This window comes from Chionomys nivalis, chromosome 8 (genome assembly GCF_950005125.1).
Source record: "Chionomys nivalis chromosome 8, mChiNiv1.1, whole genome shotgun sequence".
Taxonomy (NCBI): domain Eukaryota; kingdom Metazoa; phylum Chordata; class Mammalia; order Rodentia; family Cricetidae; genus Chionomys; species Chionomys nivalis.
Genome location: NC_080093.1, coordinates 92,306,719 through 92,378,807, shown reverse-complemented (window position 1 = coordinate 92,378,807; position 72,089 = coordinate 92,306,719). Strand labels below are relative to the sequence as shown.

At 39.0% G+C, this 72,089-nt stretch overlaps 5 protein-coding genes across 5 annotated transcripts; 4 read left to right on the top strand and 1 right to left on the bottom strand.

Annotated features, from left to right (window-relative positions):
* Window positions 1-7,852: 7,852 nt before the first annotated feature.
* Window positions 7,853-8,806, top strand: LOC130880367 (olfactory receptor 52D1-like). The gene has a single exon (XM_057779360.1). The coding sequence runs from the start codon at window positions 7,853-7,855 to the stop codon at window positions 8,804-8,806; it is 954 nt and encodes a 317-aa protein (XP_057635343.1).
* A 6,618-nt stretch (window positions 8,807-15,424) lies between these two features.
* On the top strand, window positions 15,425-16,402 carry LOC130879072 (olfactory receptor 52D1-like). Its single transcript, XM_057777080.1, has one exon. It carries the CDS (start codon window positions 15,428-15,430, stop codon window positions 16,400-16,402), a length of 975 nt encoding a protein of 324 aa, XP_057633063.1. The 5' UTR covers window positions 15,425-15,427.
* Window positions 16,403-25,396: 8,994 nt separating this feature from the next.
* LOC130879056 (olfactory receptor 52P1-like) lies at window positions 25,397-26,323 on the bottom strand. The gene has a single exon (XM_057777048.1). The coding sequence runs from the start codon at window positions 26,321-26,323 to the stop codon at window positions 25,397-25,399; it is 927 nt and encodes a 308-aa protein (XP_057633031.1).
* A 15,142-nt stretch (window positions 26,324-41,465) lies between these two features.
* On the top strand, window positions 41,466-42,449 carry LOC130880654 (olfactory receptor 52P1). The gene has a single exon (XM_057779795.1). It carries the CDS (start codon window positions 41,484-41,486, stop codon window positions 42,447-42,449), a length of 966 nt encoding a protein of 321 aa, XP_057635778.1. The 5' UTR covers window positions 41,466-41,483.
* Window positions 42,450-59,441: 16,992 nt separating this feature from the next.
* LOC130880379 (olfactory receptor 52N4) lies at window positions 59,442-60,407 on the top strand. Its single transcript, XM_057779376.1, has one exon. The coding sequence runs from the start codon at window positions 59,442-59,444 to the stop codon at window positions 60,405-60,407; it is 966 nt and encodes a 321-aa protein (XP_057635359.1).
* The last annotated feature ends 11,682 nt before the right edge of the window (window positions 60,408-72,089 follow it).

Here is a 72,089-nt window from a genome sequence, read left to right as displayed (position 1 = left end):
TGGCCCTGACTGCACCATGAGGAACAACCACCTGAAGCTTGGACCCACTGACACCTAGAAGATTGACAACCAGAGACATAGTAAACTACACCAATCAGAGCAAAAGATGGGCAGAAGGTAAGAACATACTCAACACCACAAAGAGCAACAAGACACCAACAAAAACTAGTGTCATTACAACAGCAAGACTTGAACACCCAAATACAGATGAAGCAGAAGAAAGTGACCTAAAAAAAAGCTTTAGGAGAATGCTTGAGAACCTTAAAGAGGAAATGAAAAATTCCCTTAAAGAAATGGAAGAAAAGACAAACAAAAAATTGGAAGAAATTGATAAATCCCATTAAGAAAACCTATAGAAAGACACAGACTAACAGACTGGGTACAAAATCTGAATCCGTACTTCTGTTATACACAAGAAACACATCTCAACCTCAAAGACATACATTGCCTCAGAGTAGAGGGTTGAGAAAATTTTTTTCAATCAAATGAACCTAAGAAACAAGCTAGTGGAACTATCTTAATATCTAACAAAATAAACTTCAAACTAAAATCAATAAAAAGAAAAAAAGAAAGAAATTTCATTTTAGTCACAGGAAAAATCCATCAACAGAAAAACTAAATACTGAATATCTATGCCCCAAATACAAGGGCACCCTCATATGTAAAAGAAACACTTCTAAAGCTTATATTACACATTAAACCTCACACACTAATAGTGGGAGACTTCAACACTCCCCTCTCACCACTGGAATGGTCAGTCAGATAAAAAAAATGAACAAAGAAATAAGGGAACAGATGCCATGACTCAAATGAATTTAACAGACATCTATAGAACAATCCATCCAAACATAAAAGAATATACCTTCTTCTCAGTACCTCATAGAACCTTCTCAAAAATTGACCAGATAACTAGCAAACGTCAACAGACTAAAAAAAATTGGAATAACTCATGTATCTTATCAGACCACCATGGCTTAAAATTAGAATTCAACTGTAATGCTAATTTCAGAAAGCGCACAAACACATGGAAATTAAACAATGCTCACCTGGATCATCAACGGGCCAAGGAAGAAATAAAGGAAGAAATAAGACTTCTTAAAATTCAATGAAAATGACCACACAGCTACCCAAATTATAGGACACAATGAAAGCAATGTTAAGAGGAAAGTTCATAGCACTAAATGCTTACATAAAGAAGCTGGGAAAAAAATCACACACTATAGAGTTAACAGAATACCTGAAAACTCTAGAACAAAAAGAAGCAAACTCACCCAGGAGAACTAGATGGCATTAACTAGTCAAATTGAGAGCTGAAGTCAACAAAATAGAAACAAAGAAAAAAATACAAAGAATCAATGAGACAAAGGGTTGATTCTTCGAGAAAATCATCAAAATAGATAAACCTTTATCCAAACTAACCAAAAAGCACAGAGAGAATATCCAAATTAACAAAATTAGGAAGAAAAGGGGGAACAGCAACAACAACAAAAAACAGACATGGAGGAAATCCAGAGAACCATTACTATATTTCAAAAACCTGTTCTCCACAAAATTGGAAAGCTTAAAGGAAATGTACAATTTTCTGGATAAATATCACTTACCAAAATAAATTAAAGCCAAATAAGCAAATTAAATAGACTTATAACTGCTGAAGAAATAAAAGCTGTCATCACAAGTCTCCCAACCGAAAAAAAGCCCAGGGTCAGATGGTTTCAGTGTAGAATTCTACAAGATTTTCAAAGAAGAACTAATACCAAACTCCTCAAATTGTTCCACACAAGAGAAACAGAAGGAACATTGCCAAACTCTTCTTATGGGGCTACAATTACCCTGATACCTAAATCATATAAAGACATTACTCAGAAAGAGAATTACAGACCAATTTCACTAATGAACATTGATGCAAAAATACTCAATAAAATATTGGCAAACTGAATCTATGAACATATCAGAAAACGTAATCTACCATGATCAAGTTGGCTTCATCCCAGAGATGCAGGGATGGTTCAACATACAAAAATCTGTCAATGTAATCTAACATATAAAAAAAAAATAAAAAAAAGGACATGATCATCTCATTTAGATGTTGAAAGTCACAAAATACAAATGATGAAGGTCCTGAGAGAGCAGGGATATAAGGAACTTATCTAAACACAATAAAGGCAATATACAGCAAGCAAACAGACAACATCAAACTAAATGGAGAGAAACTCCCAGCAATTCTACTGAAATTAGGAACAAGACCAGGTTGTCCACTCTCTCCCTATCTATTCAATATAGGACTTGAGGTTCTAGCTAGAGCAATAAGACAACAAAAGGAGATCAAGGGGATACAAATTGATAAAGAAGATGTCAAACTCTCATTATTTGCTGATGATATGATAGTTTACATAAGCGATCCCAAAAATTATACCAAGGAACTTCTACAACTCATAAACAACTTCAGTAATGTATAAGGATACAAGATTAACTTGAAAAATGTAAGTAGCCCACCTTTACACAGAGGATAAATGGACTGAGAAAAATAATCAGAGAAACATCATCCTTCACAATAGCCACAAATAAAAAAAAGTGGCACTATTAGAAGGCCTTGTTGGAATAGGTGTGGCCTTTTTGGAGGAAGTGTGTCACTGTGGAGGCAGGTTTTGAGGTCTCATATGATGGAGGAAGGTCATTGGTTAAAAAATAAAGAAACTGCTTGGCCCTCATTGGTTAGAACATAGGTGGGTGGAGTAAACAGAACAGAATGCTGGGAGGAAGAGGAAGTGAGCTCAGACTTGATAGCTCTGCTCTCTGGGGCAGACGCGATGAAGCTCCGACCCAGGATGGATGTAGGCTAGAATCTTCCCGGTAAGCGCCCCTTGGGGTGCTACACAGATTATTAGAAATTGGCTAAATTAATACGTGAGAATTAGCTAAGAAGAGGCTAGATATAATGGGCCAGGCAGTGTTTAAAAGAATACAGTTTGTGTGTTGTTATTTCGGGGCATAAGCTAGCCAAGTGATCAGGAGCTGGGGCAGCAGGAACACAGCCCACAGCTCCTACGACACTCATATATGCTCAAGCCATGCCCAGTGAGACAGATTACCTCTTGTTGACTGTGAGTCAAGATGTAAGACTCTTAGCTTCTTCTCTAGCACCATGTCTGCCTGAATGCTGCCCTGATTCCTGCCATGACAATAATGGAGTAAATGAGTCATCACAATTAAATGTTTTCTTTTATAAGAGTTGCCACGACCATGTTATCCTTTCACAGCAACAGAAACCCTAACTAAGAGAGGAAGTAATGAAGCTTCCCCGTAGACAAGATTTACTAATGACAGCCCCACATGCTGTCAAAGTCCTTTTGAGTGCACTGCCAAGTAAAAGGCTCATGAATTGACAAATGCCAGAATCACCTAGTATCAGGCTCTGATACTTGATCCCCTGAGAATCACTTTTATTAAGAATGAGGCTTTAAACCCTACCAACTTGTTCCCTGACCCTAATCCAGGTTCTCAGACAATACCTGATTGCCTGGAAACAGTTGAAACAACAGCAGGGTTGTGGGATGATTTAAAAGATGTGCCCATTCCATGTCTGGACAACACTGTCTTCACAGATGGGAGCAGTTTCATGAAGAGGGGGCTCTGCTATGCTGGAGCTTCTGTCACACTGGTAGACAGAACTGTAATTTGGTCACAGCCATTATCTAAAGAACACCTGACTAGAGGGCCAAACTGATAGCCTTGAACAGGTACCAGTAGAGCCTATTCAAATCATAAATCATGACACCAATGTAAGGGCTTTTCAGCACAAGGGCATCTTGGCAGTTGGGAGCCAAGGAATGCCACAAAATCACACTATACAGCAAATCTCATGCAAAAGATTTATTGGAGAGAAACACAGAATGGCAGCTGCCTCTGACTGGAAAGAGAGACACCAGAGGTTTAGACTGATGGGTGGGAAATTATAGGGTCCTTGGAGCATGCACAGTGAGCTAGTGGAAAAGTACAGCACAGCCAGAAGTAAGTATTGCTTGGCAATTAACTCTGAAACAAGGCCATTAACACTGAGTCATGGGGGCAGGAGTTTCTAAATATAGGAGCTGACGGTCATCTCTTCTTGAAAACAGCTAATATGAGGGCCGCGGCCAGGCAACACAACACAACTGCAAATTCAACTCATTATCTATCATTTTGAATTATTCCTGTACTCATCAATTCCTTCCTTTTTACTAAGTCACTTTCTCCAGTAGCCTGGATCATTCTGGTTACATTATTTATCCAAAGTCTGTTATCCTTTTAGTGTACAACTATGCTAACTTCTTGCTTTGAATTAGAAAAAAAAAATCATACTTTGAAAGAAAATCTTGCCGTGGCTAGTGTGTATCCCCTGAGAGCATATCTGAAAATGTACATCTATTTTTAGCATCTGGGACCATCAGTGCTTTGAGTCAAGCTCAGTCTCTCTGGACCAAGAACACCATCACAAGTTAGGGGTAAATAGGACCAGAACTCACATTCCAGGAACTGTTATTTGTGCTGTAACGACTTTTCTGTTGAGCGTTGAGACTGGGGTGAGTGTTTAATGAATAGAATGGGCTGTAAATAAAGTCAAGAATAATTCTGTGAAAGCAGAAAGAGAGGTAGGGAAGGGCAGAAGAGATGACAGACATGCAGAAATACTGATGCTATTCCTTTCTTTTCACTCCTCATAGGTCATCTCAGGCTAATCCCCATTCTACAGAAACTAGTTCCTTAAGCTCCTCAGTATTTGGGTAATTATAACGCGTAACATATATCAACATTTCATAAGCAAGTGATGTATGTGCATACACACATGCGCACATGCATGAATCCCTCATGTGGCAGTCTGAGGATTTAATCTCTGGTTGTCTTTCTTGTGATCTCAAGATAGGGTGAATGGATCTCTAAGAGAAATCATTTTTAAAACTGAGGTGAGTATTTCTGGAGTTTTAAAAATCTTCAATGTACATATTTAAGGTATAAAATATGATGTTATGAGGAATTACAGGTAGGAAAATTGTCTCTAAAGTGAAAAACCTTATTATAGCTTGCTCTCACTCACATCAGACCAATTGGATAGAAAGAGCAACTTTCATATTTACTAATGGGTAGCATTGTTCTCGAGTTCTTAAGGCTCCACACAGTATCTCCAGAAACTCCAATTTATATGTACAGTATTTAAATACAGATGATACCTTTTAAATTTAATTTACCATATGTAGATAGTCCTGGAATTTCATGTGTATAAATTTTGAAGTTCTAACAAGAAAATATATCCTTGCTGCAACATTTTCTTGTGAAAACTGCTGATTAAACCTACCAATAGAAATTTTCCTTTACTAAATAGTGTACTCATTCTTGCAAGCTTACTCTGCTCTTAATAGTGCACAAAACATGTTTGCTCCTTATGTACGAAGGACCTCAAATGCTGTAATCATTCTTTGATCCTCAAGAAAACTGAGAGGAACTCAGCAACACTGGAAGCTTGTTGGGGAGCTTTCTCATTTCATATACTGTGGGCATTTACGTAGCCCAGTTAAATGAGGACCAGCCTTGACTATGTTCGAAGTGAGACCTTGATTTGAGCAAGGGTGAAGCCATGGTCCTGACACCCAGGGGCACCACTCAAGAGAGGATACACACCTTTCAACGTGAGCTTTGCAAACGAAGTTATCTCATTTTAGAACTAGGTACATAAGCCAAGGAATCAGACTTCCAAATCATAAGGAGTAATAGTGAACATTTTAATTAATGTGCATCAAGTTATTTAGGCTAAATTATGGATTTCACATACCTTCTGAATTATTAATATATGCATGAAGCACTATTATCTGTATTTTACTAAGGATAGTTGGCAATTTTTAAAAAGTTAGTACCATTAGCAAGTAACTGTAGCAGAGACATAATTTCACCCATGCCGTCTACATCTAGGTTCTAGTTTTCAGCCTAGACTACAGAACAAGAGCTGCGAAAGTCAAGCTGCCTGAAAGATGTTTAAAGAATTTGAAGATTTGGATTTGGAGAATAGGTATCATTTCTTCCAGGAAAACTTCTGTGCATAGAAACTGGCTGTGACATGTCTTCACAGTACACACCAAAGTAGCATTCTCTTCTTAGACGGGCTGCTTTAGTGTGTTTCTTACTGCAGCTACAAGTTGAATGTAGCATTAAGCTGTGAAATATCTGAGGCAGGCTTTCTCAAACCGACATGCCTTTCAGATGGCATGCTTCCCACACAAGTCTGTTTTGTTTCGATTTGAAGACTAGGTGTCTCTGTGTAATAGGTCAGTCACAATTCTGTTTCTGTTTGTTACCTGATAGCTCTCCCACAGCACCTATATGTCAGAACTGAGTGGCTCTGACATATTCTGCACTAAGTTAGGACAGCCTAGAGATAGTCTATAAGCAAAGTCATGCATATGCCATATCTAGAAACAGACATGTGTTAGACAGATTCAATTCAATTAAGTTATGTGTTATTAATCTTAAAAGTTAATTAATCTTATACATGATATAGTATATTCAAGAAGAGGTGATAGAGAACCTTTCCTGAAATATAGATATATACAATGAAGAGAACACAGCAGAAACCACACATCTGAGGAAGGAATGTCTTACGTTGTTCTTAGAAAGCGTTCCCAGGAAGCATTTACCATTTTTCAACAATAGTCATTTTTCCAAGTCTATTAGAAAATGTAACTGCTGAGCTCAAGGATTTTCTCATTGTTTATTAAGAATTTATTGATCTAGTGTCAGTAAGGCACTCATGCTGGACATGAAGAAAAATTAAGACTTTGAAACTTTATAGTGTAATGAAGTGGGGGGGAGAGACATATACATAAGCATTAAACAATTAAAAATTTTTACATGTGTGTGTGTATTACTATGTATGAGAAGATGCCATCTGATTGACAGCAGGATTAGGTGACAAGTGGAAATAATCTTTGTGTAGAAAGAATCCCACATGAAAGGCATGGGGTTTGATGTTTCACAGCTCTCATGTATTTCATATCACTCGATATGATAGAAATATAAAGTATGTGGTAAAATGTATTGTGAAATATGCTAGGGAGGAAGGCAGAAGTGAGCATAAGAAGAGCCTTGCATTCCTTGTGTTAGCATCTTTAAAGGCAAGATATCAGATATTTTATTTAGATAATACATTGAGATTCTATTTAGGAGAATGCAATCGAGAAACCATTTACAAAGTGGCATTCCATAGGTAGTAACAGCAGGAACTGTGACAATCTTTGGATTGAAGAAATAAAAGGAAGATGATATGGTCACCAGAGTAAACTAGAGCCAAATATGACAGTTCAGCTAAGGAAGTCAAAAGCATTAACAATACTTCTTCAAGACAGTAGGAGAAATAAATGCCTACCCTCCATCTCTTTCCTCTCCAGCAGAGGGCTGCTATTTCCTGTGGTCAAATCCTTCCTCTAGTAAGAAAGTGAGGAATGTAATCCATGCTAGTGACTCAGGGCCCAGAAAACAATACAAGATAGCAAAGGGCAAGCTAGAGAAATGGAATACAAAGTACCCTGCGCAACATGAACACACTAAGAAAGTTTAAGTTTGCATCAACATTGACTGTATTCATGCTATAATGTTTGGGACATGATATAGAAGTCTTATTAGAAGATGGAGATCATAGAAATGAGATAAACATTGTTTCTTAAAGCATTATAATAATATATAAGATGCAGGGAAGGCATGAATTTGAGCAGAATCGGTGAGAATGAAGGACAAGAAGTTGAAGGGCATTTAGTAGACACAGATGGCATTTAGGATAACATCCATTCATTTTCTAATGCTTTTAGGAAGAAGGTCTGTTTCCTGTATCATGATGCTCTCTGCCTCTGTCCCCAATGGCACTGCCTTCCACCCTTCTACATTTGTTTTGCTTGGAATCCCTGGGATGCAGGACCAGCATGTGTGGATTGCCATTCCCTTCTGCTCCATGTACATCCTTGCTCTGGTCGGAAATGGAACCATCCTCTACATCATTATAACTGACAGGGCTCTCCACGAGCCGATGTATCTCTTCTTATGCCTGCTTTCTATTACTGACCTAGTCCTATGTTCGACAACATTGCCTAAGATGCTAGCAATTTTCTGGTTCAGATCCCATGTCATTTCCTATCATGGCTGCCTCACACAGATGTTTTTTGTTCATGCAGTCTTTGCCACAGAGTCAGCTGTTCTGCTGGCCATGGCTTTTGACTGCTATGTAGCCATCTGCCGACCACTTCACTATACATCCATACTCAATGCCGTTGTGATTGGGAAGATTGGGCTAGCATGTGTGATGCGTGGCCTTCTCTTTGTCTTCCCCTTTATCATTCTCGTTGAACGCTTACCTTTCTGTGGACATCACATCATCCCTCACACCTACTGTGAGCACATGGGCATAGCCAAGCTGGCCTGTGCCAGTATTAAGCCTAACACCGTGTATGGCCTTACTGTAGCACTTTCAGTCACTGGCATGGATGTGGTCCTCATTGCCACTTCCTACATCCTGATCCTGCAGGCAGTGCTGCGTCTGCCCTCAAAGGATGCCCAGTTCCGAGCATTCAGCACTTGCGGAGCCCACATTTGCGTAATTCTTGTCTTCTATATCCCTGCATTCTTTTCATTTTTCACTCATCGCTTTGGCCACCATGTGCCTCCTCAGGTACACATCATACTTGCAAATCTTTATCTCCTTGTGCCTCCTGTTCTCAACCCCTTAGTCTATGGCATCAATACCAAACAAATCCGACAGAGAATATTTGACCTGTGTGTAAAGAGGAGGTAACAACAATCTCTACATGTACAAGGGACAAAGGAGTTCTGGACTTGAGGTTGCTGCGTCTGTTAATCTTACTTAGTAAGCCAGTATCATGTAATATGAGATTTTGAAGATCTCAGAGCAACCCCTTCATATAGATGGAGCTTCAGGTTTTGAAAAGAAAAGGAATAGATCAGGAGGAATGTAGAGCACTTGAAAAAAGAGCCATGGAGATTAACTGCGTCTCTACACAGAAGCTCGTCTGTTAGAAACAGAGGGAGTGTAGGGGATTGTAGCCTGTGAGATCAGCTCCCAGAACTGCACCAGCATTGCAGTCAGAATGCCTTTAAAGTCACGAGGAAGAATTTCCTATCTATCTACAGAGAAAAACGTACACGTGCCATCTGACGGTTATGCTTTCGTTATTTCCAGCTCTTGTTCTCTGCTTCCATTCTCTCTGTTCACACAACCTATATACACATTCAACCGCAAATGCTAGGCAGGAAAAAAAAAAGAATCCTCAAGCAGATGGCCTTCCTACGTATTTCTTTGGAGTGCTGGAACTGAAGTAAAAGTAGTTGTGAGCTGTGCCACATGGAAGCTGGGAATCGAACCCAGGTCCTCATGAAGAACAGCCTGTACCTTTAACCACTGAGCACTGTAGTACCATTACCAGACCTTCTTGATCATCAAGGACATCCATCCTACTTTGTAACTTCAGTATCTTTCTTTTCCATTGGTGTAACTTGCAGCTTATCCGTAGGTGGTTTAATTTATTCTGTGATGTTTAGTGAATAAGAGACATATCAACAGAGAACATAAACTCTTACTTCAGTATCATAAAACTACTCATACCATGACCTTTGCCATTTTACCCATTTTAAGCATTACAATCCAGTGACTTACACTTACTATGCTGGGAGACCTTCAATTCTGTTTAGCAAGCTTTTCTTCACTACAAGTAGAAACTATTATCAGTCAGCAATAGCTACCCGTTCTTCAGTCTGCTCTGCCAATGAAGTTCACAGAGGACAGTCTGTTGTAAGAGCTTTAAGAGAGCATGGCTTATTTAATGTAATTGAGTTTCCATTAAAAATACTTATTAAGGAGCAACTGTATACTGGGTATATAGTCAAGTTTACAGGTAAACAGGCTTAAGTGCCAGACTTGAGGAAACTCACATCCTGGCTGGGTGGGGAGACAGTGATGTGGTCTATGGAGAGCATGTCATTTGTGATGATTCCGTATAAGAGGCATGAGAGTCTTCTATACTGTCAGCCTTGTGGTGAACTCAGTAAGGAGCTCAATTGATTATGGATCAAGATCCAGCATTGAAACACTGAAGGTCAAGTTTAACAATAGAAGGAAAACATGATTAAGAGCATGTGAAAAAACTCAAACAATTAAAAAAGTTAGTAATATGCTAAGTGAGATTGTATGGGGTCTCTCTCTCTCTCTCTCTCTCTCTCTCTCTCTCTCTCTCACACACACACACACACACACACACCTGTGCTCAAGACTTGTAGTTTACACTAGATAGCAAAGAGATACTTAATGAAATTAGGCTGTGATTATAGTAAACATGTTTCAGTGAATTGAACAACCCTCAGGCACTCACTATGATACAAAGAAATAAGATAATAAAAAAATATTTGTCATGAAACAAAGAAAAACAGTGATACAAATCTTAATTGTTCTGTTGTCTTACCCAGAGGCTGTGCACTTTGTGTCAATGGTATGCAGCAAGGTGGCTATGTTGTGCTTCTCTCAGGTGTCCCTGCTTATGAGGAGCCTCGGCTGGAGATTTAGTATAACACACAATGGAAAATGAACAAAGGTGTTGTCAGCTAAAACACTGGTGCAGGGATGAACTTCTCAGAACGAGGTTGATTGTCACCTGCACTTAAGAATAATCTACAGTAAGGATCAAGAACAATCCTTTTGTTTCTTGGTTTCTATCATAGTCAATACTCCTTTTTAAGATTGTTTGGTAGAAGATATGCAGGCATTTGGTGAAAGGAGGTGGTGCTTACCTGTTGGAGATAATTTTAAATACCATCAATCAGTTTATCATATCTATCAGCATTATCAAAATAGTACAAAAAGAGACTATCCAATTTATGTCTAAGATGCAATTAAGTTTTAAGAACTATCAGTGAGTGATTATTTTGATAACAAAAATTTTTAGAGACACTGAAACCTTTATTAAATCATTGAGGCTTCTTATCTATCTGGCGATGTGTTTGATGAATAGCTTCTGAGTCTGAATTCACAGTAACAGTGAAAACAAATGCTTCATTAAAATTCAAAAAGCAAACACTCATCAAAATATATTTCTCCTATACTGTAGAAAGAACAAAACTCTTATGATAGCATTACTTGAATTTGAGAATAGAATGCCTAATTATTTCTATTATCATTTTTAAAATATGACTTTAAAATTGATTTTTTTAGAAGTTCATAGGCGCATGTAATGTATTTCGATCATATTCAGCCCATTTGCTGCCCTTTTTAAACACACAAACAAATCTTTATGACATACAGTCATCAAGTAGAGATCCTAAAGTTTAAGTGTAAAAGACATCTTAATGGTTTTTATTATTTTGAAACCAGTGCTTTAGTGAAACCAGGAATAAACAAAACACTAGATATAAATAAAAATGCAGTGTGTCAGGTCAAAAAAGAGTTGTAAATCATGTGTTGCAAACACAAAGTCAGAAAAATTTGTTTATGAAAATTTTATTTTATTTTTTAAAGAGAGGGAGTTTTGATACAACGATTCAGTATGGCTAAAACCAAGAAAAAAATTAAAGGTCCATATTTTTTTAACTACTAAATTGCTTTCTTCACTAACTTGAGGTTATAACATTATTTTAACATGCACTTATAGAAATAGAAAAATAGTACCATAAGAATATAATGAGCAAATTGTAAATTCAGCCTAATAGTGATATGATCAATTAAAGCAATACATTACTAAGACAGCTTGTATATTACATTAAATTTGTAACCCCAATAAATTTTAACAGCTTTTATAATAAACATAATATTTTGTAGGGAATGTGCATCTTTAGTTTAACTTTTCGCACTCATCTGTCTCTTTAATGTGTGTATGAGTATATGTGTATGAGTATGCGTGTGAGCCCATGTGAGCCGTGACTTGTGTACGGAAGTCAGAGAGCAACTTCCAGCACTATTTCTCTCCTTCTACCCTGTGGATTGCAGGGATCTAGCTCGGATCATGAGCAGTGGCAAACACCTTTACCTTCTGAGCCACCTCACTGGCCCCTAAATGTTTATATTAATTTTGTTATTTTTTGGATGCAAGACACATGGACACACTATGGGCTATGTGTGTGTGTGTGTGTAGATCGGAAAACATCTCAGGTCATTAGGCACAGGCCTCTGTAATAATTCCAGTAAACAATTTGGTTCACTACATTGGAGTTGGGTACAGTTTTTTCTTTGATCTCCCTCTGGTGTTCTATGACATGAATAGATAAGATATTTGTTCCTGTCAGCCCAGGAAATGTCATGCAACACATTGGTGCCTAAACTGTGTCTGACAGAACCAGAAAATGAGTTGAGGAGGAGTGGCTCTGTGGGCCATGTAGTGAGTAATGAGAATTCAATGAAGATTCCTCTATTTAGCGTAAAGAGTACATGGGGACAATCGTAGGTGATAACCTTCCCCCATGTGGCATGGGAAGGTGTGCCTCCTTGCTGTAGGGCACTGTATGGGTGGCATTCTAAGCTGAGCTATCTGAGGGTGGAGCAACTGTGGGCAGAGAGTCCATTGGTGGCTGTCTCCATTCACATCATAATCACATAGGGTAGCATGTCTCTTGGATGAATGGGGTCCACCTTGTAGGAATGAGGACATGCTGGAAATATCTGATGGACAAAATAATTTATTGTAGTCCTTAAAAGTAACTCATGTAGGACAGGTCATAGGCAGGCTGTAGCAGCCCTTAGTTAGCCTTTGTTGTGGATTGGAAGACGTGATACTGAGGCTCAGCTGTCTACCCAAAAAGAACACGCCTGAGGAAGGGAGAAATTATCACGAGAAAGCATGCAACTGCTGTCCTGTATGTGAACTTCTGGTGTGGCAGGGAAAGGGGAAATGGTGGAGAGATGGAGGCGCAGTCTTGCTGTTCCTTACAGTAGGGAGGGTGCAAGCAAAAGGATGCACAAGTCAGATCCAAGCTGAAGAGCCCTTCCTGGGACTCACCCAGAACAGATGAGAAGAGTCAATAGTAAGGAGAAGAAAGTAGCATGGAAGCTGTGCTTTGACATACATGGACATTTCTGGCTTTACACTGAGTGTTATAAACTCATTTAAGAAGAAACAGCCTTTATTCTAGTTATATTTTAAACGTTTTGATATCTAAAATGAATAAGAACTCACAAACTAGGATATACTTTTAGTTTATTTTTAAATGAATTTATTTATTTGATATTCATCTGCTTATTGATTTATCAAATTCTTTTGGCTATTATATGCCAAACATTTCATAAACGCTTGTAATTATCACAAAATGTGAGGAGAAATTAGGCTTTAGTTTCTATTCTATTGTGATTATCCAGAGAACAAGGTTAATTTTTTTTTTCTGAAGAGGCTAGAGTCTTCTGGCCTATGACACTGGATTTTCTATTTAAGCTGCCTTCAGGGTTATGATGGGCCTCTGGATGTAAATGTGGGAAAGCAAAGCTAGGAGAAAGGATTCATTTGGTTGCTACCAGCAATTGACACCTACCTTCCACTGTCACTTGTCAGGATCACCTGTAACACACAGGAGATTCATGGCAGAAATCAGGATTTCTGGATATTATGAAAACCAAGACTTCTTGCTGAGGAAACTATAGCTGCTATGGTACATGAGGCAGGTGCACGTTCACAGTCAAGGCTATCTGCACTGCTCTATTGAAGGATGTCACGGGGACTCGATTCTAGTCCCCTTTCTGTGCCCTTGCTTCAATGTTCCTGACAATCATCTCTATTGTCATCTTTTTACTGGATCTGTCTGCAAGCAGGACTTCATCAGAGTTTGACCGAGTCCAACTTTTGTTGAGTTTTCCTGACTTTATGATTTTGATTTTGTCCAATGGTGTAAGGAACAAATGAAGCCATCCTATCATCTTAATTACTCATTGCTCCTTTCCAGGGTCACAAGAAGCTATAATCCACTTCTTCAGCAAAAGTCTTGAACACAGTGCACTGGACAGCTGCAGCTCTCACTGTAGCTGGAGCTTTGCAGTTCTCACCCACCCCATCTGCTCTGTTGGAAATGTCCTTCACTTCCTCCCTGCACCAGGCTTCACAGGAAGTATCATTTATTTTCTCTCTGAGTTCTGTATGTTTTCCCCCAGATTCTAAATATACGTAAGATCATTAAATAGTTTTTCCCCATCTTATTTTATTTAGTATAGTCTCCACCAAATCTATCTTTGTTGTGGCAAGAGTTAAGATTTTTTTTCCTTGAGACTAACAATGTTCTGAACATAAACACACTGATGGTTTCTTTCACTAGTCACTCCTTGACTCATTGTTAACTTTGATCTCCCTCTCTTCAATCAAGACTGAGCATTTCCAAAATTCTTAAGCTCAACAAGCTTTTTCTTCTGGGAGTTCAGTCAATCTCCAGGTCAATTTTACCCATAACAGCTATGGGGCCTTGTGGTTCTGTGTTGCAGAGTGGGGTTGTCAAGGAGCTAATTCTGGAGACCTTGGGGGGCCCTGCTTAGGTGGCTTAAAGAGGCATGTCACGGCTTCTGTGTGCCCAAGAAGAGAGTGGAGAGATGCAGGGCGATGAGTGTGGATGCTGCTTAAAATCTGCCTCTGCTCGCACGCACACATGCACCTCGGAATATTTGCTGCAGAAAGCTGAGACCAGCTTCCCAGGTTCTCACGGCCTCACATTCAGGTAAGAGCATGTTCCTGAGAGTCGGTTTGATAGTCACAATGCTCTGCACAGCAAGTTTACTGAGCTTCACTGCCTGGTAACCCAGGGCCTACTTCCACCTTCATTTCCATTGCCAAATTCTCTCTCTTACACAAAACCGCCCTTATTTGCTAGAAATGGACATTCTTTACTTTTCAGATGTAGAATTTTCTATAAATTTGGAAGTATTCTTAAACTATATTTTTCTTGCTGCATTTTTTTCTGATTTTTCTGTAAGTAATATTTATTCTTTTTTTGCATTTTTGCTCATTTTCTGACATGCTTTTTAGCTATGAATCTTAGTGATGATGTATCCATTTCATCATATACTCACCAACATTTAATAATATTTTGACAATGAATCATCAGTAGTTTTTCCTTATTAAAAACATTTCCACAGCATAGATTCTCAGACATTGATGCTGTCAAATTAACACTTCATTGTTCCTGCACTCCACAGTATAGTACCATGTTATGTAACATATACTATTGTCATTTCAGATTACCGGACTCCATATATACTTCATGGTATACTCCACAGTATAGTACCATGTTACATAACATATACTATTATCATTTCAGATTGTTTTGTGGATTTTAATATTCCACTTTTTTTCCTTTTCAAACATCTGATTTTTGTTTTTTGAAAAATTAAACCCAGGTAACTTTTCGTTGTTCTCTTCAGGTACTTCACCAGGGTGCCACCATGATGCCTTGTAACAGTACTGGCCACCCTTCTTTCTTCATTCTCCAAGGCATCCCTGGGATGGAAGACAAGCACAGATGGATATCCATCCCCTTCTCCTCCATGTATTTCATCACTGTGATGGGGAACTGTACCATTCTTCTCACCATCTCCACCGAGCGCTCCCTGCACAAGCCCATGTTCCTGCTTCTCTTCCTATTGGCTCTCACAGACTTGGGGATGTCTACAACCACCATTCCTAAGGTTCTCTGCATATTCTGGTTTGGACAGAGTGAGATAAGCTATGAAGGCTGCTTGGTCCAGCTGTTCTTTATCCACTCCATCTCAGCAATGCAGTCATCTGTCCTGATGACCATGGCCTTTGACCGTTATGTGGCCATCTGCAAGCCCTTGCGTTATTCCACCATCCTTTCCAATAGTCGCATTGGACTCATTGGCCTAGTGAGCTTGGTACGAGCAATCCTCTTTATCCTCCCCATGCCCATCCTCCTCCAGCGTATGCCCTTTCGTGCCAATCGAGTCATTCCCACCACCTACTGTGAACACATGGCTGTGGTGAAGTTGGTATGTGTGGATACCACAGTCAACAGGATATACGGTCTGGTCGTGGCCTTGTTGGTGGTGGGGATAGACATCTCAGCTATCGCTTCATCTTATGTACTAATCATACGAGCTATCATGCATCTCTCTTCCAAGGAGGCTCACCACAAAGCAGTCAACACCTGCACCACACATATCTGTGTCATGCTTGTCTCCTACACCCCCTCCCTTTTCTCCTTCCTGACTCACCGCTTTGGAAGAGGCATTCCACCTCATGTCCACACCATTCTTGGCAACCTCTACTTCCTTGTACCTCCAATGCTCAATCCTATTATTTACGGTGTGAAGACCAAGGAATTCCGGGACAAAGTCACGAAATATTTGTTTATGATGAAGGAGCCTGTAAGTTTTTCTCACAGTCACAAAGTTGTTTGATAATCTAGCAATTGTGAGAACTGTGAAGCAATGGCACATGTATAGGGAAACTGACTATGTAGAAATACATTAAAGTGTCAGGTTAGCAGACAGGGTATTTATCCTTGGATAGAGAAGCCAAGACAGGGGAGGATTTCTCAGTTTCAGTAACTCAAAGGCAATGCAATTATCCCTTATGGAATAAGATAATGATATCTGTTAATATCTAACAGTGTTGAGCAAACTGCTTATGATAACGTATGTAAAAGCACTTTGGAGACCACAATACACTGAATCCACAGGAGAGCTCGTGGAACATTTTAGTACAGGGTATCACCAAGCAAACTGTGAGTGGTTCATTCTCGATAAATGATCAAATAGAATATTAAATATAGTATACTATATAATAATACTTTGCTAAGGCAAGTACAGTCAGGCCGTTTTGTGTGTGTATTTGTGTGGTGCAGAGGAGGTTGGAAGATAGAAAAGGTGCTCAAGAGACATGAAAAGGGTCAAGGAAGTTTGAAGATGAATTTGGAGTCATTGTTTTATTATCCCAGACTTGATCTTGGATATCAGCACTTGGATGATAGGATTAACTGCTTCCTTTTGAGTCTGTGGTCTATATACTAGATACAAGCTCAGATTTCTAAAGAACTTGAGTAGAGAAGGAAAACACTGGGAAACTCTTGTTAAAATGAAAAGGTTGATATTGGATTTAATTAATTTCCTTCTAACAAGAGCCTCTGAGTCAATGCTTCTGTTTCTCACAACTGAATTCAGCATGTGAGAAGACCTTCTCTTTTTTTTAAATAGCTGTTTTTTTTTTAAATAAGTTATTTTTATTTCATGTGAATTGGTATCTTGCCTGTATGTCTGTGTGTGAGGGTGTCAGAAGCCCTTGAACTTGAATTACAGAAAATTGTGAGCTGCCATATTGGTGCTGGGAATCGAACCCAGGTCCTCTAGAAGGGCAGTCAGTGCTCTTAATTGCTGAGCCGTCTTTGCAGCTCTGAGAAGACTCTTCTGTGAAGGGACAACTCTGAGAATGTCTTAAGAGCTGAAGCTGTGAAAGTGAGCTTTACACTGGAAATCATTATGAACTCATTCATAACCATCGCCAGACATAAAAAAATCTACGCATTAAGTACAGTTCCATGATTTATTCTGGGATTAGCAGCCAGTTCATTCCATGGCTTGCCCCATCTATTTTGTTTTTGTTTTATGTCTCAGTACATACTTGACTGGTGTGAAACTTGCTATGTAGACCAGGGTAGCCTCAAACTCAGATCCACCTGCCTCTCTCTTCCCAATGCTGGGGTTAACGTGGTATATACTGAAATTCTGGCCCACAGATTAAAAAAAAAAAGTTTCTAATTTTTAGCGCAAAAAATCCCTTATCTTTGTTAAGAAAATCTGAAACCAACAGCTCTAGTTTATCCAGGCTGCTTTATAAGGTGTTCTTGAGGAAACAAAATATATAAAGCAATTATAGAAAGGGCTTCTACAGGTAACATAGTTCAAAATTATTACATCTTTCCGAGTCTTAATTTTCATGCAAAGAGTAATAAAAAATGTTGTCATTATTATTGTTCCCCATTACATTGTTATTAAAGAAATATGTATACTTGATAAGGCAGTCAAATGTGCCAGAATATTTAATATAATATAAAATCTTCCTTCTACCTGTATGTATATGTACATACATATATACTAGTTCTGTGATAAACTGAATTTTTTTATCTGATACATGAGCAAGACAATATGTAAATCAAATATGTTTTTTGTGATTATAAGAAATTTTCACTGATTTGATAGACCAAGAATTTTTAAATGCTAATATATGATTTTTCTTTTCTCTCTTAAAGGCAGGGGCCACATCCATCCCTTTTTTTAAAAAAACAAAATAGAATATTATGTGATAAAACAAAAACTATTATATCAAAAAATAAAAGTCAACAGAAAAACAAAAGAGCCCCACAGAAGGTACAAGAATCAGAGACCCACTCATTTACAAGTTCAGGAGTGCCACAAAAATATTAAACTGAAAGCCATAGTCTATATGCAGAGGACAGTGAAGACCTGTATAAGCCCTGTGAGTATGGCTTCAGTCTTTGGAGTTTATGTGAGCTTGGCTCAGTTGTTTTAGAGGGCCTCATTGTCCTGGTGTTCTCCATCTCTGTCTGTCTCCCTTATTCCTTTTGCTTCCTCTTCCATGGAGTTCCCTGAGTTCTGAGGGGAAGGATTTGATGGAGACACCTCATTTAGAAGATATACATTGAATATTTTAAAATTCAATGAAGTAAATAGTTTACAAAGAATGGGGAGCAAAGCACTGCTCATTTCCTAGGACCAGAAAATTAAAATCTTCACCAACGCATAGAAGATTTGGGTATTAATTGGGGACTGTTGCTCTCAATTACAATGCAACAGAGCTATCTGAAAAGCAGTTCAGTTTCCCAGCAATCCCACGCTGACTTACTCAAGCACCCTTGAATTCACGGCACTCGGGAGGCAGAGGCAGGCAGATCTCTGTGAGTTCAAGGCCAGCCTGGTCTACAAAGTTACAGAGAAACCTTGTCTCAGGGGTGGGGAGGTGGAAGAAAAAAGAAGAAAAAAGCATGCTCTTGATATGAGAGAGTCACCTTAAATCCTTAAATGTCTTCTTTGAAAGAGGATTTACATGAAGTCAATACCATCTTTGGACAGGACTGAATTACTATTTACAGTTTACACAAATGGTAATTGTTGTGTCCAGTGGAAGAAACAGGGTTACTCTAGGATGACTTTAGCTTTTGCAGGGGAGTCAGCTTCTGGTGAACTGACTGACTATTGCTTCTAAAAGACTTTTCTATTGTTAAACAATTTACACCTTAGCAAGTCAATTTCCGCATACCAAAACCTCTTATCTGAAATTCCCCAAAGAGACAAGTGGCAAAGCAATTGACTGTCACAGGGCATCTCAGTTTTCTAAGTCCTCCCACAGCTAGGTTTTACAAAGGAAATACTCAGATAAGATCTACATACTTCAAACAGAAGGTAGTGGACACATAGGGTAACTTGCACACAAGGCAGATCAAAGCCAGGTGCTAATGTAATACTCCAATAAACTCTGATATCAAGCCAGCTGCAAAGCTCTGTAGGCAGGACTTCCCACTGCAGGGAAAATATTAAAGTATTTGTTGTTTATTTGGTTATGTCTCTTTATTTTATGTCACACCAGCACAGATATATCTGTTTAGTTATTTCAAAGCTATAGAGCAGTGGTTCTCAACCTTCCTAATGTTGTAACCTTTTAATATAGTTTCTCATGTTGTTGTGACACCCAACCATAAAATTATTTTTGTTTCTACATCATAACTGTAATTTTACTACTGTTATGAATAATAATGTAAATATTTTTGGAGAAAGAGGTTTGCCAGCGGGGCCTCCACCCACAGCTTGAGAACCACTGCTCTAGAGACTTGTGTTGTTATGTCTGTGAACATAGTTTAAGCAATCACTGTTTGCCTGAGGGCTTCACCACAGCTCCTGGCGTAAGCAGTCCAAATTCCACCTCTGAGAAAGCCTGCCAAATGGTGACCCCTCCCCAGGGAAGATCAGGACCACCCCAAAAAATGAACACATTGCCTCCCAGTTTTGCATGGTCTTTCTCTCTCCATGTTTTCCCAGGGCCACCTGGAGTAAGGTAATCTATTAAACATGGGCATCTTTAATTCGGTCTATTTGGTCTGACTGGAATTACTTTCATCAGCAGAGAAGCTCATTTAAGAGAAAATACCTAACAGTTACCTATGATAGATATTTATTTCCAGGGTTTGTTGATTAGAAGATCCACATAAGGATTCTGTTATATAGATCTTCCATTCACTGTTTGCACAAATAACAATTATTGAAGAATAAGTATGTAGAAATAACACTACAGGAGAAAAGAGTATTTGAATTTTTCCTCTTTTCTTTTTGGATTTTTGAGATAGGGTTTCTCTGGGTAGCCCTGATTGTCCTAAAACTTGCTCCATAGACCAGGTTGGTCTTGAAATTACAGAGCTCTGCCTGCCTCTACTTCTCAAATGCTGGGATTAAAAGTGTGTGACACCATGCCCAGCTTACTTTTCCTTTCTTAAAGCAGCAGTATTTGACAGATCATTAAAAAAATCTAACACAATACAAACTGTTAAACTATAAATTATGTAGAACCTACGTGTCCCCTAGATGATTACTGGAACTGTCATTACATGTGTCAGCACCTCAGAGCTGGAATAAAAACTGTCACAAACTGGGTAGCTTGTGCAGATCTTATATCTGCACTCACAACTGGTACGAGTTCCTATGTGTACCTGTAGTCTTTAACCTATCCAACATCAACAAACACATGGACTGATTCCAATTATTTTTATTTTGCCTTTGAAAAATTATATTTTAATTAGTTATTTCAATGTGGAGGCCCAAAAATGTGAGCCTATTTTGACCTTGTCTGAAGGTCAGAGAGTTTGAGGTTGCACAGAAATTGTTGACAACAACCAGGGCCACACATCCTGACCCAGGATGTGGTTACTTGGTTCTTTTGACATTAAGATGGAACATACAGGTATATTTACTCCTGTATTGGTCAGGATATGCAAGCCTACTTCTGCTACTTCTGTTGTAACAGGAGGTTTGACCTAGGGAATAGCTGCCTTCAGGATGCTTAGTCTAGGGTAGGTTCACTGCCTAAACAACAGAATGCTAATGACTTGATGTCTCAAAGTGTTGAAGCAATTAACTGTTCAAGTTGTCCTTTGTATCATGTGATAGAAGTCTTTTGTTGCCTTCTTCCCCCTTTTGTATAAAAACACATGGAAAATTAAGTGTGGGTTGTTGCGTGAGAGGACCTGCTTTTGGTCCCTGCAACCCTGCTAGCTTATACCCGAAATAATCACACAGAAACTGTATTCATTTAAACACTGCCTGGCCCATCAGCTCTAGCCTCTTGTTGGCTAACTCTTACATATTGATTAACCCATTTCTATTAAATCTATGTATCACTATATGACTGAGGCTTACTGGCAAGATTCTAACCTATGTCTGTCTCAGGCAGGAGAACCATGGCATCTGCCTGACTCTGCTCTTCTTCCCAGCATTCAGTTCAGTCTACTCCACCTATCTAAGTTCTGCCCTATCAAAAGGCCAAGGCAGTTTCTTTATTCAACCAATGAAAGCAACACATAAACAGAAGAACCTCCTACATCAGTGGGTGATTTCAGAATTCACTGTAACCCCCTCCCAATTCTATCCTATGTTTTCTATTTTATTATTTTACTTGTGTCTTTGTCTTCTTTACTATTTTTCTGATCCCCGTGACCCTATCCTGGTAAATGGTATTTTGTCAAAGCTTTTCTCTGACATTTGTTAGTGTATAAAACAGTAAACTTCATTATTACACTTTCACATGTTCTTTTAATCCTTCCAACATCTCCCTCTAATTGCTCACCCCAGACAGATTCTATTTTGCTTTCATGCCATATGTACAAAATCATATTTAAATATAGATTCTGAACATGGAATAAAAGATGTGATACTTCTCTTTCTTTTCTTCCATCACATTCTCCTATAGCTTTAAGCTCTTCCTTCCCATCTTACAATCCCCTTTATATTCTCATGCCCTGTGTACATGATATAAAGGTAGATACATGTACATACATTTACAGTCATGTTTCACCCATGAGAGAAAACACAAAGGAGCTAATGACAAGTTCCAGAGGAATTGACCCAGTGAAGAATTCTGGGAATTGAGAATACAGGTATGCTATCTGCAGCATTTGCCATTTGACAGGATAGAACACTTGTACACAGGTACTGCAGTAAGCACCTTTTGACCTTTTGATAGGGCAGAACTTAGATAGGTGGAATAGACCGAACTGAATGCTGGGAAGAAGAGCAGAGTCAGGCAGATGCCATGGTTCTCCTGCCCGAGACAGACATAGGTTAGAATCTTGCCGGTAAGCCTCAGTCATGTAGTGATACATAGATTTAATAGAAATCACCAGCAGTCACCAGGCTGATATAACCCTCCCTGAAAGCCACACTCCCTTTTAACCCTGCAGCACACTGTATCAGAGCTAGTCTAAATAGAGACCAGAACATGGCAGAGATGGTGCTGTGTCATTTCTGATCTGTCTTCTTTCTTTCAGTTCATGTACTCTTGGGGAAATCATAGTCCTCTCCAGGGGTACATAGTAGCCTTGTGGAAATATGTCTGTGACAAAAACTGGGGTCTCCAGTCAGCAGTGATACTGGGATTCTTCAGCTCCACTCAAGTCTTAAGAAGATTTTGCTTCCATTGATGTCAATATTAAACCTTATGAAAAAGCCTGACTCATAAGCACCTACCAAGTTGTCAACAGATTCTCAGTTCTCAAATGTTTTATGACAAAAAGTTGAGTGTTGTATGTTGCTTTATTTTAGGTAGGTATTTTCAGGCATTCCTTATTATTTTACTAAAGTGCTTAATACAAAAAAAAAACAAACTGCAATATAACATGAACAATGAAAAATTAATTAATTAATTTTGCTTTTTTGTACTGAAATAAAAATAGCTATGGAAACCTCAGACTCTAATTTCCTTTGCCATGCTCTTGCCCAGCCATTGATTTTTTTAGTAACTACTTCATTTATCCCCACCCTGCCCAGGTGAGATCATTTTTTTATGATAAATGATAGAATTCTCTATAATGATCTGGGTTTTGTCAGACTTGCCATTTTATACAGTCAGAACTATGAAGTTATAAAGTCAGGAGTTCATCATAACATATAGTGATTGAAATTGAGGAAGCTCACCGGATACAGTAAATCGCTTCAGCACAAAATGAATTTCAGAAGAGTAGAATTAGATGGAGGTGTGTCAAGGTTTTCAAACTGTAGGGTAAGTATAATAAAAGAAGGAAGGTATTTATTTCTCCAAATACTTTGCAACAATTTATATTTCAACCAAGGCAGAGTTTAAAATATATTTTGTTATTGAGCATGAGGTGGTCACATAATTGTTGCCATGCTTCTTGAGAGTGAAAGCTCTCCTATTAAGTATTCCACTTAGTCTTGCTTCACTACGTTTTTGGTTCTTGTGCTCTACAAATAGGAGTAACTGAATGGGAAGATACACTCAGGTGGGTCAGGATCTGATCGTAGCTGAACTGTTCATTACCTGTATGGATGTGGGTACACCAAGAAGCCAAACATTTTAAAGTTAATATGCAAGGTCTATTATTATAGAGCATGTGTTATAATTGAAAAACTATATATAAAATGCCTGGGGTAACTAAGAGAACTACTCTAACATATGGTACTTCTACTGGAATCTGTGGGGAAAAAAGAAAAAAAAAAGAAACAAATGTGTCCTTTCATTAATGAAACATTTCAACCTTAACTGTTTCCCTGAATGTTACTTAGAGTTTCTTATTACTGAGTATATTTACTTACATGCTCAAAATTTTGCTCCTATAATTGTATCCTACAATCCTTCATAAATGAGATTATACTTGGAGGATAATGAATCATGAATTTTCTTAGATTGTACCCTGACATGCTGATCATTATGATGGCTGAAAGTTAGCATCAGGTAAAAATCCTCTCCGCAGTCTTGAAACTTCAACAGAAAATAAAAAGACTCAAAGAAGCACCATAGACCTGTGATAATGCTACAGTTTCCTCCCACGAAAATACCCCCCAAACACTCCATAAAAAATGTTTATGTTATGAGTGAATTGGGTTCTGCTTTGATAGATTGATGAGTGGTTTCTCTAGCACCTTATGTGGAAAATGCATATATATATATTTGTTTTAGGCATCCTCCTACTCTAAGCAGGACCAAGTAAAATCCAGGGGAAGGGTGTTCAAACTGAAAAGCTTCTCTGCTCTAGCCTAAAAGAGTTGAAATTGCTGTAGAATTTATAGTCTGTCTTCCTCTAAGCAAAGAAAACATTTAAGTAGGCTAAGGTGATGGTTAGAGGGAAAGACCACAAACATCTCACTCATAATTATCCACTTATGATTTCAAGCACCGTGCCATGTGCTGAAATTGGGGCTCAGAAATGTAAGACCTTTTTTTCCAACTTTAAGTTCAATGAGCTTATCTGTTTAACTTTATACTAAGATGAGGATTAAAAGTTGTCCTTATTTTTATTTTTATTTTTTTTGGTTTTTTGAGACAGGGTTTCTCTGTGGCTTTGGAGCCTGTCCTGGAACTAGCTCCATAGACCAGGCTGGTCTCGAACTCACAGAGATCCGCCTGCCTCTGCCTCCCGAGTGCTGGGATTAAAGGCGTGCGCCACCATCTTGTGCACCTTATGGTAGACATGACATTTTATAATTGCCTTTTTACACTGATTCATGATCAGAAATTTTATTCAGTGTTTTAAAATACAGCAACAGAGCAATGCTTCATCACAATAATGTGAGTTGATCTTTATGCATGAGCTAAGCCACTCTGTGTGAATTCATGTGAAGCTAAGGCCATTTCAACATTTCAAGAACAAGTAGTTTCTACCCCACATGCATTTTTTTTAGGGTAGAGTTTTCTCTCACAGGAGTATTTTGAATTATGGATCTAGACCTGTATTAAAATTTTACAATAAAACAATTCAAATTATATCTTTTTATAGTCTACAAATCTGGACTGGACATGTCATACACACACACACATTGTCACAATAATATGATTAATCGTGGGAAAATTCCATATCACTATCAAATTAAAAATGACTGAATAACTACTCTCCAGCTCCTGAGCAGTTTCCATAAAGTGGAATGCAATGAGAGACACACCAGGATCCTTTTAGCAAGAAAATAGTCACTAGAAATAAACAGAATTTGAGAATTGACACATAGGGAAAAAAAGGGGAAAGCAGTGCTTTGTGGTCTATTTTGTACAACTTATCTGGTGATATTACTGGGGCTTGGATGGTTGTCAAAGATCTGGTCATATATCTTCCACATTCATTCAGTTGATGGATTGTTACTGGGATTCACATCCTGTAAAGCTCATCGGCACAAGCATTTGGCCACCTTGTCTCGTATCTCCTTCATTTTTATACCATAGATAATTGGGTTGAACATTGAAGGTACAAGAAGGTAGAGATTGGCGAGAATAATGTGAGCGTGAGGTGGAATGTTGCGGCCAATGCGGTGGGTGACAGAGGAAAACAATGCAGGCACATAAGTGATGAGAATGACAAAGAGGTGGGCTGAGCAGGTGTTGAGGGCTTTGAAGGTAGCATCTCGAGAGTTGAGGCGCACCACAGCCTGCAGGATGAGGGCATATGAGAAGCCAATTAGAAGCAGATCAAGTCCCACTACAAGTAAGACCACAAAGAGCCCATAAATTCGATTGGGCCTGGTGTTACTACAGGCCATTTTTACCACAGCCATGTGGTCACAGTACGTGTGAGGAATGATCATGCGACAGAAAGTCAGCCTTTGAAGTAGAAGAGGCATGGGCAGGATAAGGATCACACTCTTGGCGAGAGCCACCAGTCCTAGGCGTCCGACTAGAGAATGGCTCAGTATTGTGTTGTAGCGAAGTGGCTCACACACAGCCACAAAGCGGTCAAAGGCCATTGCCACAAGTAGGGCGGATCGCATCACTGAAGCTCCATGGATAAAAAACATCTGTGTGAAACAACCATGCACAGCTATGTCTCGATCACCAAACCAAAAAAGGCATAGAACCTTGGGCACAAAAGCTAGAGTAGAGGCTAGGTCAGTTACCATCAGCAGGGCTAGGAGCAGGTACATTGGTGTGTGAAGTGTGGGCTCTGTGACAACCAGAAAGAGGATAACACTGTTGCCAATGAGGACGGCCAAGAGCATGGAGGCAAAAGGAACAGAGAGCCACAAGTGTTGTGACTCTAAGCCAGGCACACCCATCAGAGTGAAAGTCATGGAGCTGGAGTGGTTGAAGATTAACATGGCAGACACCAGTAGTAGTTGTTAAAGGAAGTTGAAATACCTGCCAATGAGACATGGGTGTTGGTTGCTTTTACTGTTTTGGTTCTGATGGTTTTTTGACTTGGGACCCAGAGGAAAAATATCACAATGCCTTCTTTACAGTCCTAAAATCCACAGCCACTTTCAGTCCCATTACCAAGACCTCTTGGTGTTTGCATAATCAATTTTTATGGATTTGGGGTTTGATATAAAGGACATATGAAAGGTCTTCATTTTCTCCTTTGGCATTTCAGCAGTCCTATGCTTTAAACAACCTCAAGACAGCGAGATGACTTAGCAGGTAAAGTGCTCACTATGCAAACTTGATGACCTCCTTTAGATTCTTGGAACACATATAATGGTGGAAAGAGAGAAATTACTCCACAAAGTTGTTCTCTGACCTCTATACACACACACACAATCACACATACACACTCACACACACATACATATTCACACACACTCTCATACACACACACACTACTCATACACATTCACACACACACTCATGCACACTTTCACACATACACACACTCAATAATGATAAATAAAACTTAAAAGGTTCTGAAGTTTTGAATAATAATAAGAGAAACATTTTTATCTTTTAATGAAGGCTGAGACAACCTGATAGAATCTCATATTTTCATTTGTATGCTTTGTGGATACAGAATGAAAGGGCGAGGCATGGGTACCCTTCTTCACTCCTTGTTCCAGGAAGGCAGAACTGCTATGGAATTGTTATTTGAGATCATTTAATTTTACATGTCATCCTTTTTTTAGAGATGTCTCTGGCAGTCACATCCTTTCTCTCTCTGGGCTTCTCTCTGCTTGGAAGACAAACTATGGAAGACAAGGGTCTATACAGGGTTACTATGAAGTAACTGCCTCCCCTCATCTCTTTAACTGTGCATATATACACTTTCTGGATAATTCCATGAAGTATCACTCTCTCTTCCATTATATCTGTCCTTCATATATAGAATGTAAACTCATTTATATTTAATTATGAATATGTACTTCAAATTAGCCTACTGGGTCCCTTACAAATACTCACTCATTCCTCAGTTCCATCATAAATCAGCAGGTATTTTCTTGGGTTCTAGGTAGTAATCAAATCAAGACAACATTCCACTACCACAAACTTTGGGGACAATGGAACATGCACGATGTGAAAGACAAGGAGGATGATTTGGGAAGACAAAGGGACCAGAAATGGGAGGATAAGAGAGGGTGGTTGGATGTGAATAAGAATAAAACACGATGCATGAAAATGTAAAGATGAAACCCATTACTTTACACAATAACTAAAAAATAAAGAAAATGGCTATGTAAGACATTATATTTAAGTATGTTTCTTATACTTTGCTGGCCTTTCCTTATAAGAAAGTAGCAATCTCTATATTACCTATAGTTTTCTATCTTCAGCTTTGTCCATTTCATTTATTTTTCAAAAACATAGACATTCAATATAAGTCTATAATCTATGCCTGTGTGTCTATATGTTGAGAAATTTAGTATTATGGTGGGAAGTGATATTCAGAAACTTTCTGAGCTGATGCAGCCAATCACATCACATTTTGTGTAGTAAAAGCACTTGCAGGCTATCCAAGCTTATTGTGCTGAAAGATGATCAAAATGATTAAGAATGCAATGAGCTTGTGGGAGATTGGCAGAAACTGAGGCGAATGAGGTGAGGTGAGCCCAGCTGCAGCACTAGGCTTCCAGAGCAGTGACCATTCACGCTGAGTGCAACTGAACATAACTTCTAAGAAGCATAATCGTGACCACTGATGGTTCTTACAAGGAGTACCATCTCTTTGTTTGCATAAAGAATGGATCTGTGCTTCCCTTGGGCTTTTAACAAGAAGCTGATCTTTACTAGAGAGTATGTAAGAAGAGAGGGATGAGAGGACCAAAACCAGGAAAATCCTTGGAAGAACAAATAGATACTGTCACCAATATTTCCAACATGTTAGAGAGAACACGACATGGGATGCATTTAGAAGAGGCCTTGTTTGCATGATAAGCAGACACTGAAAACATTTCATTCTGATGTGGGCCAGAACATCCCAGATGAGGGTTACCGAGGATAATTTATAGATCCTGAACAACACAAGATGGAATATAGAAGCACTGATCTGGCTGTGCTGTTTGAGCTCCTTTGTTATACTAGAAGCCAACTGCTGAAACACGGGGCAGTTGTGTGACTCTGACAAGACTCTGTGACTGTCATGTGAGCAAATTGTACACCTGTCAGGATCTTTATACCTTCCTGTGTGAGGTAGAAATATATAAACAGCTTATTGTAAATATTCTCTGCATAGTCTTTTTCTTTTAAAGAATTTAGAGATACAATGTATTTTGATTCATATTGCAAAATCTGAATTTATCCATAATTAGTTTGCTTTTCTTTCTATTGTTCCTTTTATAAAATTATCAAAAATCTCATTGTTTTTCATATATTTATCTGACTCAAACTGACTTTTACAACTAAAGTGCTTTGGGAGCACCGCCCCTTGCCTCTTACATTTATTCTTTCAACCCATTCATAAAATCTATGCCATTGTTGAAAGCAAAAGAATACACAGAAATTAAGTTGCCACATTTTCAAACATTTAAAAATGATCTCTAATCAGAGTATTTGGACTAGATATGGGCTAAGTATTCAGAAAAAATTATCAAATGGCACAAATTAATATTTTTATTGACTACAGAACTAAAAGATATAAACAAAGAATGGAAACAATAGTATGGATATAGAAATGATAGGTACCATTAAAAATGCAAAGTTATGCACCATATTATTCTGTTTTACTTTCAATTTCTTCTGGTAAACCAATGTCCTCAGGCCACTGGCTGATTATGCGCAGTCAAATGAAAGGCATGTTTGTGCATCTCATTGCTCATAGATGGCAATTGTTAAAGTGGGGTATGCATGAGACCTTGTTCTCCATTATGCTGCCCAGATATTTGCTTCTTTCTCCTTTCCAAACCCAGCTCCACCAAACTCACCAGTCATCAGATCACTCTGTTTTCAGTCCTCGTTCATTCTTCTTTCCTCATCACATTTATTTTCTGCTTTTTGTATAGAAAAAAGTTGTTTCTTTGCTTTGTGCTCTCTGTCTCTCTGTCTCTGTCCCTCTCTGTCTGTCTGTCTCTCTGCCAATCATTCTATCATAATTTTGCCTAAAATTAATTCATATCATAATGAAATAAGAGTCTTGGTCTTTGATTTTTTTTTTTTTTTGGACTCCTGACGTCCAGAGATCTCTTCAGCTTGCTCAGCCACTAACAATATTGAAACTAATCTATAGAATAACCACACCACCTTCTTTCTAATCTATAGAATAACCACACCACCTTCTAATATATAGAATAACCACACCACCTTCTAATCTACAGAATAACCACACCACCTTCTAATTTATAGAATAACCACACCACCTTCTAATCTACAGAATAACCACACCACCTTCTAATTTATAGAATAACCACACCACCTTCTAATCTACAGAATAACCACACCACCTTCTAATTTATAGAATAACCACACCACCTTCTAATCTACAGAATAACCACACCACCTTCTAATTTATAGAATAACCACACCACCTTCTAATCTACAGAATAACCACACCACCTTCTAATTTATAGAATAACCACACCACCTTCTAATCTACAGAATAACCACACCACCTTCTAATTTATAGAATAAACACACCACCTTCTAATCTACAGAATAACCACACCACCTTCTAATTTATAGAATAAACACACCACCTTCTAATCTACAGAATAACCACACCACCTTCTAATTTATAGAATAAACACACCACCTTCTAATCTACAGAATAACCACACCACCTTCTAATTTATAGAATAAACACACCACCTTCTAATCTACAGAATAACCACACCACCTTCTAATTTATAGAATAACCACACCACCTTCTAATCTACAGAATAACCACACCACCTTCTAATTTATAGAATAACCACACCACCTTCTAATCTACAGAATAACCGCACCACCTTCTAATTTATAGAATAAACACACCACCTTCTAATCTACAGAATAACCACACCACCTTCTAATTTATAGAATAACCACACCACCTTCTAATCTACAGAATAACCACACCACCTTCTAATCATAATTTTTTAAATCAGCTTTCTTAGTTTCCCAAGTTTATTTTCCCAGCACGTTTTACTCCATGACTTCAGTAATTTGCAGTCTGAGGTTTTCCGATCCAAAGGCACTCCTGCTTCTTTGCATGCTACATTTGACCTCTTCAATTCAAAGGTGCTCTTGCTCTTTGCACACTACATTTGACCTCCTCACCAGCTTTCCCAGCATGGCTATGATTGCGCTCTTGTGCTTTGTTTCCACCCCTTCATCCCCTTCATAGTATAGTAGACAACAACACAACCCTTGTCCCATCCACCTGGTCTGCTCCTCACCTCCTGAAAGCAACTGACCAATGGTCACGATTATGCTTCTTAGAAGTTATGTTCAGCTGCACTCAGCGTGAATGGTCACTACTTAGGACGTCTAGTGCTGTAGCTGGGCTCACCTCATCTCATTCGCTCAGTTTCTGCCGCTCTCCCACAAGCTCATTGCATTCTTAATCATTTTGATTATCCCTCAGCACAATAAGCTTTGATAGCCTGAGAGAGCTTTTACTACACAAAATATCATATGATTCGCTTCTTACTGTATATGAATCTATAAATATGCCATTGCTTCTTAAGTATTTGTGTGAATGATACCAAATCACATATAATCTTGTTCTTCTAAGGTCTTTAAATTTTTTTAAAAAAACTTTTCACTTAATATATTTTAATCATCTTCTTTCCCATGCCCAACTTCTCCAAGATCTTTCCTCCCAACTGAACCAACTTCATGTTCTTTCTCTCTCTAAAAAAAAAAATAAAAAAAAACCAAAGTCAAACTTTTGAAACAACCTTTCACAACCTTTCTTTGTTTCTAAAAGCATTTATGACTTCAAAGAGTCACAAAGTGAAGCACAGCACTGCAGTAATTACTAGGAGGGGCAACCGTTCTCATCCCTACACTCAGATAACTGCACCCAGGAGTCCAGCACTGCAGTCTAGCAGCTCTAATCTCTAAAGTCTCTGCACTTATGCTCTGTGCTGACATGTTGAGAATAGCCAACCCAAGACACAGGGCTCACTGCACATGAAACCAGGTTTCCCCGCTTTCCTTTGCTGTCTTCTCCCACCTCACCTAGCTTGGTTTTTTTATCCCTTAGATAATATTACAGAGAGTGACAACAAAGTTTAGTGAATGTTGCAACCTAGATGGATAATAGTTTGTTACACGTGAAGGGGAACTTCCTTGTACAGGGACAAAGAAAATTGTAAAGAAGTCAAATTTGCCAAACTCTTTGGGGAAGCAGAGAGCATTCTGGATGTGGGCAGGTAGGTGAACACACATCAGAAACTTTAGATGTGTTTAAGAAGTAGTGAGAATCTCTGAGCATGGCGGTCAATGAAGACTGATGAGAAGCCAAGGACAATGGCACTAGGTTTCAATCCTAATACATGAACTGGCTTTGTGGGAGCTTAGCCTGTTTAGAAGCTCACCTTCCTGGACGTAGATAGAAGACCTTCGTCTTCCCGCAGGGCAGAGAATTTGGACTGCTCTTCAGTATCGAGAGGGAGGGGGAATGGTGTGGGGGGAGGAGAAGAGGAGTGGGGATAGGGGGAGGGGAGTGGGGGGAGGGGGCAATATTTGGCAATATTTGGGAGGAGGGGAGGGAAATGGGAAACGGGGAGCAGGTGGAAATTTTTAATTAAAAAAGAATAAAAAATAAATAAAAGGAAAAAAAAAAAAAAAAAAAAAAAAAAAAAAAAAAAAAAGAAGTAGTGAGAAAAGAAGTGTGATCTTGCTGCAACAACATGGAGGCTGGGAGGTAGGTTCACAAGTGTGTCTCTGATTGTCAGCATGCTTTCTAAATTACTTTATTGACAAACGCAGCCTCCTCCATCTTTACATTTTCTCTTTGCCCACACCACAAATTTTATATTCTCTTCAGCATCAATTAGTTTAAGTTTCCTTTCCTTAAGAGGTTCTTTCCATTAAACTTGTACTTATTAAGCATTCACAGTAAGGCTGGACTTGTAAAATACTTGCCTTATCATATGTCACATTTCTTCACCATTAAATCTACTGTGAATCTTCTTATCTTTCCGAAGGGAGGCTGTGCTTTCAAGTGTTGGATGTAAACATTGCTGGATGACTAGGGAATAAGTGCCAGTTAAATAAAAACAATGAGAGCTACAGGTAGATATTTAGAGAAAGCAACCTGATCAAAAGAAATGCAGTCTTTTAAAACAAAATTAGAACTCACCTGGAAACGTCCTATTACCTTCTTATCAACCGCCTTGCTCCTGCCAAGCAGAGCATTGCAATCACAAGGTCATAACATGAATATGGTTTTCATTTTCTGAGCTGGGAAGGAAAAGTAGTCCTCCCTGTATTTCTTTCAGTAAGATGACATATAAGCTTCCTAGTTGCTAGGGGCCAAGGCTCTCTCACCATATAAGGGAAGTGTTGCAGTTTATGATTTCATCTTCAGGGAACTCTGAGCATGGTGACAGGTCTTCAGAGACCAAGTAAAGAGGTAGACACAGAATACTTCTATTAGAAGGTTAGCATGTCTTGGAAAGTCTCCAGAGGGAAGGGAACTGTCTTGACCACTCCCAGTTTCTATATAGTGGAGTATTTATTGTTTAGCACTTTTCTGAAGATAGGAACAGCTGCTCAGGTTCCTTGTCACAGATGTCATGGTGCGGGTGTGGGCTTACGCCTTCTATGAAAAGTAAGCTCAGAGACACCTTGAGAGTGAACTTAACCCCTTGCAGCTGCAGGGGTCCTGAAGGATTGGATCACTTTCTCTCTGCTCAGGGCATTTTCATTCTTTCTCATATTCACACTTTAGCCAGTTGTTTTGCATATTCTCAAAAGCCTCTGAATGAAGCTTCCAAAAACACAATGCTAAGTGCAAAAACCTGACTCAGGTGGTACTCCCAACCAAGTTTTGCACAGGCTTTGTACCCTCAGACAAGATTCACATAGTGGGACAACAGAAACAAAGGGTGTCTGCTGAACAAAAGGTGAATTGAGGCAAGGTGCTCACACTCAAGAGCTAGGCCAGGTATAGCCCAGTAGGGGTTAGAGCTAGGTGCCCACTCTCTGGAGCCAGGTCAGCAGGAATTCTTCCACAGTTCATTTAATAATCTGGAGTTTTTAATTCAACTTTCTTCCTCTTTTGATTTTAACTAAGTAGTATTGCTTTTCATTTTTGCATACTAGGGAGTTGCCTTTAGTTCTTTTTGGAAATCTAAATAGTGTTGAGTTTTTTTTTTTTTTTTAAGAAAACAAACTATCTTTTTTCAGTATACATACCAAGTTCCCACTCCCTCCCCTCCTCCCATTCTCTCCACTTACCTTCACCCTCATCCACTCTTTAGAGAGGGTAAGGCACATTGCTTTGGGAAAGGTCCAAGGCCCTCCCTACTATATCTAGGCTGAGCAAGATATCCATCCACAGAGAACAGGTTTCCAAAAAGCCAATATAAGCAGTAGGGATAAATTCTGGCGCCACTGCCAGTGGACCCTCAGTCTGCCCCAGCCACGTAACTGTCATCCACATTCAGAGTGACTAGTTTGGTCCTATGCTTGTCTAGCTGGAGTTGGTGAGCTCTCATTAGCTCAGGTAAACTGTTTCAGTGGGTGTACCCATCATGGTCTTGACCTCTTTGTTCATATTCTCATTTCTTCCATTCTTCAACTGGACTTTGGGAGCTCAATCCAGAGCGCCAACGTGCATCTCTGCCTCTGTTTCCATCAGTTGCTGGATGAAGGTTCTATGGTGACATTTAATATATTCATCAGACTGACTACAGGACAAGTCCACTTCAGGTACCCTCTCCTCTATTGCTTAGGGTCTTCCTGGGAATTTCTGGGATCATCCTGGGAATTTCTCTAGAGACAGGTTTCTTGCTAATCCCATAATGTCTCCATCAATCAAGTTATCTCTTTCTTTGTTCTCATCTCTGTCCTTCCTCCATCTTGACTATCTCATTCCCTCAAGTTCTCCTCACCCCTCCATTTCTCCCCCCCTCTTCCCCTTCCACTATCCTTTCTTCCCCCAACCCCTATGTTCCCAATTTTGTCAGGTGATCTTATCTATTTCAACTTTCCAGGTGGATCTCTCTATGTTTTTCTTAAGGTTCTCCTTATTACTTAGCTCCTCTAGGATTATACGCTATAATCCTAGGATGAACTATAGGCTCAATATCCTATTGTTTACAGCTAGTATCCACTTATGAGTAAGTACATACCATATTTATCTTTTTGGGTCTGGGTTACCTCACTCCGGATGGTGTTTTCTAGTTCCATCCATTTGCATGCAAAATTCAAGATGTCATTGTTTTTTACTGCTGAGTAGTACTCTAATGAGTATATATTCCACACTTTCTTTATCCATTCTTCTATTGAGGGGCATCTAGGTTGTTTCCAGGTTCTGGCTATTACAAATAATGCCGATACAAACATAGTTGAACAAACGTCTTTGTAGTATGATTGAGTATCTTTTGGGTATATGTCCAAGAGTGGTATTGCTGGATCCTGAGGTAGATTGATTCCCAGTTTTCTGAGAAACCACCATACGATCTTTTAAAAAATTATTATTTGAAAATTTCATACACATATATAAATAAAGCATTTTGATCATATCTGCTCTGCATTCTACCTCTGAAATGCTCCTTTAATATATCTCTTCCCAATATCAAGTTCTTTTTCATGTTTTAGAAATTTCAGGTCAATAAAACCAAACAAGCATGTCCATGTGGTTTTGATCTAGGTGAGAGTGATTAATGTTGAGCATTGGGATCTTTGAAGAAATGACACAGGAGACACTTTAAGTGGTTGGTGAGCCTAAACATCTAGTATGAGAGAAACAAGCTCCAGGATTTGACTCTTCTGCCTTGTGTGAATGTATTGGGAGCTAATATGAAACCAGTTCAAATCCTGAGGACACCTTCTGACAACATTCCTTATCTACAGAGCTGTCCAGCATAGCCTGTTCTAGCTAGAGTCAACCTAACTATCTAGGACTGAAACAAAACACTAGTTGTTACAGACTGACATTGCTCTTATAACAGAAAGCAACACAACTTTCTTATCTTACTGTTCTAATGGGGAGAAGTGAAGAGTGGGTCCCTACTGTGGAAGGACTGTGATTTACCACATGAGCTATTGAGTTTCAGATACTTCATTATCCAATAGTATCATACTAAAACTATAAAGCCAAAGTGTTTCATATTTATTTAGTTTTGGCCTACGTTCTGAGTAAGATATTTTTACTTACATGAATAAATCTTAGTGGGCGTAGGGCAGTTTCTCATGCAGAATTTTAAATATTTGCTTTCTGCCCAGTAAATGCCGTTTGAATCATTAGTGATATGTGATAGCATATTATTCTCTGCATAGATTTTTCTTAATCTTTCATTATTGAAGCTACTAAAATATTTTGTCTTTCTTCAATATATATATATAGAAAAATAGGTCAGTTCACCATGCAAACTTTGCCACTCTATGAGGTAGAATCCACATCCACCACTGTTTAGATAACCAAGAACCTGAGACTAGATAGCCCAGAGATCTAGGGTAAAACCAAATCCTACTTGTCTTAAAAAAAAGAAGTGACACATGATTCCTGATGATATTTTTCTATTCTCATAAAAAAGTGCCTTATTCAACCATCATTAGAGAAGCTTCCAACTGCAGCAGATGGGAACAAACCAGAAATTACAGCCAGACATTAGATACACACAGAGTGGGAGAGAGAGAGGGAGGGAGAGAGGGAGGGAGGGAGAGAGAGAGAGAGAGAGAGAATTCTGAATCAACATGGTGAGATCTTGCCTCAACCAACCACCTAAATCGTATGCTCTTTCTTACCTCTTTTGTTTTAATTATTGCATTATTTAATTGTTTAATTATTAGCAATGAGATGGATTAAAGCTCTTAGTTGTAGTTAGATTTGAAATTTGGGGGCAGGTTGACGTCCTGGGAAATGAAAGTTTCTCATGCCTATTCTGTTCTAGATTTTTAGGATATCTCATTAAAACCGATTGTTACTCTGCTCTCTCAAACACATCCAGAGTGAGATTAACTGGCAGCTGTAGAGGAACACCCAGTCAATTGTTGTTGTCTTAAATGTTCATTGAGATAGAGCAGAAGTTAGTTACATACCTAGCATTCCAAGTATCAAAATTAATCAGTCCCTTCTTAGAAAGTGAAATTTGGAGGTCTTGCCTGTCATTTACACTGTAACGTTTTACAGAACCAGTAACTGCTAAGGTATAGTTTAGCAATTTGTTGTTGTTTTTTTTTTTTCAAAAAGTTACAGGTAGGATGGGAATGCAGTAGAATTTGTATGCTGCTGGCTTAGTAACTGATCACCCATGTGCAGGTGACCAGAACTCAAACCTAATTACAGCTGTGGCAAAAGCTCAAGATGGCTGAGTCATTTTTGGAAGGGTAAATAACAAGAGGAGCATTTGGACAGATGAAGAGGAGGCTACCTGCAGTACTTCACAGAAAGATCTGTAATTCTACAGTCTAGGGAGCCTCTCTGCATGATACGACGTCCTAGGATTTGCAGGAGCTGTTTCTCTGGGATTAGGATGCTAAGATTCTCATTTGTGCTCTAAAGGGGGTTTGGGATGTACAGTGGAGTAAACTATATTTACAGTAAGGTTCTTTCAAATGTTTGTTTATATGAGGGGTGCTGGTGGCAGAAATAATTGAGTCCTGTGGAAAACTGGATTAGAGGTTTAAAGCAAAAGATCTCTTGGGCAAAACATTTTCCTGAGACCAGCAGTGATGCATAGGTTCCCAGAAGAACATATGTGAGATACAGGTTTAGTGATGTTTAATGCATTAGCCTTCTCTACCTTTCTCAATTCCTAAGAAAATTCATTAACAAGTCACATCATCTAGGTTTTTCAAATGAGTATAATTTCTTCCTGAGTTCTATCACCATCTTGCTGTAGCTTTCACAGGTCATATAAAGAAGAAAACAAACAGAGAGGCATCTCGCAAGGCAGCCATGAAACAATGCTGAACAACAACAGAGGCCAGCCTGGGGACATTATAAATTGAAAACAGAAACCACAGCGAATGGGACAGGAATAATCACAGAGCAAACAGATAGGTAAACATGTCCTAAGCTCCTGAGGGAGTGGAACTGCATTAGAAATGGAAAGAGATTCGGATCAGGTGATCACTGGTAGCTTCAGTGACTCTAAAATGTCAGATGCCCTTGGTTAATAGGCATTGAAATGAGAAAAACTTTAAAAGCAAAACAAAACAAAGAGATGTAAAATTGCCTAAGCAATAGACTACAGTGTTATCTTCCCTGCTTCCTCAATACATTCTGACCTGGTCAACCAGGATTGAAAACGTGGTGCTTAATTTCCAAGGAAACACAGAAGCTCCCTAGATGCCAGTAAGTTTTAAACAGAGTAACCCACCAACCCCCTCCCTCCCCGGGTCCCTGAGGTCCATTTCTTCAGTATAACAGCCTCTGAGCTCTTCATTCAGGTGTCTGAGGACGTGTGGGAACAAGACAGGCTCTTTGACTTTGTGAGCCTCTTCCAGGATGCAGCAGCACCGCTCATTCACACTCTTCCACAGGCATGTGAGTTTGGGTGGGAAGGCGCTCTGGGAATGGGGATTAGCTATCCTTTGAGGGAAGTCTATCCATGCAACTGATCATGAGAATTTTGCTTCAAAGCAGAGGAAATGAGGAATTTCCTGAAAAATCATCTTGGTATAGTCTGATTTGAAGTTTTAATTAGCAGCTCCCTTTAGCAGTTCCAGTTTGCTGGAAGGCTGAGTCCCTGAAACTAGCACAATGGGGCTCGGGACAATAAAGAAAGAAGGAAGTTGCATGCTAACCAGATCTGTAAATGGGAAGCACTGTGAAGACAGATTAAGAAATTTATTCATTGTGATATTTTGGAAATTACTAAATAGAAAACAAATTAATTCTTAAGGGAAATTTGTGTGAGGTAGATATTGCAGAGATCAACAAGAAATTGGGTAGAGGAAATCAGACTAACATTGGTGATTCGTGATCTTGAGTTTCCCCCAACAAAACACACATACACACACTCGCACACACACACACATACTTTGATTCTCACAATTGACAGAGACAGCTCAAGTGTAGCTGTGCTCTCATGAAGACAGACTGGCAGAGTTTGGTATATGGCACAGTTTTGTTGGAAGTTCCATCGCTCTGGAGGCATTGTATATAACTGCACAGTGAGACTTGGAATAGTGACTGGTAAAGGGAGAAGTTCTGCTGGGAAAGGGAGAACGATGGCAAAGGTTCAGCAGTTCCACTAAGTGTTTTGTGCCGGTGATGTGTGAAACTGCAGACGTGGGAGTAGGTGGAATGATGATCGTGGAACTGGACAGAGGATGATAATGTGTGACCCTGTGAGGGGCTAGCAAGGATAGAGTTTGGAGTTCTTTAAAAATGAAAAGGTTTCAGGGCCTCTAAGTAATGCTCAATTATGTTGTTAGGATGTTTAGTTAAACAATGTGTGATAATCTTTACTTTCTGCAGCGTTAACAGGAAATCAAGTCCTAAAACATAGAGCCAGAGACCTACTGAGCTAAGAATAACCAGGCTACGCATACTGGATGTGGGTGAGTGCCTTTGAGAGAAGGCTGAAAATTAAGAATGTGTGGTGTGTGGTGTAGACTCAGTTGGCAGAAATATAGTGAGCAGGACCTCTGGACTTCTGCAGTCTGACTCTAAGTCCATGGTTTGTGCCAAGCAGAGACCTACATTAGCTCAGGAAGCAAATCTGGTTCACATATACTATAGCTGAGTGCTTCCAATTTGTCCAAAGTCAGGAAATCTGATTTCCAATATCTTAATCAGACATTAAAGGACATACAGGAAAATCTGTAAAAGGTATTTGTTCATGAATGTTTGCTTGATATTAGGACAAATTATACTGAGTATAGTAAACAGCATTTATTAAACAACTTATATGGGCCACAGAGTTCAGTAAGTAGCTTTATTTGAATTACTATTTCTAGCTTATCCTTCAGGAAATTTTAGGGATCCAAAGAAAAATACAAATGCCACTAATGAGAGGTGAACACAAAGGTTTATTCCCAGTGGACTCTAACACTATGCACTGCATGAGATGTGCTATATACTCTCGCTTGACCATAACCAAGGAGATGTCTACAAAATGCAAATCACATCAATAAAAGCCATATATTTGATCATGTCCCAAAACATTTTCTTGATGTGCATCTCCTTAGAGAACACAAGCACCTGGCTCACAGGAACTGGACACAAAGATCTTTGTTTGCCTTGTCTGCAAGGCAAGATCTCATACACCAGTGTAGGCATCCTTTTACAAACTCTCTGCTCTAAGCCACAGTGACCTCTCTCTCCTCGAGTCATGTGCTTTACTGACATTGATCAGTGATTAGAATAACTTTATCACCACACACCAAGCTCCATTTCTTTTGGTCATACCCATGTCTTTGAGAAGAACAAATAAAAACTATCAGCAGTTGATCTTGTTTACAAACATACTTGGACTTCTGGGCTTAGTTTAGCTTTTCTTTTATCTCTTTTTATTGTATCAAATAAACACCTGTGTGGTAGGCAAGCAGCTTCTGAGCACATTTTTCCCATGACTCTGACCAAGTAGCTAGTTGGTCCATTAAAAATCAAGAATATTTACACATCTCTTTCAACATGTATTCAGAGTGAGAGAGTTGTGGCAAAAAAGCAGTTCCCTCCTGATGAGTTGTCTTCAACCACCTATACATCCTGGTCCTTTTGTACCAAATTTTATGTCATCTCCAGCATCTAGAATAGGGCCAGTTATATGTTGTCTTGCACATTACGGTTGAATAAGTACACTTAGACTGCTAGACAGTGAGCCTCTTGTTCCTATTTTGAAAACTCAGGCAAAATGGTTTACCCTGAGATAAGTTTAGGTACAGATCAAGGTAATCTTAGAAAACCTGTCCTCAAAGCTATGGAAGAATGAGTAGGGTTTGATGTCATCTTGTATTTCAGATGATCATGTACTACAGATAGAGTGACATCAGAGGATTGATGGGGAGGATGAAGGTGAAATTTTCCTTTCAGATATACTTTGAAAGAGAGTTAACCTAACTATATAAAAGGGAGGTAAAGCATCTTATGGGGTTTCTGATGAGAGTGGAGCAGCTAAGTGTTTAAATTTCTGTGAACATTTACAGTTACTGTGAGTTAAAGATAGTCACCAAGAAAATCAGTCAGAAGATCCAGAGTCTTTGAATACTTAGCATAAGCTAAGATAGGGACAGTTACATGGCCCTTTGTCTTATTATTCTGTTCATTTATATTTCATTGGAAATTACTAAAACTAAATAGGCAATGTAAATATGATTGAGTATACACAAAATACAAATATCAGTATGTGTGTGCCAACAAAAATAAATATGTACTTGTACAAAAAATGTTCGTGGATTAAAGGAGAGTGGAAGCTACTGTAGGTGCAACTTGAAAACTAATTACTAAGACCAGATCTCCAATCAGAAAGTGTTTTAACTTAGATATGAAAAAATGATGTCCAATTTGACCAGTGAACTGTGTTTTCAGGACCAATGGCTCTAAACTAATGTTTTCCTATATTGTGTGAGTATTTAGCTACATTCCCAGACTACGGGTTGTATTCCTTTCTTTGAAGACAAGAACCATTAACTAGACTGCAATCACAGTTCATTTAAGTACTGACTTGAACACTTTCTCATATTTACTTATTTTTGTTACACACTCATCTGTTATGCATTATGCAAAATGTTTGCAAAATATTATTACATAGAATTCTCCTAACTTTAGGAAATAAATATGATTATGGTTATGACTATCATTTTAAGAATAGTAATTTTCCAAACATTCTATAGCTAGTAAAAACTATTGTGATATCATTCATATATCCATCCTATATTGTCTTTCCAGGAAATATGATATGATATGGGGATTTCTGATCAGAGATGATATCCAGCACCATAGGCCAGACCATGGAGTCTCCTAATCACACAGACCTGGATACTTCTATCTTCTTTCTCCTGGGCATCCCGGGTTTAGAGAAATTCCATATGTGGCTCTCACTTCCAGTATGCTGCTTGGGCACAGCCACAATTGTGGGCAATATAACCATCTTGGTTGTTGTTGCCACAGAGCCCGCCTTGCACAAACCTGTGTACCTTTTCCTGTGCATGCTCTCTACTATTGATTTGGCTGCCTCCTTCTCCACAGTACCCAAGCTACTGGCTATTCTTTGGTGTGGAGCTGGACATATCTCTGCCTCTGCCTGCCTGGCACAGATGTTTTTCATTCATGCCTTTTGCATGATGGAGTCCACGGTGCTGTTGGCCATGGCCTTTGATCGCTATGTTGCCATCTGCCACCCACTCCGCTATTCTACCATCCTCACTGATGCCATCATTGCTCGCATTGGGGTGGTCGCTATGATGAGAGGTTCCCTGCTCATGCTTCCATGTCCCTTTCTCATTGGTCGTCTGAGCTTCTGTCAAAGCCATGTGATCCCACACACATACTGTGAGCATATGGCTGTGGTGAAGCTGGCCTGTGGAGACACCAGGCCCAACCGTGTATATGGGCTGACAGCCGCACTGTTGGTCATTGGAGTTGATTTATTCTGCATTGGCCTCTCCTATACCCTCATCGCACAAGCTGTTCTTCGCCTCTCATCCCAAGAAGCCCGGTCCAAGGCCCTAGGCACCTGTGGCTCCCATGTCTGTGTCATCCTCATCTCTTACACACCTGCCCTCTTCTCTTTTTTTACGCACCGCTTTGGCCACCATGTCCCACTCCACATTCATATTCTTTTGGCTAATGTCTATCTGCTTTTCCCACCAGCTCTTAACCCTGTGGTATATGGAGTGAAGACCAAGGAGATCCGTGAAAGGGTTGCCAAGGTGTTTCAGTGGGGACCAGGAACTCAGCTCAAATCATCTAAGTAATTATGAAGTATAGAAAATTAAAAACATCTTTTCAAGATTAAGAAAGTCTCAGTATTTGAAACTGGAAAAATATTATAATGTTGGGATAAGTTCTTCTGAATATTTCTGTTCATTTATAATATTCATAAATCAAAGAAGAGGGAAGGGTTTCTGTGTTTCTTCTCTTTGATTCAGAGAAGTGTAACATAAGAACATTCTTCCATCTAGATAGCAAATAGATACAGAAAAGCTTCCTCTGCCTTGGGCAGGGTCTACCTAGTTCATAAGAGCTTCTGCATAGCCATGGGGTTCCCACACTTCCTGGGCCTCTCTTAGCACCCAAAGCATGAAGTGCAAATTCACAGCATCTGGAAGGATCAGGAGACAGGACAACAAAGCTACAGCTAAGGAAGAACACATTATTAAGTTTTTTCACAAATCCTGTCTTTCCCCATTAGACCCTCAAGAGGGAAAGGGAGAGGCAAACGGCCAATAAAAACGTGAGTGAGCAGCTGCTTGAGGCTTCAACTGAGAATATTGCTGTTTTTTTTTTTTTTTTTTTTTTTTTTTTTTTTTTTTTTTTTTTTTTGCTTTTGCTCATCATCTTGTTATCCTGTCTACATGGGACATAAAACTCCTGGCCATTTACACATTCTCACATCCTCAGAAAGCATCAGTCTTGAGAGAGAAAAACTAAGATCTCTCCTTTGAAAATTCCCATGCTTGATAAAATAAGTATTCTTAGTTTGGTACTTCAGACAGGCAGAGAAAATGGTTTACATATATTTTAACTTAATAAAATAGCCAGTGCATTGTTTGGCAAAATGATACCTTGCATATCACCAGTTTTTACTTTGCATTTCAGTACCTGAATTGAGATAACTTTAACATATTTTAAAGAATTGTGTCCAGTTCCAACTGGGCATGGTAGCACAGGCCTACGATCCCACAATTTTGGAAATGGAGGCAGTAAAATCATAAGTTCAAGACCAGTTTGTGTTCTATAGCAAGCCTCTGTCTCAGTTGTTACTCCCACCTTGAAAAGAGAAAAAGAAAAAATAAGTACATACAAATCAAAATATGGCAATTCTTCCCCGAGTTAGGTTTTCATTCTCCAAATTGACACTTTGATAACACCAAAGTCCCCAACCTATTTCTGTATCTGCAGGACTACCTGTATTCTGTCTCAGGTCTGGGACTTCCTGTATTCTGTCTCAGGTCTGGAACTTCCTGTACTCTGTCTCAGATCCAGGACTTCCTGTACTCTGCCTGAGATCTGGGACTTCCCGTAGTCTGTCTCAGGTTCTTGAGCTAGGGGCTCACAATGCTTCCAAATAAACTCTTGCCAAGTGCACAGATCGGTGTTTCTACTTGCTCACAACTTCTCATTTTATTGGGTCTCTCAGCACTTTGTATCTGTGGTTTTGTTCATTGTACATTTTATAATGAAACATTTTTAAAATTATACTCAGCTGCCTTCTACAATACCTTTCTCCATGCTTAAAATGTACACTAATTTCTGTATCATAGAATTAAATAAAATGATTCAAATAAACTACTTTAAATTCCAATCTGTATATGAACTTTTGACATCTATAACCATTATTTCTTTCTTCCTTGATGTGTTCACTTTTTGTTATTTCCTTCAATGTTCAAGAAAGCATAAAATATGTTGGCAAAGGCTCATCCCATCATCCAGTTCTATTTCTTGGGTCCACAATTTGTTTGAGTTTACTGATACTTTTTCTTTGTAGCTCATTTCCCTCTATATCCCTTTGCCTCTGTGTTTGTGCATGCATACCATTTGTGTGTTTGTGTGTGTGTGCATGTGTATGTGTGTGTGTATTGATAGAGATCAAGCTTAGTCTTACAATCTTTACCAAGTAATTGTTTAGCGACTGAATTATATCTTAACCTATAACTATTGTTTTTCAAAAAAGATTCTTCTTAGCACACATAAATTGTAATAACAAGTATCATTGTAAAAATTTCAGACAGCTATATAATAAAATTTGATCATACTGACCTTACCCCATCACCTTTGCATTCCTTCCACTCCTGCTTCCTTCCTCCTCCAGACTATCATCTCTTCTACTTTTAGTCCTAAAAAGAAATTTCTTTTTGGTGGTCCAATTAGTGTAACTAGGATTCTCACAGAACTGTGAGTGAGGGGTTATTTGTCAGAGTATGGGCAATGTACTAGCAGTTATACCACTTAAGCAAAGCCTTTCATTTCCCCCAGCGATTAACTGCTCATAGATTCGGAGGGCAATGATATGGCCACTTAAACCCCTCACTCCTAACAACAAGATGGTGTCTTGAGAGCTTCTCCCTATTCTATGATGAAGGTTAAAGGCCCAATCTTGTATAGTTCATCATAGTCAATAGGAGCTCCATACAAGGCAAGTCCTGAACAGAAGACAATGTTCTACATTTCTCCTTTTCTCCATCTTACATTCTTTCTGGCACTTTTTTTCTGAGATGTTATCTAAACCATGGAAGGAATCAGATAGATGCTATGTTCATGGTTGAGCATTCAAAGTCAATTATTCTCAACACCTTGACTAATTATGAACCTCTCTCATAACCACTATCCACTGCAAAAAAGTAGTCTTTCTGACCAAAGCAAGCATAAATGCTTTGAACATAAACATAAATATTTAGAAGTCAACTTGATGGGCATATGATATGGGATTCACCTCTGTATACTGTGGTTACCATTAGTGAATAAAGAAACTGCTTTGGACCTATAGCAGGGCAGAACAGAGGTAGGTGAGGAAAACTAAACTATTAATCTGTATATCACCAGCAAAGTTTCAGCACATCTGACTCTGGCAGTGGCTCCATTACCTCTCCCTGACTCTGCCTTCCTCCTCCCATGCTATAGGCCAAGCCAGTTCTTTATTCATTAACCAATAAAAGCAACACACAGACAGAAGGACCTCCCACATCATTTCCCCTTTAATGTTTAAATAAAAAGGAAGGCTTTAATATAGTAAAATTACATATAATAAGACAGTTATCAAACAAGAATGCAGTTACAATATTTATATCTACTTTATCTTTTATCATAATTGACAAAAACTATATCTACTTCCTATCTATTCTTCAACTCTATCAAAGACTCCAGAAGGATATAATATTACCTAAGTAATCACTAAGTTTGTTGTAAGCAACTTTCAAAACTCTGGAATTGACAGACACCTTGCTACCTGGACCCAGAGTTCTTCTGTACCATTGGGGCATCCATCTTCAGTCTATAGGCCCATGGTATCCTGTAGACTTTTCCATGAAGTAGGAAATTTGAAAGACAATTCTGCCTATATTGGCAGTTTGTCAGCCACTTTCTTCTGTGTTCTGCAGAATGCCTGGCAGGCTCTTTCATAAAGCATGGACCGTGAAGGATCATTTCACCTTTAGGCAGGTTCAGCAGTCATTTCCCTGTGGGCCCTGCATGTCCAGTTAAGCAATTCAGGCAAGAGGAGTTCCTTGTCCAAATGGCAAACAAACTCCATAAAGAGTCTCTTCAATGTCCATCAACCTCTTGAAATAGATTGGTGCTGCCAGGAACAGATGTGTCTCACTGTCATGAAAAGTCTTAAGTTATTAAAACATTTTAAATGCCATATTCTGAAGGTCTCCATAAGATCTGAAGAATATCTATCTAACTGAAATATATCTCTATACATCTAGAAAATCTAACTAACATGACTACAAGCTTAACAATTATAGGTGAGTATCTATTAACTTAAATTTCTTATGTATTACATTTTTAAATGAGCTTCACAAACGAATACTTTAATCAAGAACAGAAATATATACACACACACAGTATAACAAAATTGACCTTAAATTTGTATCAATAAACCAACATCTATACCAATGCAAATTATTCATATCTATATCATATCACTCTTTAAATATAAAGAAGTGTTTACAAACAATATTTGGGAATATGGGCATAGTTTTGTGATACTGCTTCCTGCTATTTTGGGGCACTGTTAATCAGGTTTTTCATGGTGCATCCTGTGTGCTAGGTTCATCTCTGTCAGCAGTCAGGTGAAGTAATTTTTTGAGGGTGTTCAAGGAGACCTTTCAGGGCATTGTGTTCTATCAAACCATATTGGTCTGGAAGTAATTCACAGGTTCTCATCTTCTGTGAAAAAAAAAGAAGAACCTCATTTACAAAGCAACATAGCCATAGACCCAAATTCGGAAGTCAAGATACCTTTATAATATACATGCTGGTTTAGCTTAGCAGCCCATACAATGAAATGTTTCTCTGTACTTAGCTTCTTCATAGTCAAAAATTTCAAAGATATCCCAGCACTCGGGAGGCAGAGACAGCCAGATCTCTGTGAGTTCGAGGCCAGCCTGGTCTACAAGAGCTAGTTCCAGGACAGGAACCAAAAGCTACAGAGAAATCCTGTCTCGAAAAATCCAAAAAAAAAAAAAAAATTCAAAGATAACAAAATAATATACATAATCCAGACTCTGTGAATTTTCCACTTTTACGTGGCTCATTTTTCTTTACTCCTTTTAATTTATGACTATCTGTACTCTGCCTGCTTAAAGACTTTTTTTTAAAAAAAATCAATTTACTTCTTTTCCAACTCTGTATCCTCTTTTTCTTCTCTCTCCCAAGTCTACATACATACATCCAACACTGTGACCCATTTAGAGATCTTTTATGTCTGAATCTATCCTATTGTGAATCTATAATTCTTTACTGTCTAGGAGCACTTCCTAAAATGCTAAGCGCTTCTTAAAAACTTAAGCTGCATCATTGCTAAGGGAAATATGGCAGTGTCTGCTTGCTCTGCCCAGTCCAGCATGGCAGAGCACCTTGCTGTATGAGAGCCACGTACACAAGCCTACTTCCATGCCACCATTAAGCAAGCTACAGCAGTCTAATCACAAACCCCAGTCAAATGCTCTGTAGCCAGACTTTCTGCCTGAAAGAGTCAGAGTTTGCACTGGCAGTATAGCCCAGAAAGCCAGCATTTCAAAAAGGCGTGGCTTTTTTCCTGCTACACCTAAATCAGGAAAACTTCTCTTAAAAGAGCTGCAGCATGCCATCAGCAAACAACAAGAAGCTGTGTTAAACTCTGCATTTTTGTGTCTAGAATTAAGCTCTCTCAGGTTTTTAAGTGAATTTAGTCCACCACATTGGCGCACCAGTTGTAGAAAGGAGGGACCGCTTGTTCATCCTGGCTGCCCAGAATCAAAATAACCACACAGAAACTATATTAATTAAAACATTTCTTGGCCCCTTATCTCTAGCTTCTTATTGGATAATTCTAACATATTAATTTAACCAATTTTTATTAATCTGTGTATTGCCACATGGCAGTGGCTTACTGGCAAAGTTTTGGCATGTCTGACTCTGGCAGTGGCTCCATTGCTTCTTCCTGACTCTGCCTTTTTCCTCTCATGCTATTGGAAAAGTGAAAAAAATGCTTTATTTTTCCTATAAGTTTAAATTCAGTTCTAATCTAAGTTGCAAAACAGAAACATTAGCTAGGGAAAAGATTTAAAATAAATACCAGGCAGTGGTGGCGCACTCTTTTCATCCCAGTACTTGGGAGGCAGACACAGGCAGATCTCTGTGAGTCTGAGGTCAGCCTAGTCTACAAGAGCTAGTTCCAGGACAGCTAGGACTTTTATACAGAGAAACCCTGTCTTGAAACAAACAAACAAAGAAAGAAAGAAAATAGTGAACCATGTGATCAAGCAACCCTATATCTAGGTTTTTACCCAGAAGATTTGATGTAAACATGACAAACCAATAGTTGAAAACAAATTTGCTGTAGCCTTGGTCATAATAGCCAAGTTGAGGAGTCAACAAATGACTGGAATATTATACCTATGTAACAGAATGCTGCTCAACACTAAATAGGAAGAAATTCTACCATTTGTGTCAACACCAATAGAATCAGAGAACATTATGCTAAAAGAAATAATCCCTACACAGGAAGACAATACCACATTATATCTCCCAGATGGAGTCAAAATAATTTTTCTCAGAGAAGGAAAGAGACTTGTTGTCACAGTCTGCACTGGGAAGCAGAAGGATGATGGGCAATGAAGGAAGCCCTCAGGTTAGTATTAGGATTAGTCTGGTCTTTATAGATCAATTACATAGACTCCTGAATAGAGCTGGACATTAAGAGCAATGCACTTCAATATTACCAACAGAATAAATTTCTGTAAAAATAAGCATAAAATACTTTGGGTGAAGTATTCATTAATCAATTTAAGTTAATCATCCCATATACTATCAAAAATTAAATGCCATATAATAAAATTAATCAAGTGAATAAATGTATATCTTAAAAGAGAAATAAAATTAGACTCTATCAAATATAAAGGTTGTGTGGTCTGAGGCAGAAAGGAGTAAGTGAGGGCCTCAGAGAAATGCCAGACTTGTACAATCATATGGGTCTGACACTTTCAAACTCTCAAGATGAGCTCCTTTGAAATGCTCACCTGAGATAGTAAAACTAGCCCATCTCTAAGCCTGTCTGCACTTTGCAGTCATTGAATTATGGTGTGGCTAATTAATATTACCCTTTGTCGTGTTGCATTTATCATGAATACTCACTAGGGAGTATATATGCTTATTGAAATATGAAAGACATGAGAAACAGCTGAAAGAAAATGTACCTTGTTGTTAATAGTTATTTCTTGGAGCTGGTAAGATGGTTAGGCAGGTAAGGGTGCTGGAAAGTAGTCTGATGATCCTAGCCTGATTGCCAGAACCCACAAAATGGAAGGATGGAATTGAATATTAAAGCTATATTCTAACCTCCACACATGAACTTTGACAATTGTATGTCTACACACACACATACACACATACACACAAGGGCAAAAGAATATGCACCAGCAAATAATTGTTTGTTGTTGGTTATACTATTTTTTTTTCAATTTTTATTTTATGTTTATAATTGCCTCCTCAGGAATAAGCCTATATTTTGTATAACTAAATTGTTAACATGCTACCTTAAAGATGTTTTAAAACTTTGGTACATAACTTTGTAGATGGTGTGTGTGTGTATGTGTGTGTGTGTGCATGTATGTGTGTGTACTCAACAAACCTACAATATCTTCCACTATGGTATAAAATTGAGAATGAAATACCTAATAATTTTGTAAACAGCTAATTTAAAACACACACATATATAATGTGTCTGAAGTGCAGCATATAAAGGAATTAAAGCTTAATTTGGCCCGAGTCACACCTGATCACACCTTATACACAATGACCAAGAGTGTAAAGGCATCAGTTACTTTAAGCAAGAGTACAGCAGTTTTGGAAAGTTCAGATTGTTGGAGAAAAAACAAATCACAAAGAAATGAGAAACAACTGCAACCAAGTTAATTGCAGAAGCCATAGTGCTGGAGAAAAAGGATGTGAGTGAGGCAAAAATAAATATTACAAGGAATAGGCTGCTTTTTCACTGAGATGATGGTCCAAGAAAATAAAGGACATGACAAACACCAGAAGTTGAAGAAGTAGGAGTCTGGTTTTAACAGGATTTGGAGCACCCCACTGTAGCTCCTTTAGTATGACAGATGTAGGTTTTTCATTAGGTAGGATATGATTATGTTCCCTAATTATGAAGATTCAATTATATAGGAAAAGCCCCTGAGATCTGTGTACAACAACATACATAATACTTCACTATGCACTTTGATGATCTGAAGATATATCTCATACTAAATGTTTCTAATACAGTAATAAACCTCATTCTGTGTGCCTAAATTCTGTCTTTAAAGATCTACTAAGGCTCAACTAAGACAAATCTTTAAGCTATATCTCCATTATATGGCACATTAAGCTGAAAAATTCAACTACTGTCACTTAGCATTGTTTAACCTCATTCTTTTGCAATCTCCTCAAGTTTGTTTGTATATGATGTAGACTATAAACTAATATGTATATCCCCTGAATTTCAGCATTTCTGCAAGTCTTTACATGTTTATAATAATACTTTTTATAAAAAACTGTTTAAAATATTAATGGATATCTGTATAATCATACATAATTAATATTATTAATATTAGTTAACAAAATTAAATAATTATTAAATAATTAATAGTAGTTAAAAAAATTAAATATCCCATAATTACATACTAAAATTATAGCTGTTGTTATCAGTGAATAAACAAAGTCAAGCAATGATGAGAAAGATATAATGGAAAAAGGTCACTCACTCACTTCTATAGCATTTCTGAAGAGATGAAGAAATGCATAGATAAATTCTAGCTCTGTTTTTGTGGTTACACTGCCTGACATAATCAAGGACCTTGCAAAAACAGATTTCTTATTTGTTTTGGAATTTTTTCCCTGGTGAGTCCAATTGTTAACTGTAATACTTTCTTTGGCAATGGCAAGAATCAAGCCCTGGACTGGGAGTGCTGGCACAGCTTTCTACCATGAACTCACCCCCAGCCCACATAACTCTGACCTTTAAGTTTATTTCTCTTGTTGTAAATCTCTTGAATTATTGTAATAACACCAAGTCCTGCACGAAGAGATTGTCTATAATCTCTATTCTGCTGTAATACTGACATGTGCATCATGATGATGGCTTTAAAATATCATTTAGAGATCCCCATCGTAGAGTTTATCTTTCTGAGACGGATATATCTGTTTGACTTTTTGTAGCTCTGTTTTGAGATGATTACATTCTGTCCTTGTCAGTTCCAGGTCTTGTTCCTACACTGCTCATGCTTTCTACCTCGTGGTTTGAGAAGGATCTAAATTTCTCATCATTCACTGAATTTCCACCTTTGTTCTTAGCTGGAGAAGTTCTGCTTCTTTAGATTGTAGCTGTGCATTCAGTCATTTCAAAGACTCAGAGTTGTTTTTATTTATTTTATTCAAACTGTTCTTCAAAGTATCTCTATCAATGCAAACCTCTTGACAGGTTTGGTGGGTCTTATTAATTGCTTCTTGCACCACAGAATTTGCTTCCTTAATCTGAGCTCTACAAGCTTCCTCCACCCAAGCATTTAATCTTTTTTTAAGAAAGAATTTTTTTTTGCTTCCAATTTCCAGAAGGATCTATATATGTTTTTCTTTGGGTTCACCTTGTTATTTGACTTTCCTATGCTTGGGAACTATAGGCTTAATGTCCTTTGTTTATGGCTAGAGTCCACTAATGAGTGAGTACATATCATATTTATCTTTTTAGGTCTGGGTTACCTCACTCAGGATAGTGTTTTCTATTTTCATCCATTTGCATGCAAAATTCAGGTTGTCATTGTTTTTAACCACTGAGTAGTACTCTAATGTGTATATATTCCACACTTTCTTTATCCATTCTTCCATTGAGGGACATCTAGGTTGTTTCCAGGTTCTGGCTATTACAAATAATGCTACTATGAACATAGTTGAATAAATGCTTTTGCAGTATGATTGGGCATCTCTTGGGTATATTCCCAAGAGTGGTATTGCCAGGCAAAAGTTGGGAGCATGGGAGTGTGTTGAAAGAGCGGTGGACTGCGTTCCTGCTGCCCGGTTCCTGGCCGCCTGGCTAGCTTATGCCCTGAAATAACAACACACAAACTATATTCATATAAACACTGCTTGGCCCATTATATCTAGCCTCTTCTTGGCTAACTCTCATAACTTGACTAACCCATTTCTAATAATCTGTGTAGCATCACAAGGTAGTGGCTTACCAGGAAGGATTCTAGTCTACGTCCATCTTGAGCTGGAGCTTCATTGCGTCTGAGTCAGAGAGGAGAGCTATGGCATCTGGCTCACTTCCCTTCTTCCCAGCATTCTGTTCTGTCTACTCCACCTACCTAATTTTCTGACCTATCAGACCAAGCAGTTTTCTTTATTGATTAACCAATTAAATAACAGATTGACAAATGACCTTCTCACATCAGGGGTGGGAACAGGGGTGGGAGTGGGGGACAAAGAGAGGGGGAGAGGGAAGGGAGAAGGGAAAGACTATCTTGGGGGAATGGGAGGGTGGAGATGGAGGAATGGCAGATATAGGAGCAGGGAAGAAGATATCTACATTAAGGGAGCCATTTTAGGGTTGGCAAGAGACTTGGCTCTAGAGGGGATCCCAGGTGTCCACAGGGATGTCCCCAGATAGGTCCTTGGGCAGCAGAGGAGAGGGTACCTGAACTGGTCTTGCCCCACTATCACACTGATGAAAACACAATTATAGATGCTGACATATCACTGAAATCACAGAATCCTAAAAAAAAAATATTTTGAAAGGTTTAAAATAATTTACCCTATGTCATGTCACATGTCCATAACAAAATTTCAAGTTCTTATTATGATGTAATTTCAGGTTTACAGCAATGTTACAACACTAGAACAAGAAATGCTTTGCTGTACATGGTAGTGCATGCCTGTAATCCTAGCACCAGGGAGGAGAGACTGGTGGATCTCTGTGAATTCAAGGCCAGCTGGATCTACACAACAAGTTACAGTCCAGCCTAGGCCACATAAGGAGATCTTCCCTCAAACAAACAAATGAACAAAACAAAATAAAAATTTTATGCACTATTCACAGAGATTTATCAAGTACTTACATATGCCCAAGTTGAGTTATCTTCTTTTCATATGTACTATTTTTCTGAGCTATCATAAATGAATTCTGTTTATTCTTAAACATCTCACTGTGCATTTCCAAACATGAAGACAATGATTTATATAACCATGAAAGCATTAACAAAGTTAAGGTGCCAGGGGCCAGCCCCAGCAGTTGACAGTTCCCTGAGAGGAGGTAAGGAAGAAGTGTGCCAGGCATGGTGGTGGTGAAGAGAACCCTACAGCCTGCCTGACTGGCAATCAGGTTGCTTCTTTATTTATACAGATTTATAAGTCAAAGACAAATTCATGATTTTTAAAAAGATACAGATTATTATCATTTTTGTCTCCAGACAGGTGTTTGATTTTCTAGACCTTGTATGGGGGTGGTAGGTTCATCTACAATTAATAAGTACAGAACAGATTTTTTCTTCTAACATAGTCCTATAACCCTATTTCAAAGCATCTATAGACTGTTTTTGCTAAGGAAATCATACATTTTACATAACAGCCAGTTTCCAGGCTGACAGCACTGTGGTTTCAGAGAGTCAGGCAAATAGAAAGTATCTGAGTCAGTTCGGGTGAATCATCATGCTTTGAATAGTGTGCTGTCAATCGTAGAGTACAGAGTGCTACTCCTAAATCAGCCTATCATTGAACTTCTATTCCTCTAGGGCCATACCCTGCACACTCCCCCATTTAGCATGTTACTTATTTAGCAAACTCTGAACATAATGTAAGAAGAGACCTTTGATCTGTACTCAAATTTCCTGGTCAGTTGGCGCTCACCAGTCTCCCTTATGTTTACATTGTTCTAATTGCCTTGCTTAGGTTTGCTCAGGGCCGGGTGTACCAAGAAGATCCTGGAGTAGTGGCCTCATAAAAACATTTCTAGTATCTCTGTGCTTATTATCATAATCTCCAGGACGTAAGGAAGATTTCTGAATAGGGTCAGATAAAATGATTCCCCTAAAAGCTGAAGGAGTAGTAAGTTTAGGATGTTCCTAAAGAGACTCAGACATAATTTTCTCTGGCAGACAACGTTAAATGAATTATAATGCAGAATACCCCCAAACATGCAGCATGCAGTGCCCAAATTGACAGCATGACAGCGAAGGCAGCAGTCGGCTCAGCTGTGCTACAACTGCGCCAAGCAGCTGTGCTGACTTCATGATTCTTGCCATTTCCAGTGTATATAGCTGTGCCATTAAGGAAATCGCATCAGTATTTTAATTTAGTCCACATGGGTCTAGTTTAGTTTTTCAAAGTTCTATGATATCATTGGTGAAAATGCTTTGAGAAACTATTTGAGATTCAATAAGGTACAAGATCAAAAATTCCATTTGCTTTTTATATCTTCACGAGACATTTCTTTTTATTTCAGCTTTACAGTATAATGGGCAAACATGTGTATTTTTGAGGTATGCAGTATGCATTTTAATATGCCTATGTGTTGTGAAGTATCACCATACTCACACTAACTCATGTCTCATCAACTTTACAATATTCACTCAAAGCAGTTCCTAATCTTCTTGCTAAAAAGCCATACTACAGCAGCGTGTCATTCAAGAGGAATCATGTACACTCCCACCACAAGGCATTAGGATTGGTAATACAAACTAAAAATTATGTATTTATGTGCATTTATTTATTTGTATATGTGTGTCTGTGTGAGTGTCTGTACACAGGTAGGCAAACAGGCATGTGTGTGTGTGTGTGTGTGTCTGGGGTAATAAAATCCCTGGTCCTCGTGACTGAACTAATCTTCCTAACTGCTGAGCCATCCCCGCAGCCCCAGTAACACAACTCTGTAAAGCAGTTTTTGAGTAAGTAAGCAACAGCACAGATGACATGGATGAGCGCTAGCAGCCTGCCGCAGAGGGGCGTGTCCCATCGCCATCAAACAACAGTCACTCAAGTCCAAGAGGAGCCCATTTACTTAAATTTATTCTTTGAAAATTTCATACAGGTGACCATGTATCCTTTTTGTTTGTTTGTTTGAGACAGGGTTTCTCTGTAGCTTTGGAGCCTGTCCTGGAACAAGCACTTGTAGACCAGGCTGGCCTCGAACTCACAGAGATCTGTCTGCCTGTGTCTCTCAAGTGCTGACATTAAAGGCGTGCACCATGATCACCCAGCTTGTAGCTTGATCATAATCACCCCTCACATCTCCTCTGGTTCTCCTGGATCCCTCACCTCCTCTCCCTCCCAAACTCTTGCTCTCTCTATTTACTTTACTTATTTTTAGCACATTGAGTTGTGTTAGTACAGCCCATAAACATGTGAGTGTGAGTTCATACACTGGGGCATCGGGCACCAATCAGTGTCCACACCTATGGAAAAAAGTGACACCCTTACCCAGTAGCCATCAACTGTCCAAATACAAACAAGCATCCACTCAGTAGCTCGCAAGACTACTCCACCTTACTCTTCTATCAAATAGGAAAATTTCCATGTTTGTTGAATATTTTTTGAGATAATCTCACTATTTAGCCTAGGTTAGCCTCAAACTTGAACTGTTCTTGTCTCAGCCTCCCAGGTGCTTGTTTCTGGTAGCACAGACTAAACTGATTCATTTTTTTTTTATTTTATAATAAGGACACTAAGAAAATACATGAATATGTTTAAACATCAATACAGTGTATGAATTTTATTCACATTTGTTTGCGATTGCAGGTTTCTTATTAAAAGTAATTCTATAATTGTATAGATTTTTACTGTAAAGTGTATAAAAATTTGCCCATGTAGATGCCAATAGACATGTGATTTCTCAGGTTTAGGTTATGCTACAGCATTGTAGATTATGTTGCAATCAGTGTTCTACTTGTTGTATTCTGGTGAATGTAGGTGTACACTTTTTTGGAGAGAGAACTGGAGTTTACATGTATTTTTCATTACAAGATACACAAATAATAGCTGTTAGGATTTACACCAGTGGTTCTCAACCTGTGGGTTGCAACCCCTTTGTAATCTCACATCTGATACCCCGCATATCTGATATTTATATTACAGCTCCTAACAGTAACAAAATTGCAGTTATGAAGTAACAGTGAAATAGTTTTCTGGTTGAGAGTCACCACAACATGAGGGAATGTCAGTAAATGGTCCCAGAGTCAGGAGGTTGAGAACAAACACTGCCTTACATTCCTGCTATGGGTGGTGTGTGACAGTGCCGGTTCCTCTTCCAGGGCAGCATCTGATACGTCTAGGTTTTTCATCACCTACGTGTGCTGGTATGCATCCTACGTCATGAGAGACTCAATCTGCATTTATTCTCCAGGTAACTAGGAAAGCCAATGGCCACTGGCCTGCTTGTTGACATGTTTGTTCTTCCCTGCCTTTTTCTTTTTCTTGCCAATTTTTGACAGGGTTATGTATGCACAATCATACCAGCTCCTCCTTTGTGCCTGGTGTTTTTGTATTTTGCCTTTTTTCACTAAAATATTAAATTTTTTATTTACTCTAGTCTGTAATTTTGTGAATAACATTTTTGTGACTTCATTTCAAAACCTTGCCTACTACAAATCACAAAGAAGATACATGTCTTAGTTTTCATAGCTGGTTCTATTGTTTTTTCTGAAACTTACTTTGACAAGAGCCATCTAAGGCAGGCTGATCTCCGTGAGTTCTAGGACAGGCTCCCGAGCTGCAGAGACACCCCACCAAAAAGAAGTCCTTCCTGAAAATCACAGTCCCCCCAACCTTCAGCATTAACAACTCACACGCCATACACACACCCCACCACAAACCCCGGAGCACACATCCATCCTCACGCACCCACATACACAAGCACAGTTCGATGTTCCTTTGGGAATCATAGGCACTGGATTTTAATTCTGCCACAGTTGTTAAAGCATTTTCAACATTCATCAGGCTCTGAGCTTCCAACTGGATAGGCCTCTGTGAATTTTTTATGCTGTTTCATGGCAGATGGTCAGGGTTTCCAAAAGAAAAAATAGTGAACCGTAGAACGCCATTTCTGTACTCTAAACACTTAGTTAAGTTGGAAGTGACGTTTGGAAGCAAACAGAGAATTTGGGATTTAATAAGTTTCCTCTAGGTTGAGAAAAAATATGAGATATGATTAGAAATAACAAATGTAGAGCATTTTTTCCTACAAAGACGCAAAACTAAAAGAAAAATTCCAAGCAATTGTTATAAAAACAAAGGAGGCAGTGAAAATGCCCGTTGTGTCCCTTACACAATACAGTGTTTGTTGAGGTCATTTACATATAATTTTTATTTAGAAATATCACAGACAGTACACTAGAAGGCAGTTAAAGTTCTCCCAGGGCATCCAGACTCAATCCTCTAGTGGACCCAAGGGAATGAGGATACAATTACTGCATCACTTTTCAAACACAATTTGTCTAAGAGACTCCGGACTTCCTCTCCTGGGACCTTTAGTCATGGGGACTGGAGGGATGGCATCCTCCTTGTCTTGTGGGTGTGGGGGATGCCCCTCAGTGGCCACACTGCCTATCCCGATTCTCAGGATTCAATAAATATCCCTTACAGTTTGGAAATGGGACGTGCCCGGTGTGTGGCGCTCACCCAGGCTTGGGGAGGGTGGCAAGGGCATCTCTATACTTGTGTGTGTGTGTGTGGGGGGGCTTCATACAGGCCACCAGCAGTGGTAAAACTGTCTTGGAGGGGTCTGAGCCCTCCCTTGGCCTTGGCGGGACACGTCACCTGTGTGCAGGCGTTTTGCTGCAGGTCCTGCGGAGCCCCTGCATTTGTGAGGTTGCCTGGTCTGCTCAAGCCTCAAACTGCTCCAGTGCTTTCTCAGGTTAGGTGAGAAGACCTTGGGCGTTGGGAGGACCCCGGGCATTGGGGTACAGAGTGGGGTGCGTAATCCGACGCTACTGAGAGGTTATGGGAACTGGGGCGCAGGACCACCTGGGTTTGGTTGTTGGGGACTGGCTGCAGAGACCAGGCAAGCACACAGTTGTCAACCTCAGGGGGCCACCTCAGGCAGCTGACAAGGAGGGGGTGGGGCACAGACCGGAGCTCAGGGTTTGGGATGGTGGGAAGAAAGGAATTCAGAGCATAGGCTGTGCTGCCACAGGACAGGAGGTAGCTAACATGCCTTTAGGTACTTATTGGTGCAGCCTGCCTGGGTCTCAGCATGAAAAGTGCTCCAGGCAGTTGCTCTCCTGTAACTGAATGACAAAGATGGAGAAGGTAGAGTCAGTTTCCTGGTTAGTGAACCAGGAGGGAAGGCACATGAGTTTTACAGGGATCTGCATGCTGGCTCATATGAGCAGGCTAGAAGGCTTTACAGAAATTAACTTTTATTTTTTATTTATGGCTCCTCACCCACAAGAACTCAATTAAAATGAGTTCTATTTTTATGATTATAAAAACATAACTCCCCCATCAAAAACCATAAACCCAAAGGGCAGAGACTATAGAAAATAGATATCAAAGGTGACAGCACATTATTGAAAAATACATATTAAATAAGAAATACTGTAACAGGGGCAAAGACATGATAGCCTTTGGTAAGATATAGTAGTATTAACAGTATATGTAATGTATGCACACAGAAACACGTTAGGAAATATGTATATTTAACAAAGGCAATGGGAAATCTCAGAGGACAAAAATGGTAAAAAGGGATTGGTAGAAAGAGTAAACCAAAGGACTCATCATTTTAGGCACCATTAGCTGCTCTTGAAATGTGCCAAACATTTAATTTGGAAAAAAATTAACATAGCTCAGGATGTTAAAAGACAATAATGAGAAATCATGAAGAATGAGGAAACCCAACTAAAAATTTCACTGACTTGTAAGATCCTATGGTCTACTGAGGACTAAATCATTAAATTATTTTCAGAATCCTTTGAACAGCGCCTCAGTAACTAAGGAGCAGCATCAATTACTGATTAAGAACACGAATTTTAAAAGTCCGAGTCCTAAGTGTTTAATCACTGAGACGATGAAATCCTTCTTTCATCTCTTTTTTAAAATTTATTTATTTCAGAGTCTTGCAGTGTGTCCCAGGCTGGACTGGAGCTCTTCTGCCTCAGTCTCCCCAGTGCAGGGATTATAGGCATGCAGCCAACATGCCGGGACCAAACTGTTCTTTAAGGTCATACCTATAGGAAGATGTGGATTGTCATTAACAGTTGAGTAAGGCATCTTTTTTTTAAAGTCTCTTTTAAGAAGTAGTAAAAGAATACAGTGGATTGTTAATCTATCAGGATGAAAATTTATCTTTTAAAAATTTAGAGTCAGGATCTGATCAGTAACAATCTCTTGAATGAGTCACTGAATTAACAATAAAAAACAATACAAACAAAACTGTGCCTTTAAAATTACTTGAACATTAAAATGCACTGTATGGTTTATACTGACAGTAATTGCGACCGATGTCATCTTTTGTCCCTTCTTTAGAAAACCTACACAACTGTAAACAGTTTTATGGTGGTGCTAGCCTGGTCATGTCAGTGCAGAATAACACAGATCTGAGGCCAGCTTCCTTCGTTCTGAATGGGATCCCAGGCCTGGAAGACATGCACGTCTGGATTTCCTTCCCGTTCTGTTCCATGTATACAGTGGCTATGGTGGGGAACTGTGGACTCCTCTACTTCATCTTCTTTGAGGACTCCTTGCACAGACCCATGTACTACTTTTTAGCGATGCTTTCTCTAACGGACCTTGTCATGTGCTCTAGTACGATCCCCAAAGCCCTCTGCATCTTCTGGTTTCATCTTAAGGAAATCGGATTTGATGACTGTCTGGTCCAGATGTTCTTCATCCATACCTTCACAGGGATGGAGTCTGGGGTGCTCATGCTCATGGCTCTGGACCGCTACGTAGCCATCTGCTACCCGTTGCGTTATTCCACCAGCCTCACCAATCCTATCATTGCCAAGGTTGGGTTTGCCACCTTCCTAAGGGGGGTGCTGCTAATTATCCCATTCATGTTTCTCACTAAGCACTTGCCCTACTGCAGAGGCAATATAATAAATCATACCTACTGTGACCACATGTCTGTAGCCAAGTTGTCCTGTGGCAACGTCAAGGTGAATGCCATTTATGGTCTGATGGTTGCTCTCTTGATTGGGGGCTTTGACATCCTGTGTATCACTGTCTCCTACACCATGATCCTGAGGGCAGTGGTCAGCCTGTCCTCCGCAGACGCTCGGCAGAAGGCCTTCAGCACCTGCACTGCCCACATCTGTGCCATCGTTTTCTCCTACAGCCCAGCCTTCTTCTCTTTCTTTTCTCACCGCTTTGGGGGCCACACCATCCCTCCATCTTGCCACATCATTGTGGCTAATATTTACCTGCTTTTGCCTCCCACTATGAACCCTGTTGTCTATGGAGTGAAAACTAAGCAGATACGAGACTGTGTCATTAGGATTCTTTCAGGGTCTAAGGATTCCAAAAGCCACGGCATATAAACACGCTTTGCCAGGGGGAAAGAGAAGAATTACACAGAATTGCCTGTTAAGGCAGGAGCTGGACTTGAGTTTTGTGCATGGTGATAGACATGGATCTATTTTCATTCTTCTACAGATTGACATCCAGTTTTGCCAGCACAATTTGTTGAAGATGCTCTCTTTCTTTCATTGTATACTTTTAGCTCCTTTATCGAAAATCAGTTGTTCGAAGGTTTGTGGGCTAAAGTCAGGGTCTTCTATTAGATTCCATTGGTCGACTTCTCTGTTTTTATGCCAATACCAAGCTGTTTTCAATATTGTAGCTCTGTAATAGAGTTTGAAGTCAGGGATGGTAATGCCTCCAGACAATCCTTTATTGTATAAGATTGTTTTGACTATCCTGGGTTTTTTGTTTTTCCATATAAAGTTGATTATTGTCTTCTCAAGGGTTGTGAAGAATTTTGATGGGATTTTGATGGAGATTGCATTGAATCTATAGATTGCTTTTGGTAGAATTGCCATTTTTACTATGTTGATCCTCCCAATCCAAGAGCAAGGGAGATCCTTCCATTTTCTGGTGTCCTCTTCAATTTCTTTCTTCAAAGACTTAAAGTTCTTGTCAAATAGATCTTTCACTTCCTTGGTCAGAGTTACCCCAAGACATTTTATGCTATTTGTGGCTATCATGAAAGGTGATGCATCTCTAATTTCCCTCTCTGCTTCCTTATCCTTAGTGTATAGGAAGGCAACTGATTTTTTGGAGTTGATTTTGTAACCTGCCACATTACCAAAGGTGTTTATTAGCTGTAGGAGTTCTTTGGTAGAGTTTTTGGGGTCGCTTATGTTTACTATGCTTATGTACTGCAGTAAAAAACAATTGTTTTTTACTATTTATGTACAGCAGTAAAAAACAATGACTTCTTGAATTTTGCATACAAATGGACGAAAATTGGAAACACTATCCTGAGTGAGTTAAGCCAGACCCAAAAAGAGGAACATGGGATGTACTCACTCATATTTGGTTTCTAGCCATAAATAAAGGACATTGAGACTATAATTCATGATCCTAGAGAAGCTAAATAAGAAGGTGAACCCAAAGAAAAACATATAAGCATCCTCCTGAATATTAACCTTCATCAGGCGATGAAAGAAGACAGAGACAGAGACCCACATTGGAGCAGGAGCACCGGACTGAAGTCTCACGATCCAAAGGGGGAGCAGAAGGAGAGAGAGCACAAGCAAGGAACTCAGGACCACGAGATGTGCACCCACACACTGAGACAATGGGGATGTTCTATTGGGAACTCACCAAGGCCAGCTGGCCGGGGTCTGAAAAAGCATGGGACAAAACCGGACAATGAGGACTACTGAGAACTCATCAACAATGGCAATGGGTTTTTGATCCTATTGTACGTACTGGCTTTGTGGGAGCCTAGGTAGTTTGGATGCTCACCTTACTAGACCTGGATGGAGGTGGGTGGTCCTTGGACCTCCCACAGGGCAGGGAACCCTGCTTGCTCTTTGGGCTGATGAGGGAGGAAGACTTGATTGGGGGAGGGGGAGGGAAATGGGAGGTGGTGTCGGGGAAGAGGCAGAAATCTTTAAGAAATAAATAAATTAATTAAAAAAAGGCAGGAGCTGATTAAAAAAAAATCCTAGTAGATGCTTTCTTTCTTTCTTTCTTTCTTTCTTTCCTTCCTTCCTTCCTTCCTTCCTTCCTTCCTTCCTTCCTTCCTTCCTTCCTCCCTCCCTCCCTCCTTTCCTTCCTTCCTTTCTGGTTTTTTGAGGCAGGATTTCTCTGTGTATCAGCCCTTGGCTGTCCTGGAATTAGCTCAAGTAGGTCAGGCTGGCCTCGAACTCACAGAGATCCTGCTGTCTCTGCCTTCTATGTGCACCCACCTCCCAGCAGCTTCTCACTCTTTTGAAAAACTAATCTAATGGATAGACCAGATTTCATTTGACAAAGTCCAGTGAAAAATAAATAGAGCACGAGGACTTTAAGTCTTGTTTGCAAATATCAACTTTAATTTCTACGTTATTTGCAAGCTTCTGCTTCTTCTAGAATATGAATGTATGTATGTATAAAGATATGAAATACTTGTATCTTCAAGTGCTTCTTTCTTCCTGAAAAAGATAGGGATATTTCCCATAAAGTCATGAATACTATACACTTTAAATAGCTAGGCATCTCCATAGGATCTTATTAGGCTCACTAGGTTTCACCTATCCAAGACACTGGCATAATTACTTCAAAAAGAAAAACTGACCATCCCATTTCCTTCAAGAGGACCATAAAAAGCTTGCAGTCTAGAAAGAGAGCTAATTCTGTGAATCACATATAAAAAAAGTATATATTTTCATCTAGAAACATCATATGAGAAACTATCAAATTGTATATTTAAGTTTTATCAGATTGTGAATACAATAAAATTAAATGTTTCTCTAATATTTAAAGATTCTATTAAATTAATAAAAATAGTACAGAGAAATAGTATTTTTATATTTAATGTTTCATTAGCTGAGCTGATTTTACAAGGAATACAGAGCACACACAATTTTTATTCTTATCTTTCTCTGTTCAGGAGTCAAGAAAACACCTTTTGTTCTCAAATTAGTGACATACAGTCATCAAATTTCAGTCATTCATTCTGTAAGTCCTTCTGTACTGTATCATATTTAATGACCTGGGAGATGACACCATCTTTACAATAGGTGCTGTAGACTATTACCAAGGTCCACAACTAGTCAACACACTGAATAAGTGCCTATACGGTGTCCAGTGCCAACCGATGTAGCCAGATTGTAGCGTATACACGTAAGGCTCAGGGAAAACAATACAAGTTGGGGTGGGAAGATTATAAGAACTGGAGGATCAGGGCACTTGCTGCTAGATATTACTTTCTAGACTTAACAGGGAAGGTGCATCCGTGAAACCCTAACAGTGTGGTTGCCTAAAACAACATCTTCCTAATGTAAACACCAGTGGACATTCCTGTGTGAATGGGGGAAGTTTCACAAGGCCATATCCCAAATGAAGAATTACTAGTAACCAATGGTTTCTGAGATAGGAGAATAAGTTTTTCCCCAGGAACCATCCCCCTAATAGGTTATCTAATACCAACAGGTTAGCCCTGAAACATGTATCAGCAACACTAGGTGAGTTTGGTAGATGTGTGTGTGTGTGTGTTTGTGTGTGTGTGTGTGTGTATACACCCACACATGTTTTATATGTAACAATAATTAAATAAGATTTCATGGATTTGAGATATGATGGGGGGAGGAGTGGGAGAGGAGGTAGAGATGAATGGAAATTATGTAAATAAAGCACTACTATATGAAATTCTTTTTTTTGTTTGTTTTTTATTAATTAATTTATTTAATATTAAAGATTTCTGCCTCTTCCCCGCCACCACCTCCCATTCCCTCCCCCTCCCCCAATCAAGTCTTCCTCCCTCCTCAGCCCAAAGAGCAAGCAGGTTTCTCTGCCCTGTGGGAGGTCCAAGGACCACCCACCTCTATCCAGGTCTATTAAGGTGAGCATCCAAACTACCTGGGCTCCCACAAAGCCATTACGTGCAATAGGATCAAGAACCCATTGCCATTGTTCTTCAGTTCTCAGTAGTCCTCATTGTCCGTTATGTTCAGCGAGACCGGTTTTGTCCCATGCTTTTTCAGACCCCGGCCAGCTGGCCTTGGTGAGTTCCCAATAGAACATCCCCATTGCCTCAGTGTGTGGGTGCACCCCTCGCGGTCCTGAGTTCCTTGCTTGTGCTCTCTCCTTCTGCTCCTCCTTTGGATCGTGAGACTTCAGTCCAGTGCTCCAATGTTGGTCTCTGTCTCTGTCTTCTTTCATCGCCTGATGAAGGTTAATATTCAGGAGGATGCTTATATGTTTTTCTTTGGGTTCACCTTCTTATTTAGCTTCTCTAGAATCATGAATTATAGTCTCAATGTCCTTTATTTATGGCTAGAAACCAAATATGAGTGAGTACATCCCATGTTCCTCTTTTTGGGTCTGGCTTACCTCACTCAGGATAGTGTTTTCTATTTCCGTCCATTTGTATGCAAAATTCAAGAAGTCATTGTTTTTTACTGCTGAGTAGTACTCTAATATGTATATATTCCATACTTTCTTCATCCATTCTTCCATTGAAGGACATCTAGGTTGTTTCCAGGTTCTGGCTATTACAAACAATGCTGCTATGAACATAGTTGAGCATATACTTTTGTTGTATGTTTGGGCATCTCTTGGGTATATTCCCAATAGTGGTATTGCTGGGTCGAGAGGTAGGTTGAACCCGACTTTCCTGAGAAACCGCCACACTGCTTTCCAAAGTGGTTGCACAAGTTTGCATTCCCACCAGCAATGGATGAGAGTGCCCCTTTCTCCACAATCTCTCCAGCAGAGGCTATCATTGGTGTTTTTGATTTTAGCCATTCTGACAGGTATAAGATGGTATCTTAATGTTGTCTTGATTTGCATTTCCCTGATTGCTAAGGAAGTTGAGCACGATCTTAAGTGTCTTTTGGCCATTTGAACTTCTTCTGTTGAAAAGTCTCTGTTCAGCTCAGTGCCCCATTTTATAATTGGATTGATTAACCTTTTACGGTCTAATTTCTTGAGTTCTTTATATATTTTAGATATCAGACCTTTGTCAGTTGCGGGGTTGGTGAAGATCTTCTCCCAGTCAGTGGGTTGCCTTTCTGTCTTAGTGACAGTATCCTTTGCTTTACAGAAGCTTCTCAGTCTCAGGAGGTCCCATTTATTCAATGATGTCCTTAGTGTTTGTGCTGCTGGGGTTATACGTAGGAAGTGTTCTCCTGTGCCCATGTGTTGTAGAGTACTTCCCACTTTCTCTTCTATCAGGTTCAGTGTGTTTGGACTGATATTGAGGTCTTTAATCCATTTGGACTTGAGTTTTGTGCATGGTGATAGATATGGATCTATTTTCATTCTTCTACAGATTGACATCCAGTTTTGCCAGCACAATTTGTTGAAGATGCTCTCTTTTTTCCATTGTATACTTTTAGCTCCTTTATCGAAAATCAGGTGTTCATAGGTTTGTGGGCTAGAGTCAGGGTCTTCTATTCTATTCCATTGGTCGACTTCTCTGTTTTTATCTATTTGACAAGAACTTTAAGTCTTTGAAGAAAGAAATTGAAGAGGACACCAGAAAATGGAAGGACCTCCCTTGCTCTTGGATTGGGAGGATCAACATAGTAAAAATGGCAATTCTACCAAAAGCAATCTATAGTTTCAACGCAATCCCCATCAAAATCCCATCAAAATTCTTCACAGGTCTGGAGAAAACAATAATCAACTTTATATGGAAAAACAAAAAACCCAGGATAGCCAAAACAATCTTATACAATAAAGGATCGTCTGGAGGCATTACCATCCCTGACTTCAAACTCTATTACAGAGCTACAGTACTGAAAACAGCTTGGTAATGGCATAAAAACAGAGAAGTCGACCAATGAAATTCTTAAAAGAATAAAAATTATTTTAAAAAATTGTGGTTGGGTTATGGCTTATTTGATAAAGTGCTTGTCATGTAATCATAAGAATCCTGAGATTCAGAACTAAAGTAAAATAGCTAAAAGCAATGTCATGACCTTGTAATCTCAGCATTCAGGAACTGGAAAGAGGAGGCTCTTCATGATTGGCTGGGCAGCTAGCTAGTTTAATTCCTACATCCATAGATCACCATGTCTTTCAACCCTCATCAAAAAAGTTGCTTTCAGTAAAGAGAAATCAATTCAGGCACTGTGTTGATTAATTAACTGGTCAATAAACAGGGAAGGAGAAACTGTGGAGTGCTCAGCCCTAAATGGAAAAGAAAGTACATTATCTCACCCTAAACTGACCCAGAAGTCTCAGGGGTTTTCATGGGTGATGGTGTGGAAAGATTGCAAGAGAGACACACTGCAGGACAGATACACATATCAACTCACCGACACTGTCATAACACATGTAAGACCTATGCAAACTCAAACCAGACAAATGTCAGCATGGATCGGAGATAGACGCACAATCCACCATGAGCAGCTATTGAAATCTGATGACTTGTAGGAGAGAGTCAGCTTTCTTTGTACCGGTAGGCCACCACAACACAGGGCAAGCCACATTCTCAAGAGTAGTTGGGCAGCGTGAAGTGGACTTGATGCTGTCTGTTTGCTTGTTTAAAAAATAAAAAAGAAGAAGAAATTTCAAAGTTAGGTGAGTTGGGAGATGAAAGTGGAAGGGGTGGATATGAGAGCAGTGGGGGAAAGAAACTGAATATTATCAGTTTTTACAGCCACCAGATACACGGATTTTCTGCATGAAATACACTACACCCATAAAAACGATAATTTCAGTTTTCTTTATTAGTCTCAAAGTTGAAACAATCTATATGCTCATCCAGTGCTGAGGGATAAATAAAATTGAGGATTATCAGTACCTACCAGAGGTTACTTAGTCATAAAGAAATGAAAGACTGATACTTGCAATAATGTGCTAGACACAAAATTAAATACAGCATAATGTCATTTTATAATAAATATTATGAATAAATAAGTTAGTGAAACAAAAATCAAATTAGCATATTTTTAAAAATTATTTTTATTTTATGTTCATTGTTGTGCACATGTCTGTGTGAGAAGCCCTGGAACCGGATTATAGACAGGTGTGAACTGCCATGTGGGTGCTGTGAAGTCAACCCGGGTCCTCAGGAAGAGCAGCCAGTGCTTTTACTCACTGAGTCATCTCTTCAGCCCTAAAATTAATGTTTTCTGAGGCAAAGAAAAGGGGTAATAACAGTGATCATTTACAACTGTCATGTTTCCACTTGAGGTACTAGGAATACCTTTGGGCTGTGGTGATAGTTGCCTACCACAGAGAGTACACTAAGAATCTGAATTAGGTACATCAAAGAACTAAATGCCCAACACAGTTTTCTGTGAGTACCACCATTGTAAAACAATGTGTGGTAAATATGTTTTAAAATATGGAGGCTGGAGAGATGGCTCAGCGGTTAAGAGAACTGGCTGTTTTTGAAGAGAACACCCATATGGCAGCTTATGACCTTCTGAAGCTCCAGTTCCAAGGAATCCAGCTCCCTCTTCTGACTGTTTTGGGTGCCAAGCACAGGAACAGTATATTTATATACAGGCAAGCAAAACACTTAATACACATAAAATAAAAACAAATAAATCTTAAAAGACATTTTTTCTACATGATTTTTATTTTTTTTCTAGCAAAATAAAAGAAACTATATAAGAAAATAAAATTATTTGTGTTTTAATATTGTGTCATTGAAGCTTCTACTAAGATCTATAATTTATGTTTAATAAACTGAATAGTAGAGTAGGGCAGATGATAGATGGATCACAGATGTGCATTGACTGGAAAAAGACAATTTATGCATCCTATAACAAGGTTGATTTTTATCTCCTTTGAAATACATTTACATTTTCCCAGACTTATAAAAATATGTAACTTTATTTATATCTTTAAAGAAATATAAAATTAAAATCTACTATTGATTTAATATTGCAGTTCTCACCATTGCCATTATTACCACAAGATTTAGCATCTAATTATTTATAATTTCATATGTATGCATACTCTTTAAGTTTTTGATAAAACTTTGACAATGCTTTTATATTCACCCACAACTTCACTGTACCAAATCCAGAACCTACATTGTTTTTTTTTTTTAATAGTTCTTAGCCTGACTTGGGAAATACTGACAGTTCGATGGTATAAATGTAAATATAGACAAGTAAAATGAATAAATAAGATAACATACAGATATGTAGCTATCTGTGGTGGAAACATTCTACACTAATTGCCTTCAGCTTCTTCCTGTCCCATTTGTATTGCTTTCTCCTTCACTTGCCTTATTTTTCTCACTGAGACTCCAAGTAATCATACTGAATAGAAGGAGGGCGAGCAGCAACATTCTTGTCTTGTTCCTGACTTTGGTGGAAATGCTTTGAGTTTTTATCCATTTAGCAAGTTGTTCCTTGTGGGTCAGTTGTATGTTGTCTTTATGATATTGAACTATGTCCCTGTATTCCTAGATTCTCTAGGGATTTTATTATTAAGAGGTGATGGATTTTGTCAAAGACCTTTTCTGGATATAATGAAACAATTATGTGGTTTTTGTTTTTCAGTCTATTTTATGGGGCAGATTTCATTTACTGATTTATGCATGTTTATACATTCCTGCACTTCTAAGATAAAGGTGACTTGATTTTGAAGGATGATCTTTTTGACCGTTTTTCTTTTAACTCAGTTTTCAAGTGTTTTACGGAGAATTTTTGCCTCCATATTCATGAGAGATACTATGCACCAGAATGTCTAACAAAGAAGGAACCACAACTTTGTAATCAATGCTACAATACCTACTTTTTATAAAATAGCTTCCGTTCATTTTTTCCCTCTTACTTGTACATGTCAATAAAGTAACAGGCCCTTTATTTACGATCCATCCATGCTTTCACCTCCTCCCATGATAATGCTTCTCACACCAATGTTTCTTTCCTAATGTTCTTTTTATTATTATTATTATTATTATTATTCTTTTTTAATTAAAATTTCCACCTGCTCCCCGTTTCCCATTTCCCTCCCCTCCTCCCAAATATTGCCCCCTCTCCCCAGTCCCCTCTCCCTATCCCCACTCCTCTTCTCCTCCCCCCACACCATTCCCCCTCCCTCTCGATATTGAAGAGCAGTCCAAATTCTCTGCCCTGCGGGAAGACAAAGGTCTTCTATCTATGTCCAGGAAGGTGAGCGTCTAAACAGGCTAAGCACCCACAAAGCCAGTTCATGTATTAGGATCGAAACCTAGTGCCATTGTCCTTGGCTTCTCATCAGCCTTCATTGTCCGCCATGCTCAGCGAGTCCAGTTTCAACCCATGCTTATTCAGTCCCAGACCAGCTGGCCTTGGTGGGCTCACAATAAATCAGTTCCACTGTCACAGTGGGTGGGTGCATCCCTCGTGGTCCTGGTTTCCTTGCTCATCTTCTCCCTCCTTCTGCTCCTCATTTGGACCTTAAGAGCTCAGACCGTTGCTCCAAATTGAGACTCTGTCTCTACCTCGATCCATTGCCAGATGAAGGTTCTAAGGTGATATGCAAGATATTCATCAGTATAGGATAGGGTCATTTCAGGTTCCCTCTCCTTAGTTGCCCAAGGTACCAGCTGGGGACATCTCCCTGGACACCTGCTAACCCCTCTAGAGTCAAGTTTCTTGCCAACCCTAGGATGGCTCTCTTAGTTAGGATATATACTTCTTCACTGCTCCCGTATCCTCCCTTCCTATATCCCAACCATCCCAATCCCCCGAGCTCCTCCCATCCTCCCGTTCTCATGTTTCTCATCCCATTTCCCCTTTGCCCCTTGCCACCTCACCCGCAAGTTCCCAGTTTTTGCCCTGCAATCTTGTCTACTTCCCCTCTCCAGGCGGATGACTATATGATTTTCTTTGGGTTCACTTTCTTATTTAGCTTCTCTAGGATCACAAATTCTATGCTCAATGTCGATTATTTATGGCTAGAAACCGATTATGAGTGAGTACATCCCATGTTCCTCTTTTTGGGTCTGGGATACCTCACTCAGGATAGTGTTTTCTATTTCCATCCATTTGCACGCAAAATTCGAGAAGTCATTGTTTTTTACCGCTGAGTAGTACTCTAATATGTATATATTCCACACTTTCTTCATCCATTCCTCCATTGAAGGGCATCTAGGTTGTTTCCAGGTTTTGGCTATTACAAACAATGCTGCTATGAACATAGTTGAACAGATACTTTTGTCATTTGATGGGGCATCTCTTGGGTATATTCCCAATAGTGGTATTACTGGATCTTGGGGTAGGTTGATCCCAAATTTCCTGAGAAATCGCCACACTGATTTCCAAAGTGGTTGCACAAGTTTGCATTCACACCAGCAATGAATGAGTGTGCCCCTTTCTCCACAACCTCTCCAACAAAGGCTATCCTTGGTGTTTTTGATTTTAGCCATTCTGACAGGTGTAAGATGGTATCTCAAAGTTGTTTTAATTTGCATTTCCCTTATCGCTAAGGAGGTTGAGCATGACCTTAAGTGTCTTTTGGCCATTTGAATTTCTTCTGTTGAGAATTCTCTGTTCAGATCAGTGCCCCATTTTTTTATTGGGTTCATTAGCATTTTAAAGTCTAGTTTCTTGAGTTCTTTATATATTTTGGAGATCAAACCTTTGTCTGTTGTAGGGTTGGTGAAGATCTTCTCCCAGTCAGTGGGTTGCCTTTTTGTCTTAGTGACAGTGTCCTTTGCTTTACAGAAGCTACTCAGTTTCAGGAGGTCCCATTTATTCAATGTTGTCCTTAATGTCTGTGCTGCTGGGGATAAACGTAGGAAGTGATCTCCTGTACCCATATGTTGTAGAGTACTTCCCACTTTTTCTTCTATCAGGTTCAACTACTGAACCACACCTGGATTAAGGAAGAAATAAAGAAAGAAATTAAAGTCTTTCTTGAATTCAATGAAAACGAAGACTCAACATACTCAAACCTATGGGACACTATGAAAGCAGTGCTAAGAGTAAAGTTCATAGCATTAAGTGCCCACTTAAAGAAAACGGAGAAAGCACACATTGGAGACTTAATAGCCCACCTGAAAGCTTTAGAAAAAAAGAAGCAGATTCACCTAGGAGAAGTAGAAGACTGAAAATAATCAAATTGAGGGCTGAAATCAACAAAATAGAAACACAGAAAACAATCCAAAGAATCAATGAAACAAAAAGCTGGTTCTTGGAGAAAATCAATAAGATTGATAAACCCCTATCCAAACTAATCAAACGGCAGAGAGAGAATACGCAAATTAACAAAATCAGAAACGAAAAGGGGACATAACCACAGACACAGAGGAAATTCAGAGAATCATTAGATCTTACTACAAAAACCTGTATGACACAAAATTGGAAAATGTAAAAGAAATGGACACTTTTTTAGATAAGTACCATATACCAAAGTTAAACCAGGACCAGGTGAACAATCTAAATAGACCTGTTAGTCGCGAAGAATTAGAAGTTGTTATAAAAAACCTCCCCACCAAAAAAAGCCCAGGTCCAGACGGCTTCAATGCAGAATACTACCAGAACTTCCAAGAAGACCTAATACCTATACTTCTAAATGTATTTCACAATATTGAAACAGAGAAGTCATTGCCAAATTCCTTTTATGAAGCTGAAGTTACTCTGATACCAAAACCACACAAAGACACAACCAAGAAAGAGAACTACAGGCCAATCTCACTCATGAACATCGACGCAAAAATACTCAATAAAATACTGGCAAACCGAATCCAAGAACACATTAGAAAAATTATCCATTATGATCAAGTAGGCTTCATCCCAGAGATGCAGGGCTGGTTCAACATACGAAAATCTATCAATATAATCCATCATATAAATAAACTGAAAGAAAAAACCATATGATCATTTCATTAGATGCTGAAAAAGCATTTGACAAAATTCAACATCCCTTTATGATAAAGGTCTTAGAGAGATTAGGAATACAAGGGACGTTCCTAAATATAATAAAAGCTATTTATAGCAAGCTGTCAGCTAACATCAAATTAAATGGAGAGAAACTCAAAGCTATTCCACTAAAATCAGGAACACGACAAGGTTGTCCACTCTCTCCATACCTCTTTAATATAGTGCTTGAAATTC

Excerpts from the sequence above, each read along its gene's own strand:
- LOC130879056 (XM_057777048.1), bottom strand. The coding sequence starts at position 26,323 with ATGTTAATCTTCAACCACTCCAGCTCCATGACTTTCACTCTGATGGGT.
- LOC130880367 (XM_057779360.1), top strand. The coding sequence starts at position 7,853 with ATGATGCTCTCTGCCTCTGTCCCCAATGGCACTGCCTTCCACCCTTCT.
- LOC130879072 (XM_057777080.1), top strand. The coding sequence starts at position 15,428 with ATGATGCCTTGTAACAGTACTGGCCACCCTTCTTTCTTCATTCTCCAA.
- LOC130880379 (XM_057779376.1), top strand. The coding sequence starts at position 59,442 with ATGTCAGTGCAGAATAACACAGATCTGAGGCCAGCTTCCTTCGTTCTG.
- LOC130880654 (XM_057779795.1), top strand. The coding sequence starts at position 41,484 with ATGGAGTCTCCTAATCACACAGACCTGGATACTTCTATCTTCTTTCTC.